Below are 72,089 nucleotides of genomic sequence, written 5' to 3' on the forward strand. Positions count from 1 at the left end.
CAGCGTGATTTATGGAGCTGTGATCAAAGCTTCGTGTTGGGATGCGAAGAGCGAAAAACGATCCAAGATTATCACTCAGCCTCCAAGACGTTCCCATACACTCCACTCCGGTCTTTATTAATTGATTTGTAGAACTGGAAGCCCGAGCCTATTCTTCCTCTCGGACATTTTTCAGAGACTGCAGTCTTTAGTTGGAAATTTGAGATGGATTGAGCTGACAAAGAGATTTGTATAACATTTCCTAAGAATCTCACCTTCATAAATCATCATAAGCGTGCTGAGAATTCTTTGTCATATGATAACAGGGTTTAAGACGCACCGTATAAACACGCGAAAAGAAAGAATACATTTAAATAAATTCTCTCTTCTGATTGGTCGCAGGCTGCTTAGGCTCGAACGTGTTAGAACGCTCCTTAGAAATGCATGGAATTGTTGATATGGGGAATTTTTCTCCTCATGAAGCCTTTTTTCTTCGCATTTTTGGACGTCAGCACTTTGTAACAGAGGTTAAGCTTTCTCAGTAACATACCAAGTATGCAGTTGTATCTCATTAATGTCAAACTAGAAAGACAAAACAGGCTAGCAAGGCAACAGCCATTTCTAGTGGTAAAAAATGTTGATAACTTTTTTCAAATTTTCAATCTTAAATGTTAGTCTAAATGGACAAAAAGTACTCCTTTACATTTATTCTTTTTAACCTTGCTAGTGAAAGCAATAAAACACTATGATATATTTTTTAAAATAATCCTCTGGAGAAGTAACAGAAACTCTGCTTTATTCTTGTTAATTATTTTCCACGATATGCCCTGTCATGTTTTATTTTTTTAACTTATGAAATGCTTATAAAAATGTAATTGCTACTGAATTACCAAGATTTATAGCTGCAGTGAGAATAATAAAGTAATACGGCTCCGTAACCTGTAACCTCCTCCAGAATGACGTTGGATTACGTGCTTATGAAATGCCTTTTTAAAGTTTGCGCACCAATCTTGAATCGGCTTTTGTGTTTTTGTCATCTCAACACGAAGCTTTAATCACAGCTCCATAAATCATGCTGGGATCTTGTGGTTAGATTTCACAGTTTCCCAGAATGAATCATGGCGCAAATTGGCATGGCTTTTGAGTTTTCTTGGGTCTTCAGGAGAGTTTATTTGTCTCGGAGTATTTATTTTTTCAGTAAATCCTAGATGAAAGCTAAGCGCTGATGAGTAGCTTTAAACAAATGAGACAATGAGATCGAGTCGAGGCACAGAGTTTTAATGGGAGTACTGTTTATGTTTATGAATATGGGTTATTTTTTAACAAAACTAGAAGTCAGGACATCTTTTTTGTTTTCACTATGGTTTCATTTGAAAGGTTCCTTTGTTTAAATATGTCAAGATCCATTTTTCTTTACAGTAGGTCGAATGTATTTCTGTGTAAATTATCCTAAGATAATTGGTTTTGGGTTCTATTCATCTATTGGTATTGATTTAATAGGTCCTTTTAATTTAAATACACAGGATATAATCAGATAATTGGCAAATCGCCGTGGTATAAAAGGAATAATTATAATTTGCGCTCAGGAAGATAATCAGCTTCAGGGTGGTAACATTAATTCATATGATAAGATGAGAGATAACATCAACCTGTCACTGATTATTGAACTCAAAACAGCACACCTCCAAGTGTTTATTCCTTACTATAAGTGAATAATGTTAAAATAAACATGGATACAATTGAGTGAACTGGTAGCCTTAACCACTATGCTGTAATAACAGGACTGTTGCATTCTATGAATAAAACCTGAACCGAGAATAGCTGAGATGCTTGATCCAAATTTTGAAAAACAATCCATGCGTTACCATCCATCCATCCATTTTCTATACCCGTTTTATTTATAATTAGGGTCAAGGGGATCTGCTGGAGCCTATCCCAGCACACATTGGGCGAAAGGCAGGGGTACACCCTGGACAGGTCACCAGTCCATCACAGTCCATGCTTTACCATATCTACCAAACTTCATGAAAAAAGATTGATAACAATATGGCTTTAAAGACATGCACATTTATTAGCAGTCGATTGTTCCTCTGGCAATCGTCTCTGACAGGCAGTGCATGTAAATTCATGATAGATCATGGTTTTGAGTTCATCAAAAGTCAAAATGAAGCAATAACCTTGTTAAGAAACTGTAATATGATGCAAGCAAAAACATTTCCAGTTTCTAGGTTCCACAAAGAAGATGGGATCTAATGAGGAACCCAATTCTGGTTGTGTATGTCCAGAATCCATTACAGTTTGGTGAATTTCCCCTGATGAATCAGGTATGTTAGAGCTGAAAATCTCCAAGCTGCACTGATCAGATTTAAGCTCCACTCTAGAGTTGTGCATTTTTTTTATTTATTTTTTTTTTTATTAAATCCCACGTCCGCCTGCTCCTGCAGCTATTTCTGTTTCACCAGCCCACAGTATTTTCTAATGGACTCAGTTGGTGCAGTTACCCGAAAATCTAACCAAATATATCGTTTTAGGATTATTAAATGTCTTATTAAAATCAAAAAACAAACAAACAAACCCAACCTCGACACTATAAGAAGACTCATGCTATAGCATAAGTGACCAAAACGATCTTAAATTCATGCCAAGTTCTATCTGTTTTCTTTATTATTAACTTTTAGAAAGAGAAAAAAGAGTGGCTGGTGAGTGTATATGGCCCGAAAGTATCTAGACATCTGCCCAGACCCATATGTGCTTTTCGAACATCACATTCCAGATTTGTTCCCCCCTTTTTACTATAATAAGCTCCACTTTTCTGTGAAAGCTTTCCATTAGAAGTTGGAGAGTGGCTGTGGGAATTTGTGTTCATTCAGCTTATAAGAGCATTAGTGAGGTCAGGTACCGATACAGGACGAGGAGGCCTGGCATCCAGCCAATGTTCCTATTCATCCCAAAGGTGTTCAGTGGGGTTGAGGTCAGGGTTGTGTGTGGAACACTTGAGTTCTTTATCTCCAACCTTGAAAACCATGTTTTTATGGATTTCACTTTGTGTACAGGGACATGACACCAATTTTCCCCTTGGGGATCAATAAAGTACTCTGTAGTCTACTGTCATGTTGGAACAGGTTTTTTGGCTCAATCACTTACATTTACATTTGGCAGTCATCAAAATACAAAGCAACCTTATTTATACAACTGAGCAGTTGAGGGTTTGCTCAAAGACCCAGGAGTGGCAGCTTGGCAGTGGTTGGGATGTGAACTCATGAAATCGTATTTCTACACCATACAGAGACGTTCAAAACAACTGTATACTTCTAACAGTTTGGGGAAGAGCCACATTACAGGTGTGACGGTCAGGAATAGAGTATAAGTTATGGAAATTTCACCATGTTGTCACCAGTTTTCCACAGGAACATGGGGTTTATTTTATGTATTGTGGATGTTCCACGACATTAAATATAACTATAAACGGTTAATACGTACAAACGTATAAATGATTACAATGTGCTATTCATTAGGGAAATGGAAAATCGTAATCATTTGAGGTTCAACATCTTGGAACAGGCTTCATTTTACCAACACCACTGTTGTTTATGATCAATTTAGTTAAGCCAGAAAATAATAGTATAAACATCATTAATGCTTAAACTAGACGTATGTACTTTTTAATACTGAAGGAATACGTGAGAAAGACACAAAAAGAGGGTGAGTTTTTGGTGGGGATAATTTGTAAGACAACACTGCCATCTTCCCTCTACAGCTCTCTGGCGTTTGTTACAAAAATGGCCGCCTGTGAAAATACATAAAATCCACGAAGGGCGGGATAACTGTCAATCATCCGAGGAAGCAGCCAATCATCACACGGCCAGACCGGCGCGTGCTGTCAGTCAGGGCGCTTAGCCCCGCCCACGGGCGAATTTTGACCGTAAACATCCCGCTGATTTTGAAAGCGTCGCTGAAGCGGGAGGAAGAAAAGCGGGCGCCATTTTGGTTCGATTCAATGAGAGGGACGAGGAAGGAGGGAAACAAGTTATAAACTTCTCTTTGGCCTGGGAAGGGAGAGCTTCTCCCACTCCGGGACTAAAACGGGAAAAATACTGTTGGATGGTGAGTTTGTGTGTGTGCGCGCGCGCGAATTTGCAAATAAATTGTAAAAAAAAAAAAAAAGTATGTTGGCGTTTTAGCCATTTTTTTGCAACCACTTGCTAGCTTGCACAGTTGCAGGCTAACACCTTCGCTAGTTAGCATGTTTAGCGGCTAACATACGATTATTTAAATTCCTAATCTAGCTCGGTCTTTTATTGCCCCGAACCAGCATATATCATATCTACACCACGTGTGTCGAACCTTTCTAATCAATTCGTGCACATTTGTAAATATACGGTGCTAACGAAATGTTATTTGGATGCTAACTTAGCTTAGCTCGTATGCTAACCTGTCGACTAGTTTAACCTAGTTTTCCGACTGGAGGCTGTTTTTGTTGATTAGCTGTTTTTGCTAGCTATTCGAAACGCTAGCTTGTTTTTTTTTCGCTTGCAGTTTAATGGAGTTTAATTTCCATCTCGTTTAATAATATTTTATTTATTTTAATTTTCTTTTTGTTTAATTCGGTTGCTAGATAATTCGCTTGTCCGGACTTTGCAACTGGTGCTAAGCAAGCTAGGTGAGCTAACGTTATAAAGGTTCGATTTCTACACATTTAATCAAATCTTCTGTTTATTAGCTCAGCGTATGCACTTTCTCACTCACCTAGTGATTTATTTTTATTTATTTATTTATTCCTAAACTGCATATTTACTTGAATGTGTGTGTGATTGCAACAAATTATTCATTAGTAATTAATGTGTCTATTTTTGAGCTCTAATAATACATCTTTCTTTCTCTGTAATGTTAAGTAAATAATATCTGTATAGAAAGTCACGTGGTTTTGATGATCTGATGAGTTGATTTGTTTGTTGTTATTGTGTTCTTCTGCACCTAGGTGTAGCTGACCCTTACACATTTTGAGCAAACCCAGGGGCAATGTTTTACGCCCACTTCGTCCTCAGCAAAAGAGGGCCGCTGGCCAAGATCTGGCTGGCGGCCCATTGGGACAAGAAACTGACCAAAGCCCACGTCTTTGAGTGCAACCTGGAGAGCAGCGTGGAGAGCATCATCTCACCCAAGGTGAGCGAGTTTAAATGCATATATTTGGACACTTGCGTATTGCAACGGATTCAGTACATACGTTCAGTTGTGACTCAAAAATACAGCAAATATTTGTCTTCTGCGTTCTACCTATAATAATACTCATAGGATTTTCTGTTCATTAAACGATCTAGAGAACGTTAGACACTCGTATAGTTCTATAAACGAAAGGTTTAAAATGTCATTATGCTGTTTTATGTTTAAATGAATGTGACAAATGATTGTTTTTGCTGTATGTCAAATAATGGGCTGTTTAACTCCTTATTCAAAAATATAATAAAACTCAAACTGGTATAAAATTTGCGGTTCCCTCATTTGCAGAGGTTTTCTTTGGAATGATAACCTAATCCCGGATATCACAGTTTCACAGAATAAAGTAAAAGGAGAACATTGATATTTGTTGTTCTTTTTAGAGACATTTCTGAGAAAACATTACCGATATTGTTTTCTTTCATGCTTTGTTTATGCTCATCTGCTGCTTTTAAAGTCATAGAATGTGGCATGTAATTATGGCATGATATCATGAAGGAACAACCACACCGTTGTTTAGCAATAGAGAATAGAGATTGTCCTTTTTTTTGGCAGGTGAAAATGGCTCTGCGTACATCTGGTCACCTGCTCCTGGGGGTGGTGAGGATCTACCACAGGAAGGCCAAGTATCTCCTTGCTGACTGTAACGAGGCGTTTATAAAGATCAAAATGGCTTTCCGGCCAGGTAACCGCGAGCTCACACTTGCAGCATTCAAATTTTGTGCTTGTTGTAATCTAAATTTAAATGTACGTGCCTTGCTCAAAAAGCTTGCATTTTTAATTCTGCACCTCAGGCGTCGTGGATCTGCCTGAAGATAATCGCGAGGCCGCTTACAACGCCATCACCCTGCCCGAGGAATTTCACGACTTTGATCAGCCGCTCCCGGATCTCGAGTGAGTTTGGGTTTTAACTCTAGGTTGCTTTGGCAGATTAAGGTCAGACAAGGTTGGGTGTAAAGTAAAACAGAAGACTACAAAACGGGAATTTGCCTCGGGTTAGCAGTTTATTTAGATTTTATCTGGGATTGAGGTCTTCAGTCTTTGCTGAAAACTGACTGCTTGAAAACCAAGCTCAGTAAACTTTGATTTTAAATGAAAAGGAAAAAGCTAAAACCTGTTTTGGTTCGATAACAGAGAAGACTAAAGATCCTCAGAGTGAACTTTCACCCCAGAAACCTGGTTAGGACAAGCCAACAGAAAACAAGAGTCAGGAACAAAATGCAGTTTGAAAAAAGGTCAATAAATACATTTAGTCTATATGCTATATGTTGAGTTGTAAATGGGTTTAGATGATGGATTTCTTCCTGATACTAATATGTGCAGACTGATGGTAGTAATCATACTGATTGCACATTAATATTAATATGCAAAAAAAAATCTCGAAGGTAGTGAATTAGCAGGCAAGTTACCCATTAAATGGATGAATAATTGAGAGTGGAATATTTTAAATCTGGTTGACTTTAATGTCGTAACACTCACTAACCGGGAGGCGAGTTCATGTTTCTGTTTATATTTACGATGTATGTTTTTAATGAATGGAGGAGTTTGGCTGCTTAAATTAACCCCCGCTTTCTTCGTCTCCAGCGATATAGATGTAGCACAGCAGTTCACTCTGAACCAGAGCCGAGTGGAGGAGATCACCATGAGGGAGGAGGTGGGGAACATAAGCCTCATGAATGACGACCACTTTGGTAAGAATGAATTTAAACAAAGACTCATCACCTGGTGTACTTTTTACAGTAAATAATAAATGTAGCCTTACTAAGGCACTTTGGGCATTGTCGTTCTTGAGATAGTATGTTATATATTTATATTCTTGGCAGCTGTAAAAGTTAGTGTTTGGTGATTTGTTTGTTTTTTGCCTGTCCTTCATTAACCTGTTTTTTTTTTTCTTTTCTTTTTTTTTTTTCTTATAAATGACAGGCGATTTTGGCATCGAAGACCGGGAGATTCTCAGAGAAGAGGCTGCCTTTGAGGACACAGCCTTTATGCATGGTTCCTCTGCCTCCAACCTCCTGTTGGAGGCGGAGCCTGGTCCCGCCCACCTTCCCGACAAGTCGACCAACCTCGACTACGACGACTTTGGAGATAAAAACCTGGAGAACAGCGACGGTGGGATACTCGGTAATGACGCAGTAGATAACATATTAATGATTTTAAACACTGTAAGGTATGTTTATTTTGTTTACTTAAGTACTTGCTTTATTTTCAAACTTTTTAAGTGGATAAGCTCTTGAGTGGCGATGGCGGCGGGGGAATTTTCGACGATCCTCCGGCCATCACGGACAGCGTCATGATGCCTCCAGGTCACGGAGACGACGATGACGACGACTATGACCACCTTTCACGTAAGCGCTAATCCGTATGCAGGATGCATGTAAGGCAGTATAGTGTCGAGGATGAGTATAGCACGAGGATACTTGGCGTCCTATTCAGTCATGCATCTATCTGATCCTAATATTTCCATCAGCGGCCGGAGCTCCGGACAGCCCTGATTCAGGTCCGGTTGAGGCTCTACCCAACACTACAGACCAGACGGAGCAGACCACGCTGGTGCCCAACGAGGAGGAAGCTTTTGCTCTCGAGCCCATCGACATCACCGGTAAAGATACAAACAAAACAGAAGCAGTATTTGCCTTGTGTATGCAGTGTCTGCTACATGGAAGTGTGGTCTGTATACACTGAAGAATTTCTTGATATTTTTGTAGCATACTTAGTAACCACCTTTTTGAAGGATGGTGTATAAATGACGAGCGGCGTATGTTTTAGTGAAAGAAACAAAGGCGAAGAGAAAGAGGAAGCTGATCGTGGACAGCCTGAAAGAGCTCGACAGCAAGACCATTCGTGCCCAGCTAAGCGATTACTCCGACATTGTGACTACACTGGATCTGGCCCCACCCACCAAGAAGCTGATGATGTGGAAGGAGACTGGAGGTGTAGAGAAGCTCTTCTCTCTGCCTGCCCAGCCTCTCTGGAACAGCAGACTGCTCAAGGTATGACTTTGTTATTGAGATTCGCACATCTGTCACTGTGAATCTCGGTTTTGCTTTGTTTCTCATGGCAAGTTGATCTAATTTAGTAAAACTGAATAAGGCATGCACTGTGTCATTTTCTCACGGCTTCATTATCATTAAATAGTTTTGCAGAAGTATTGGCCATCTGGAGTTGCTTTCCTCTTTCACGTCAGCACACTGGGGATCAGTATTTAGGGAATAACCCTTATCGACTTAACAGTACACCTGCCTGTGCTTTTAATTCATGTTAGAAGAAAAGTTTAAATCAGTATAATCTTTCCCAGACAAGTCCACATCAATTTCATTGCTTTTTCATACCTACCCTTTGATGGTGTTTAGGACCGAAAGATCGTGGCTTTTTGACATTTGTTTCAGCTGGAAGGCTTTCTGAGTATACAGAGCTTGTGAGCATAATCCTAATGCAAGAGGGTGCAAGTCTTTAATTACAGTGTTGTGAAGCGTGAAAAGTCTAAATGCCACATGCTGTCCATACCCTGTTACGTTTTCATTTTCCTGCAAGTTTATTTAGTGACTTCGTTTTTGGGATCCAATTTGCTCTTATTCCTTCAACAGGAATACTTGTTGTCTAGTTGAATACTTGTTGTCTAGTTATCACCCAGTCATCAGATTATTATTGCATTTAGATCCTTGTACAAGATGACTATTGGCAATTCTAGTAGTGTAAAACAGCAGGCTTTAATAGCTTATATTTAGCTGTTAACTACTTTGAAAATAATCCTAATTAAGATCAAGTGTTTGGTCTAGCTCCAGTTGTTGGATTGTGCACTCCAAATCATATCGTAATATTTTTTTTTTTTTTTTAGACACCCCAGGGGCTTAAATTCAGACGTATCAAGTGCGAGTGCTGCATTAGAGGTAAAACAGTGGGGCATGTTGCTCACTAGCTCTGTGTTTTTTGTAGATGTTCACACGCTGCCTGACTCCACTGGTACCAGACGAGCTGAGGAAGAGGAGGAAGGGCGGTGAGGCTGACAGCCTGGAGGAGTTCCTGAAGGAGCTGGAGAACCCTGAGGTTCCCCGTGAGGAACAGCTGGGCCACAGGGCTGACATCATCGGTAAGGAGCTTGCTGAAAACAGAAGCTTTTAAAAGTATTTCCAGATACTTGATTTGGTATTGTGCTGTTTGTGCTGTATGGCAACAGATACTATATGTGAAATCTTAGAACATTTCCTCTAGTGCTTTGTTCAATCATTTGCAGACAGGTGAAGCAGGTAAAAAAAAATAATTTTGCTCAAAGGTGGCTACTACATGTAAATGTCAGGCTTTCACAGCAGAGGTTGTCTTTGCCTTCAGGCTTTTGTTCTGCATTTCCTTGTAAACATGGATTAGCTCTCTAACCGTGGCAGAATCCTGTCATGTTAATCTTAATTTCTGACATTACCAAAAGGATTTATTTGGCTCCTAGGTATATGTAGATTTTCAACCATCTGTATGTTTTCAGCTTTTGTTTTTGCAAGCAAATCCTTTTTTTCAGCATTCTGGCAACACATGAAGGATGAAAAATGACTAAATAAAAATCTCAGTGAGGTTCCAAGATCCCTCCTCCATTTTAATGCAATTGTAACTGAAATTGTACAGGATGTGGTGCTACATCTAACACTTCAGCTTTAATTGAATGTGCATTTGAATTCAGGTAAATGTTTTTCCTTAGACGATGCAAGGTGGTCAGATTTTATGATGGCACATCAAAAGCAGCAGCATCTTTGTCTCAGGACCATTTTTGGGTCACCTTTACTTAAATTTATTCTGCTAAGCTCTTCATCTGTGTTTGAGTAAATAATTTGAGTGTTTTTCTGTCCTTTGTAGATCAAACCATCGTGGAGGAACCCAGCATGCTGCAGACCTCATCTGTGGAGGGCAGCAGAACCACACTGGATGAGACCCTGATGCCTCCTCCTTCACGGCAACGTGGAGTCAAACGCAAGTCCCAGGATCCTGAAGCCGCTCTGCCTGTGAGTCTCGAGCTTGGCTTATCTTTCAATAATCTCTCACAGTTTTGCTCCATGAACAAGAATTGAAAGTACGTTTCTGTTTCAGACAATGAGCATTTTGGATCATTCTGTGCCTCCGCCTATGGAGCCGTCAGTGTTGTCCCAGCAGCTGGACATGCCACAGGTCGACCTTCCCCCAGAGGACAGCAACAACTTGTCGCGAATCGTACCAGAGCTCGACCTGCTGGGAGAGAAGAGCAAGGACAAGGACGACAGCGAAGAGGAGGAGGTGAGCACTTGGGCATTTGTTATATAGACTATTGGCTCATTTAGTACAAATGTTGGTTGAAGTAATAACTGTTATGGTTTAATTCATGAAGGAGGCCGAAGGACAAGGTGGAGACCAAGACCAAGAAGAGAGACGGTGGAACAAGAGAACTCAGCAGATGCTGCATGGACTTCAGGTATAGATCTTTGATCATCTCAGAGTTACACTGAAAATTGTGAATTGAGAGATAAGGAAGAGTTCATCCAATTCTGGTCATGACTTGCATCGTAAAAAGGATGATGAATTTTATTTCATTGACAGAATATTTTATTTAGTCTTTTTTTTTTTTTTTTATTAGCAGCCAATTATTTGTTTAGGGTTGAGCACTGCTCTCTCTCTCGTATATTGAAATTATCAGTAGGGACATTTGTTTGGAGGAATTTAAAAAAATGAATAAAGAATGTTTAACGTTTCTAGGATTTTGCTTGTGCATGAATTCCTGACACTGGATCACCATTTTAAAATATATTTGCATTTTAATGAAATCGAAAAGCTTGGATCTGTTTTGTTGTTTAAAATTTAGTCTCTTTCAAGACCTCTAGAGAGCAATAAATGTTTATTAAAGATATTTTTAATAATTCTATATTAGATTTTGTGACTTTGTGTTTGTGAATGTGCCTCAGCAGAGGGGAATAATGTGTAAATCTGCCCTTCGGCCCGTTAGCAATGTGCTCGTGAGATTATTGGACGTCTTACTCATATTTAGCTGCAGAATTTTTCAGCCGATTCTCCTTCGTTCGAGTGTCTTGAAGTCTGATTGGATGTCCTTGTGTTTTTCAGCGTGTCGTGGCTAAGACTGGAGCACAGTCCATCAGCCTGCTGGAGCTTTGCAGAAACAACAACAAGAAACAAGCCGCCGCCAAGTTCTACAGCTTCCTTGTCCTGAAGAAACAGCAAGCGGTGGACCTGTCCCAATCCGAGCCTTACAGCGACATCATCGCCACGCCAGGGCCACGATTCCACATTGTATAGACGCATGTTCTTATGTTTTTAGCTTGTATTTAACACTTTTTACTGTTTCACAGTCTTTTGTACCTATATCTCGGGCTTGTTTTGGACCAATTTTGTATTATTTGTGTTTCTTTTTTTTTTGCATCAGGAGCATTTGATTGATCATGTTGAGATTCTACTCCATGCACACTTTGCATGTCCAGTCCCTTTTATACTCCTGTAACCTCAGTACCAGACTTGTGCATCCTCATTTTTTTTTTCTTTTCTTTTCTTTTTCAGAAATTGTTTTATCGTTATGGTTTTACCCAACTAGATTTTACATCAAGATACTTCGTAGAATAGCTGTATACATTTTTACCTTTTCGGTAATATCACATTTGAGAGACAAAGGTTTATTTTTGGATGTCTGGTGTATTTGTTGAATAATGCAAAAGCTCAGCATTTTGTATCTCTTTTAATGATGGTTATTAAAGGTTTATTAAAACAGATTTTGTTGCTAATTATTTTTTTATGTCTTTCAAATCCACACCAAGCGGCTTCGAACAGCGCAGTGGATTTTTGTGCAAGGGGGCATTGTCGTGATGGAGCTTTGTGGCAACAGTTTGGTTAAGAACCACATAGGAGGGGTATGATGGTCAGGTGTCCAAATACTTTCGGGAAATGAGGTCTAATTCTAGAAACATGACCATCGGGTGGTTTTTCTTTTTAAAGTGCTTTCTTGTTTAAATTGACTCGTGGCTGAATAGATGCAATTAATTAACAATTTAAAAAAATCAATTAATAGTGTTATTGTATTTTAATTGAAGACAAAAGAAAAAAAAACAATTTGAATGCACTGTTTAAGGTTCTGTATCTTGTCCTTAATTTAGTGCAGCTAGGAAAAGTACTGTTTATAAACTTTTAATCACTCAAAAGAAAATAAAATGGCTTTTTAAATTTTTATTTATTAGGTTTTTTTTTAAAGAATGTAATCTTTAAATCTAAATAACGTGAGAGAGAAGCTTTAGTAAATTTTTTTTTTATTTATTTGTTTATTTTAAACGGCAAGATTCTTTCACGAACTGAACATAATAAATAAAAATAAATAAATAAATAAATAAATAAATAAATAAATGTGATGCTACGAACAATCCATACTATTTGTTTATTTTGATTTATTTTAAAATGATAATGATTTTTAAAAATTTATAATCGCGCCGATAGCGGAAGTGCAGCCCTTGTTCATTTCCTGTCCATGTGCAACAATGGCGACGCGCAAGGAATCATCCGCTGGAGCGCCTTCGTCACTCGATTCCCAAGTGAAACGCGTTCAGATCGACGGACTGGTCAGTGGGGTCATTATTTATATGTTTTAAACAATCACATGCTTCGTCCTGAGACCTCCGGGTGGACTCTGTTACATGATATTGATGACAGAATCTAACACGAGAGAAGCTAAGCTAGCTCCAGTGGCTCCATGGGAACCGGCAGAAGACATGCAGAAGATGATAACAGGGCAGCTTTAGAGAGATATTTTTTAAAAGTTTACTGTTTAAAATGAATGAAAATAAACTTTAGATTTTTCAGAGATTATTTGTAGTGATAGGAATACATATACGCAAGTATATGAGCAACAACAATATTAATAATCAATAATAATAAGAAGGATAATAAATGAATAAATAAATATGAATGCGAAAAATAATTCTGGAAATATTTACATATTAATTTTATACATCCTGGAAAAAAACAAATGTATTTTTCTGACTCATAATGTACTAGTTTTGCGTTCGTCCAATCAAACGCTCTCTAGAATCGCTACGTCCCGCCCCCTGTGGGCGCGTCTTGCTCTACAGTAGTAGCTCAGGTTGTGGATCTGTATTTGGCTTTGCATCTGTTTATCTGGAGTTTATTTATTTAGAGTTATGCGTCAGGCCCAGTGAAATTCGAATCACGTATATCACTATTAATGTGCTAATTCTAATGTAGATATAGATAGATACGACTTTACTGTCATTGCAAAGTACAGGTACATAGCAACGGAATGCTGTTTAGCATCTACCGGACGTGCAAATGAACAAGTGCAGATAAATATGAAAGTATATGTATAAATAAGGCTATGTCAGTATGTGCAAGTTGCTTTTACAGCAGATAAAGTGTTATGTGTAATTATATATTGTGCAGAAATGTGTGCATTATGTACAGTGTATGTACAGCAGTAACAGAGGTAATATACAGTGTATATACAGATAGTAGGTAGTTTATGTAAATACATATATATATATATATATATATATATATATATATATATATATATATATATATGGAGGTACATTATAATTATATTACACAGAGAAAATATTATCATTATATTATAGCAGAATGTACAGAGTGGAGCAGAACTGCAAGTGTAGTGAGACGTGTGTCCTAGTGTAGAGTTCAATAGATTTATGGTTGTAGGAAAAAAAAACTGCTGGTTCTGGTGGGGATGAACCTGTATCTCCTCCTGGATGGAAGGGGGATGAACAGTTTATGACTCGGGTAGGAGGATGATTTTGTGTGCTCTGCGAAGACATCTACTGTGGTGAAGAGACTCGATGGCAGGTAGTTGGGTGCCGATGATGCGTTGGGCGGTTTTCACCACCCTTTGCAGTGATTTCTTTCCACACACTGTGGCGCTGCCATACCACACTGTGATGGAGCTCGTCAAGATGCTCTTAATAATGCAGCGGTGAAAGTTGGTCGGGTTCTTGGGGGATAGGCGAACTTTTTTTCGTCTTCTTAGGAAGTGAAGATGCTGTTGCGCCTTCCGAACCAGAGCTGAGGTGTTCAGATGCCAGGACAGATCCTCAGAGATGTAGACACCCAGGAACTTAAAGCTGGAGACACACTCTGCTTCAGATAGGGGAATGTCTGCTGCTGTCATATTTTCTATAGTAACAGCTTATACAGCAAATCCTCCATGTATTACCATGTGCACATTGCTGGCATTTGGCAGACCCCCCTAACCAGAGTTACTTACAGTTTGTCTCATTTTATACAACTGAGCAATTTAGAGGGTTAAAGGCTTTGCACAGGGGACCTGGGATTCCAACTTACAACCTTCTGATCAGTAGTCCAGCATCTTAACCACTAAGCCACCACCTCCCCATAACTGCCATCTCGAGAGATCTGATTACAAGCGAACCACCCGAGTCAAATCAAGAAGTTTTTTTACACTTAGATGTTTACACATGGTATTTTGAACATGTCTCCAGTGGTCACTTGCGATCGGATTTCATACACTGGTTTTCATGTATCAGACTTTTCTCTCAGTTTTTATCTGAGGTACCTTTTTGAACTGTTTCAGTCGCTGTTTTGCTTAAAACATGAGTTAAGATGACAAAGGAAGTTGCTTTTATTTCTGCTTTTATGGCCACAAAAAGGAATTAGCACAATCTTTTAGCCACGGCAAAAATTGTTGTCCAAGTTGCTGGGGCAATGGTGGTTCAAGTGGTTAAGACTCTGGTTTGATGATTGGAGGATTGGGGTTTAAGCCCCAGCACTGCCAAGCTCCACTGCTGGGCAATTGAGCAAGGCCCTTAACCCTCTCTGCTCTAGGGGTGCCCCTGGGCTTTGACCATAACTTAACTGGGATATGTGAAAGAAAATACGTCCACCGTGCTGTAATGTATGTGTGGCAATAATAAAGGCTTCTTGCCTTCAGTTCTTCTTTAAAGGCTGTTTGCAACAGGATGCTTTTGTGGCAGGTGTGAACAAGATGGGAAGGCCCTTTTGGTCCATTACATCTATTATGTTATTTAGTATATTATTTTTTTTAACATAGTTATTGTAGTGTGCCCCAACTGCCCCAATCAGCTGCCAAATTGCTGCTCAGAAGATTGATGATTGCTCCAAGTCGGCACTGTGCATTTTTCCTTATGGCCAACAGGGGGCAGACTTACATTAAAATACACACAGCCACTTTCATCTCAATGCAAATAGAGACGGTAAGCACATTGTAAGCAGAAAAAAAACCATTCGAGGACATTTCTGTCAACATCACACATGTTGTTTCAGATTACAGTCTGTTTGTGTCCCCTAGAAACGGCTCCACATACAGTCCTTCTTGAAATTCGTTTCGTTTTCCCAGTTCCCTTGATGACTAGAACTGTACAGTATGCTGGACGGAAATCTGGTGAATGTGATTAATAAATAATTCATTTTCTCCTTTTTCGATTCTGTGCATTGCACCACTCCATTGCCAAGCTGATATCGTGGCCGTGAATCACATCTTTTTTATTTTTTGCTCAGATGATTGTCAGAGAGCCGCAGGAGGTAAAGAAGGGAAGACTGTTTGAAATAGAGCCAACATGTGCACGGCGTTCACAGGCATCATTAGCCAACATGCGGGACTCTGTGTGTTGTCTCGATTGTCACAGCGCAGGTGGCAGGAAAGACCGGCTGGAAGAGCAAACGTCGTGTGCTTTGCTAAATCTGTTTCCATCAATCAGCAAGAGGATGAGAGCGGAGAAGGGGAGTCGAGGTGGCGTTCGGTCATTAATGCCAAATGCACACTACACGACTTTTCTGTCGCAGACTAATTTGGGAATCTGCGACAAAACCACTTTTCCACCCACCCCACGACAACAGAGCTCTACTTGCCTCCATGGTGACCGCTGTGTCGAGAGTTTTTCTCTGCATTTTTCCCCTCACACATTTGATAGCTCTATAACAAAAATGAACAACAGCCAATGATTGAGAGGAAATCAGATTCATCATCCCTCACGGACAGCAGATTTCTAAATCCAGATTATCATCTGTCTATTTATGTGAGGGTTTGGGGTCAGAATGTAAACTCACTTATCCTGTTTCCGAAAGATTGTTTGGAAAAAAGAAAAAAACAAAACATAACACGATTCCTTTTGGTGCACAATATAAAAATAACATTTTTTGGCCCTTTATCTCCAGTACTCTTTGCAGAACTGACCGTCCTTGCTGACCACAACTTATCATCCAATCCTTCCTCCATGGTTTTGCCGTGTTTCTCTCGTTTCTTTACAGAATAGGTCAGATAGACATGTTTATTTTTTTGTGAGAAAGGAATCAGGCACCCTTTTGAAGGAGGTCTCTTGCAAGCGATAAAAGTTGCGTAAGCAGTATGGAGATTTTGAAGTGGTGTAGTGTCAGCTGTGCTTAAGTATGATCCAAGACTTTTACTTTTGCATGCTCTTTCACCTTTCTGTGTTTTCTCACATTCAAACACTTTACCAAACTGGAAGCATCTAAACTGATCTGACCAGGATGCATGAAGTCCTGTAGATCTGGCCTAGCATACGTAGCTGCTTCATACTCAAGTGCTGTGCTCTGATTGCTGGAACTACCACGCAGTATGGGAGAGTTGGCGGCTTTGGAACCGACACCAGAGAGAGAGAGAGAGAGAGAGAGAGAGAGAGAGAGAGAGAGAGAGAGAGAGGTTAAAACAGGCTGGCAAAACGCATCCTAATTGGACTGATCCTTAGCATGGAGAATGACTTGGATGCAAATGACATGCCATTTCTAATAAGCGGGAAAATTGGCTTTTCTTTACTTTCATATCCTGTTGTTTGTGCATTTCCCAAAAGCCGTTTGAAGATAATATGCTTGTAAATTGGGAACAGATGCATGCACTGGTCAGGCCCTGTGATCTCAGCCTTGGCTTTCGTCTCTATTTTGCAGCATCATCCATTTCATTTTAGAGAAACAGGTGTTTGACTAATGTTGCGAACTCTTTAGGCTAGCCCAACGACCCCTTTTCAGAATTGCCAGCTCTATTCTGAACGGTCTCTGCTCCAAGGGAGTTGACCTTTTGGTTTGTTTTGACCTTAAAGCCCGTTTCGGGATTGCCGAGAGAAAACTGCAGGCTTTCTGAACAATCTTTGATCCCAGGGATTGTGGTAAGCTGCTTTTGTTGTGCGTCATAGGCCTGGCCTACTGTCTATCCTGAAAAGAACTCAGATCTTATAGGGAGGCTGGTCCTCACTCTCAAGTAGTCTCAAGTTTAATAAACCTGTAGGTTTTTGTTCTTTTTTTTACTAATCCGTATGTGGTAGTTAGTTTAAGAGCTAGCTGGCTGGCTTTGACTAACAGTGTAACCAGTTTCACTAATATTGGGTTTATTTTTGTTAGAAAGGTAGTGAGGTAAGCATTAGATAGATATTAGGTGTGTTGAACAAGTTTATATATATATATATATATATATATATATATATATATATATATATATATATATATATACGCCTGATAATCTCTGTCTAAAACAATACTCCTCTGTCAAGGGAAAGTGAACTGCAGCCTTTTAGATTTGATCATTTGTTAAAAGGTCTGAGAACTACAAGATTATGAGCTGGAGGCCTCAGCATCAATTTTCAGAGGGCAGCTCCCCCACCGAGAGGGTAATGATACAGTTCGTATAGTTTTGCTTCTATTAACCTCGTACCCCCTTCTCCTTGGTTCCCATATTAGGATCTCTTGTTCCCTTAAATCCAGATATGTTACCATACTGACCATACATATGTTCTGTACAAATACCTGCATATGCGGACCTTCCAGTGCCCTTCGAATGTCTGAGCGTCTTCGCTGTGTGTCTGCAGGTGGTGCTAAAGATCATAAAGCATTACCAGGAGGAAGGCCAGGGCAGCGAGGTGGTACAGGGTGTCTTGCTGGGACTGGTGGTCGATGACCGACTGGAGATCACCAACTGCTTCCCGTTTCCCCAGCACACAGAGGACGATGCCGACTTTGACGAAGGTAACCCTGGTTTCAGACATTGCTAGGAAATGTGTGGTAAGGTTTGAGTAAAGAAGGGTTGTTTATATCAAAATCAAGTGTACGTTCGAGTGCAACATCTTAAGTGGCCTGAGGGTAAGTACCTGAGATTTTGTCAAGGGTAAGTACCTGAGATTTTGTCAAGGGTAAGTACCTGAGATTTTTGAGAGGATTTGTCAAACTTGAGCTCTGGCTTTGCTCTGCCATCGTTTTATGACAGCATGTGATTCAGGTAAAAGTGATAAGTGTGCTCCAGTCATCATTCAATTGCGGGATAATGTCCAAATCTGCTTCACATTGTCTTCATAATGACACTTCTGTTTCGATTCATTGTCTAAATGTCAAAAATAATTGCCATTTTTACCCTTCATATTACTTGATGAGTGTGTGATTTTTTTCCAACAGGTGTGTATACACCAAATGGGACCCAACACTGAAAGCTGTAGGAATAAAAAGCTGCTGTTTTTACTTCATTATTATGTTTTTTTAGCAGGCTTTACTCGCAAGTAGGCCGCCACTATTCAGTTCCAGCCTTTTGACAGACCAACCCTATAAGGGAGGTCAAGTTCCCATCTCTCCAAGGGCATGAAACAACCTTGTTGATCCAGGCTGCCTGTTAGATCTGGTCTAAATGTACAGCGGTCAGTATCACTAATGAGCAGTAGTCTGGAAGTTGTCAAGAATTGAAAGGCCAAGCTGTAAATGGGTGTCCAGGGACAAATTTTTTAAAGAACCATGACATTATCTCCTGGCTTTAGGAGAAAGTTTAGTGCCTGTTTGTTGTTTGTACCACTAAAACAATATCCCAGGCACGGCTAAAAGCAACAAATCAGCTTTGATTAATATGAAACCAGAAATTATCAGCATTCCTACCGCATACAAATGCAAATGATTCCTGGTAACATTTTGGTTAAGAAGGCAGAGTAAAAACCTCAACCCTAGACTTGATTTTGAACTACAGTCTGCCCCAGCACTATTTTTAGCAGTCCATCACACTTAAAATCAGTCTCACTGGCCGCCTTTTGCTGAGGCAGTCATCTTGGCTCAATGACAGATTTCACAGAAGCTCATAATTTTGTCCCTCTCCCTCCCACCTCCTTTGCTTCTCGTGAGCATGATAGCAGATGTAAAGGCAGTAAGAGGACTTCGTTATTGCTGTGATCATTCTCCCCAGCCTAAGAGAAATGCCTCAGTGCCTGCTGCTGCGGCAGGTTTTCATTCTTTTTAATCCTTCCATGGCACTTACATTCCTGGCCTCGCAGATGGTGGCAGTGTTGCACTTCCGGGTTTCAGCACTGCCATTTGAACGCGGAGCACCAAACCGACGAGCCAGCAAGCAGAGCTCCACCCATTCCAGAGTTTGTGCCTTGTAGAAGCAGTGTGTTAAATGGGCAGCTGGTTGACCAGAATCCGTGTGTACATTAGCCTGATCGGTGAACCTTAACTCAAATCAAAATGTCCACAATCTCCTCCAGCCTTAACTGATTGAGTAAGTTTATTGGTTCCTGATGTGAGTGTGACATGGTTGGGGTGAAAAAGCACTGTGGAATATAAGCTGAAAGAAATCGTGGTTATGGGGCTGGAAGTTTGCTTCCTTTAGTCGCATTCAAGCTGTTTATTACGAGCTTCTAGACAGGACGGAGGTGGCCAGATTTGTATTCCACAGAGACTAGGACTAGAAGAATAGGTGTATTCTATTGACAAGCAGATATTGTCATATCTGCTGTCTATTCTTTTTTTATTTCACACCTATGTTACAGAAAACGCAAGTAAGGGTAGAAGTTCATTTATCTTCTGTAACGGATTTACCCTGGTTTATGTGGCGAAAATGGGGTGCAAGGCATGAATACACACTGGATGAGATGCAATGCCATCACAGGGTACCATTCACACATTTGCCATCTGGAGGCAGTTTCAAATATTCAGTTAATTTTCCTGGAATATTTTTGGGAGATGTGAGGAACCCAGAGAAACTCCACAGAGGCAACAACTCCAGCTCAGGATTGAACCAATCCCTAGATCTAGGGGTCAGCAGGACACCACTGTGCCATCTTCAGGGTTTTTTAAATGCTTTTAATTGCTGGGCTCGAGTATGACCTGGTATGTTGCCTACATTGCCATGAGAGTCACTGCGATTTTGGGAGAAGCAGATTCCTTTCGACTGACCTCTAAACCTCAGATCTCATCTCACACACACACTTCAGGAAATCATATGATATTCGTGGTGGCCGTCTCCAGCTCGAAACTTCATGGGAAATAGGATGTAGGAGCTTTGGCATTGGTTCTGGGCCAATCTTTTCCCTTAACAGCTTGGTTTATTAAAGGTTTTTGATACCTTCCTGGAGTTTGTCCTCTGCAAAATTTTGGCACATTGCTTTATACCCTTTTCCTCCTCACTTAGGTTGTAATTAATTGAGCATCTCTGGACAACTGCACCAATGCCTTCAGAGGGAATGACAAGTGCTTTTCCTTACCGGAAATGAACCGCACTTTTTCACGGGAGAAAGTTTATGACAGACGTTCACGAGCCTCTGCCTTGTAGCGGTAATCAAGTTTGCACTGAGACCATCAAGAAGTTGTAGGACCCAAAAAATCCCAATATGGCTAACATTTAAATAAAATCTAGCCACAGCGAGCAGTGCCAACACGCCTCCACAATCTGCTTGTTGAATTTGTACTACGAGGAAATCGGTGGGCCAGTTTCCAACAACAAAACCTTGCAGTTTCCCCAATACTCTGCGCCAACTCTCAACAGTGAGGGTAGTGGAATCGCAATTATCCATATGTTGTCATCCTGAGTGTGGAACACCTTTAGCAAACAGCGCAATTAAACCAGCAGGATAAATGTCCTCACTTAAGTCCTGTAATAAACCCACTTGGGTATAGTGTAGAATATATTCAGTTTGGATATGACTGCATTTTTTAAAAAATGTAAAAAAAATAAATAAATAAATTGGCTCTTGCTTGTGTTTGCCTTCAAATTAATCTTTTGAACCCATCATAATGGAGATGCTAGCCACTTTTGAGCTTTTATTTTCAAGTACAAACAACTGAAGCTGTCCAGAAACCTCCTTCATTTGTGAACTTATGGACGGCAAACCCTTGTCTAATGCCAGAAAATATATTTATATAAAATTGCCTAGGAGCTGAATGAACCTAAAACAAGAGCTCAAAGGATCGAGTCCTTAAAGATATCTCACTTTCGCAGCACCGTATCCTGCCTTTATCTGTGTGATGGAGGACTTGCAGGACATGCCAAGCTCCAAGAAACCACCCAACACTGTGAAGCCGTTTATCTAGAAATCGACAGCTCTCCCATTCCTGAAGGAGTGCCGATCAGTTTCAAACGTTTCTGACAGATACAGCTGTTTTTCCCCTCCTTGTATTGCAGCCGCATACCAAAGTCAACGGCCTTTTTGTTTCTTGATGCGAGAGGACACACCAGATTTATTGAAGCAAATAAATTTTGTTGTACAGTCACTTTTTTTGAGGACAGGAAACAGGGAAATGCTGTAAACCAGACTATGACTGCCATATAAATCCTCATGAAGATGTATTACGAGAAATAAGTTGGTGCTCATCTCTTTTGTGTGACAGACTGAATTATTCAGTCAGCTTCTATTGACCACAAACCGAGGGCGAAATTGATGTGTATATCCATGTTTTTATATACCTTGTCTCCATGATATGCAGTAGTGCACTCACTGTAGGTTGGTTGGAGGGAAATGAAGCTGAGGCAGCTGATATTCGGAGAGCCGGGCATCATCCAACAGCATTAATTATAACACCAGGAAAAAAAAAAGAAAACATCGAGGTCCTTTTGGGTAGACCGCAGACATTTCGCTGCAGAGTGTGGATGCTTGTTATTCTGATGTTGTGCCACTATAAATCCTGTTGAACTTTGTGTCCGTTGTACTTGGAAATCCTACAGGTCATTAGAGATTCACAGAGATGCTCCGAGTGTGAAATATGAAATCGTCCACCATTTGCAGATCTACTACCATTTGCTGGTAGAATAACCCCCATCCTCGTCCATTCTTCTCTCCCTTGTCTGGCTATTCCTCCCGTCACCTGTTAGGGAAAGGATGAAAATTGGGTAAGGCCTCAAGGGCTGGTATTGTAACCCACACCCGGTATACTCCCTTTTCTCCATCTTTTAAAAAATCTTTGCGAGGCTGGAAATGAACTCTGTCTCAAGTACCGGCTCTTCTTGGTTCCAGACAGCCGAGGAGTGGATAAATTTTCCCTTGCTTATGGCTGCGTAGTAAGCTCTGGGCCCTGCCTCGTTCAGTGTTTCACTAGGCATCGCAGGTTAACGGCAATTAATCTTAGTTAAGAGAAACCTGTGTGTGCCTGGCATCCGTTTTTTTTTTTTTTTTTTCTTTCAGTCAGCAGGGTTGTTAAATGCACTGCTGGGTTGATGCGGCGATTGCAGATTGAAAGAAACAGCAGAGTCAAATCAGATGACACAAAAAACAGTCGCAACATACAAGCACGTCCTCCTGCAGTCCCTGGAATATTTCCTTACAGACGCAGCTGCACTTTTTACCTTTTCTCCATTTCCCTTGCCTGCCTTCTTACAACCTGATGCCTCCTTACTGATATCTACATTACAATTACTGAATCCTCAATGAGGATGAGTCACATTATTCCTGGCAAAAGTCAGGGTCATGCAATTAACAATTAAACGCTCCCTTCCTTCATCTTGTTGCATGGCGGTAATTATTTTGAATTAACAGAGGTAAGCTGGAGGTCCGCTAGCAAGATTGTGGCTATGTGTGTGCATTAATGCTAATTGTGCTCCAAATTGTGATAATGGTTTATCTTGGATTAATTGCTCTTCCATAGTACAAGAGTTGTTGCTGATGATGGACCCTGTTGCTTGAGAAAAAGGGAACTAGCTTGGGTTTCTGTTTATTTCAAGTTGGGTAGTTAATGTTGACACTCCCGAAGCAACAACACAATATTTATTTAGAATTCTTATTAGCTAACCTAGCGTGCATGCCCATGATTTGATTGAAAAAACTCCAACTGCCAATCTTTGTCATAGTTGGAAGTTGCTCATGGTTTTTTAAGCGATATGAACCACTTTGTAGCTGTGTAACCATGGAAATTTGTTGATGTATGATTTATAGCCCATTTCCTTTAAATGCAAATGAAGCTCAAATCCTAGACTTGCCTCTTGTATTTTTTGCCCTTATGCTGTTTTATCACCGCTACAAATAAGCCAGTTTCATGGAATATGTGTAAGCCTCTGTAAAAAGTTGGAATTATTTGCACATTTTGGATATTGCAAAGCAAAATTTCACCTTTGTGGAAGATGCAAACTCATTCTGAAGTCCACTAGGTGAGGAACGAATGATTAGCTGCCTCCTGGGTTCTCCTCCCTGTTCTGACGAAAGAGCAGCAGATTTAATCCTTTGACCATCCACTCCAACATGCCACAACAGCCCCGAGGTTCTTCCAGGGCATAGCATGCTGTGTATGCCGAAGACCATCATCGCATGCAGTCTCACTCTGATACAACCTGTCATTTAACTCTGATCCCCTGTCATTTACTCAGAACTGTTATTTTATTCCTTGGTGTGATGACATCGCATGCCTGGCCTTCTCCTGTATTAAATTAGAGAATTGTTGTTTGCGAGCTCAGAGGGGTCCATGCATAATTTATCGTTCCTTTTATTCCGCTTCTCATGCCCAAGGTCGCATGTTGGTGGCCTTTCCGCTCGGATTGCTCTCCTGATAATAAGACCTGAATTGATGTTCAGATCCACCTAAATGAATATGGTTCTGCTCAGACAAAATCACACGGCCTGGCTCTGATGGGATCGTTTGATATTTATAGCTTTAGCAGGAATAGTCCGAGCAATGCCCAATCACAATGCCTGTGATTTAGTGGTACGGCTCATGTGGTTATTGTGTTGCCCTGATGTTGAGGTGGTTTGTATTTTATCACTGCTCTTCTGTAGGTTTTCTTCAGTTAGGCTTTTTTAGCAGTTTATTAAAAGATACACAGCTCTTTGTATTTTTCTGGATTAAACACAATAGACTAGAGATTAAGGGGTTATTTTGGTTGGGTTTAATTGGAAAGACTAACATCGTGTGTGCGCTAAATTGCAAGGCAGGATGTGTTGGGTTGAGGCAATAGCCACTTGAGGCATAAAATTACAAAAAAAGTCTGCCAGTCTTTGCTGGGATTATCAATATAGTGGACAAATTAATTACTTGGACTTTCAGCTCGGGCAAATTCTTCTTCTTCCGACATTTTTAAATTTGTCATTCCTTGATGGGCTAGTGACGTGCTCCGAGGTCATTGACCGCTCTGGCTGACGTTTTCCTTGCTAGCTTGCAGCTTCTTGCTTGCAGTGTTTGTGAAGTTATACTGGAAGTACAGAGCGTAGGAACTTTGTCTGTTCCTGATGTAACAACTTGCAAGTCCAACAACTGGTGACTATTTCTGTATGCGATGAACCTGATCGCCCCATAAAATAGCCGACTCACCTGACCTTACACGATTGCGGTGGATTAAAAAAGGTGCTCAATTATTGTCCCACTTGACACAGTGCTTATTATCCAGGACAAATGAATCACAGCTTCGGTGCTACTCTGGATAAAGAATTCTGTACCGTGTTCAGCAACAAATCAAAAGGCAGCACTTGTCCAAGTTGAATGATTTTTCTTTTTTTTTTGCCTCCTACTCGGAACCCAATGTATCATGAAATGAATGTATTTCCCAAGGTAGTCCTACACAGTCGCAGTAATTCGGGGTGGGTCAGGCCGCCCCTAGACCACTTGTCGTACACAAAAGCCTCAATGGAAAATTCTTCGGAGGTGGCGGCAGTAACGGATTACAATGGAGGTGCAATCTCAGCTGTGTGTTCTCACTCAGCTAAAATGATCAAATGAGACTCCTGCTTTGAATGAAGATCGAGGGAATAAATTTCCCCACTACAGGGAAGTTCACAATGTGTTTATTCAGTTCGGTGTGACTTTGCAATGGAGTCATACGGGAGCAAACCTCTTTAGACCAAAATCAAATAGCAGTACCAAACAACTCCATTTGACTCCCCAGTTAGTGTTTAGTCTTTGATTTCAGTGTCCTTTGAGTTGGTTCTAAGGGCATTTTTCATATTTACACATATTTGGATCTGTGGCTGTTTGTACTGACAGTTTGGTGAATCCTGTGTGTTTTTTCAGTGGTCCTGTGTTTCTTGTCCTAGATCTTACTTTCAGTGTGGTTCACATTCAAAATTGATACAGGAGGTAACATAGCAAGTTCAACCAATCACAGTACTTCTAGTATACCAGTCCAGATTGTTGATCGATCCACCAATCAACCAACCAATTTTGCTCGATTTTTCTTCACTTGGCCATTTTCAAGTCCATTACCTGGGCTGGGCCTGGAACATCATGATTGGTAGAACTTGTCCTTTTGATATATTTTACCCTTGCAAGAAAAATGATTGTGCTCTTCAAAACTGTCTAAAGCCATATTCTGTTTCTAAGAGAGTGCCAATACTGCATGGGCAAAAGTATTAGAACACCTGACCATCACAGCAATATGTGCTTGTTGTAATAAGCTCCACTCCTCTGAGGAGGCTCGCCACTAGATGTTGGAGTGTGGCTGTGGGGATTTGTGTCCATTCAGCTACAAGAGCATTATTGAGACGGGGCACTGATGTTGGCTGAGGAAGCTCAAGTTCCAGGACATTCTAAAGGTGTTCAGAATCAGGGCTCGTTGCAAGACACTCAAGTCCAGTCTAACTTTCACAAACCGTGTCTCCTTGGAGGTTGCTTGTGCACAGAGGCATTGTCATGCTGGAACCAGTTTGGTCTTCTTAGTTCCAGTAAAGGGAAATCATAACAAAGACATTCTATACTGTGACAACAATTTAGGGAAGAACCACACAAGGGTGTGATGGTCAGGCATCGGTGTACCATGGTTGTATAGTGTGTTAGGTGTGAAGAATGCTTGTCAGGTGAAAGTATAGAAACTCTAAAGCATATTAACAAACTAACAGTCTATTGCAAAGCACCTGAAAAGAAATTGATAACCATGCCTTCTCCAAACAAACCCAGAACAAGTCCAGGGTCCATTCAAAGCTCTAAATAATTCATCCCGAAATAGTAACCTCACAGATGATTAATGGAAGCTGGTGGATGTTATTCAAATGTGAGTTCACTACTTACTTCCCTGTAGTTTTTATTTTTTGGCCTTTTCTGGAGGATTGTTCTCCTAAAAGCTCATTAAACATAATCCCTTTAGGTGGGCATGATCTCAAGGTGCGATTGCTCATTACCGCGAATCTGCCTGCATTAAATTATGAAGGAGGTTCAGCAACAAGGCTATACACTTTAAATCCTGGTGACCCTTTCACCTTCATCGCTATAGAACTGAAGATTGTGGGCTGTCACGTTCAGCGTAAGAATTTTCAATTCTCTGATTGAACACGGGCATAAAGAATATGGAAGTGTTTTTGTTGCAACATTTTTGCCAATATAGCTTACTTAGGAAAGCAGATGGTAGTTTTTTTTTCCCTGTGCCTGTCAAAGCCGGGCAATTGGCATCACTTGTTCAGCTTCTACTGCATGACTTAAGTCTTCACTTCTCCACACATTCCACTCATGAAAAAGCAGCCAAGACTTTCATGATAAATTGCCTCTCTCTTCCTCATTCCTGTCCCTGCACTGCCAAGTCTTGGGTGATGGTGAGTTTAGCTGTCGGCCTCGGAGGCTGTGTGAGCGAGCAGGAAATCACCAAAGCAAAACCAGATTTGATAAAGTTCATCCGGTGCACCGTATTAATGGTTCAATACATCTGGCAAGATGGAAAGATTGAAAAAAGAACCCTTTCTCCCGTCATATTATTAGCATGATTATGCCAAACAGCGGCGTCTTGGCAAACGAAGATATCCAGCTGTCTGCATACACGCAATATGAGAAACCGTAAGAACGTTCAGATGTATCGGAATGATGAGGATTCAGAACTCGGTGTATTAATCCTGACGTCTTCGGCGCTGATCTGGTCTGGTTGTATATGACGGCAATACCAGTTCCGCGGTGACTGTGACAGCTGTGCGTTTTTACGTAGCGTTTTAATCTTTATGCTTTCATCCCCTCATGTGAGATATAATGCTGATGGGTTTCATCTGACACGCTCTCAATTTTAGCATCTTAGCCAAGCCTTAGGAACAGATGAGCCTACTTCAGCTTTCTGTAATATTGAAAAATCGTTTGTCGGTGAGATGCTGCTGTTTTGAACTGCCTATTTTCTCGGGGGTTGTTTGGTTTTGACTTGGACAGGGTTTCAGAATTGTCAGCATATCAAGATGCTTATTAAGGCTAATCCCTCGAGAATTAGTTTTTTCTATTTATCTAGGTTTTTTTTAACACACACACATATATATATATATATGCGTATAGAGACACTGAAGGAGTAGTGATCGTCGCTGCCTCCAGTGAGTGTATGTAGCTAGTTCAGTTATCTAGCTCTGCATGTTACATAAGACAAATGATTATTGTTATACTACAGAACACAAAAAAAACAAAACCTTGAACAGGCCACACCCATCAGCAAGAACCCGACAAATAACACGAGTGATTTGTCTCTTGCTAGCAGTGTTGTTTAAAGTCAGATTAACTCTAATCTTGACCCCGGCTTTAATTCGTCCTAGTTGCCCTTTCCTGTGCCACTAACATCATTCTTCCCCTCTCTCATCTGGTTTCCAATATCGGACCATTTTCTGTCCGCTGTCCATTTTGAGCTAATAGAAACAGGATGCACCAGGCGCCATCTATACGCTTGTGGAGTGTGATAAACATCCTGCAGGTCCTCATAGCTCTCGCCTCAGGCTCCTTTTCTTATTCCCCTTCATTATGGCTGCACATAAACTCCAGACACAGCCAATTAAGCAGGACTCTGATTACTGCTGAAAGATGCCTCTGTAACGGTGAGATTCTCCAACATCTCCGATCAGTGGGTGCCGGTCCAAATCAGATGCTCTTTTAGGAGGTGTGTTATTGGAACATGGATGGGTGGTTATTTATTTGGGGCTGGATTTGTTTACCGTCTTATTTCCGTTCTCTTGATTTGGACTGTTCTTTGCTCAGACATGTCCTCGTAACAGCTTGGCTTGGTCTCCGTCCTTCTGTTTGTATGCCCTCGCTACCTCCTCCTTGTCTGCCTTTTTCACATTTTCACCTTCTCAGTGTCCATACATCTTCAATCACGTTACGATGGGCGTTGTTATGACATTATAGAAGTTTTATTAATGATTCTGAAATTATTTATAGGTATTGATCCACATTTGCATGATTTGAGCAGTGACATTTGAGCTTTAAGTGGTGAGATTTGTCATTTAAAGATTGAAAGCCTTAACTGCACTCGATTAATGATGGCGCTCGTCTCATCCACCAGCATACGCTAGGCTTTTTGTTGTAAGATTCATCTAGGATTTTTCTTTCCATGAACTGATTTTCTTTTCTCTTTTATCTTGTCTTTCTCTCTCTCAGTTCAATACCAGATGGAGATGATGAGGAGTCTCCGTCACGTCAACATCGACCACCTCCACGTCGGCTGGTACCAGTCTACCTACTACGGCTCCTTCGTGAGCCGAGCTCTGCTGGACTCCCAGTTCAGCTATCAGCACGCTATTGAGGAGTCCGTGGTGCTTATTTACGGTAGGTCTTCACTGCAGAGGTAACATCTTTCCAGGGAGTGCGATTTATAGGTTGGGGTGCAAACAGAAACATTTCACACTTTCAGTTCTCATATTAACAACTTATGAGCTGGTGCCTTAAACAGATTAGAAAAAGACTTTGCAGGTTGAAGTTTGGTCAATACGACCTAGAGAAGGTGTTTTGATTTTTTCCTGCCTGCTGGATCCATTGTAAGAGGCCTGAATTCTTGCAATCCATCTGCCTAAGGTCCAGCTTAAATCGAGTTCTTTGGTAATTCATGGCACAATAATGTAAAATGAACAATGCATCAATTAATTTAGGAATTAATCTGAAATGTAAGAAATGTGAAGAGATCTGCTTCCGGATTATTATCAGTTTTTGCTAGACGTAGACGAGCAGGGTACCAGTCAACGACTCGCATCGAACAGATCCTCTCAACGTCCAGAACCACTTCAAGTCACAAGCTGATCTGAAAGTTGATCAGAAGACGACTTGGTTTTCCCTAAAAATCAGCACACTACGGTGAAAGCTGTGTTAAACACTTCAACTGCAAGTTCAACTGCGGTGTGTCTCATCACTGCTAACGTATCAGACCAACAGGTGATTTTATTAATGATGTCATTACATCAGACATGCTGCCACTTGCTTATTAGCTTTTGGCAAGTGGAAAACTCTACAAACGATGAAAAAGTCTTGAAAAGTGAAAATAGAGACAATTGCATTTAAGGATTTCACTCTGTCTGCGGCGCAGGAGCATCACGGATATATATTTTGTCAGCCGGGATCTGATTACAGACTGGATTGATGAGACCTGTGTCTGTTTCGCTCCGTCACATCAAAGCATGACGTTCATGAGCTAGGCTTTTTAAGCTGTTTTTAAGTGTTTAAACCGACAGCATGCAGAAAAAAAAAGAAAAACATTGTCATATGTTTATGGATAATAATAAAAATAAGATAAAGGCAGAAAAATAATTAATTAATGAATAAGAATAATTAATAGTTTCAGCCAATTTTTTTGGCTGACAGTGACATCTGATGGGTTTTCCCCAGACTCCACACAAACACCATTTTTGATCATGTGATTTTCTTTTAACATTTAAGCATTCATTTATTAATATTTAATCTTATTCCAAATTGCTTTAGGTTTCACACTTTCTTGAACCTGGAGTTCATTATGTAGGAGCAGTGTGTTCAGGCCTTCAGGGACTTTTGGTCCCGTTTTGTTAATCTCTCAGTCTTTTACAGAGAGCAGGGCGCGGTGTGAGTGATGCAGTTAATCACAACACAGTTAAAATGCATCAATAATGCAGCCTGTTATATTAAAGAACCGAATAAACAAGCCTTTCAGCATCCAGTGCGAAAGAAGCCAAGGAGCGATTTTTAGCACGCTGTTGGGGTCGTTTCACGCGCATCGGGTTTGACGGGTTTATTTTGTCGCAGAGAGGCTTTTAAAAACAGACTCTGAGCAAAAAGCCTATCTTGGATGAGTGGCAAAGCTGATGAGGACTTTGAAAACGTGTCGAGTCTTCTGACAAGCCTGACAACGAAATTAATTCAGCACAACTCAATTATTGAAGCTGTTGGTGAGCTGCTCTTTGTGCCACCCCGTGGCAATCGCTATAACCCTTGTGTCTCTTCTCAAGCAGGAGGAAAGCCTTTGCTGATTGACCTTTACTTCACATACTCAAGATTGGATTGTCAATCATGAATTAAGCTCTCTCTCTCTGTGTGTGTGTGTGTGTGTGTGGGTGGGTGTGTGGGTTTGAGAAAGATGTTTGCTTCAGTTTTCCCTTTTCGACCCACCCACTTCACATGCCAATTTTACACCACGGCACTGTCAGATTCTCAAATCCCATTGGTCAGAAGCAGCTCAGATGCTCGTGCTGCCTGGGTTTAAAATCACAATCGTTTTTGTTTGAATACGTTATTGTTTCTAATTCACCGGGAATTGTATCGCACATAACACGCCACGTAATCCGAGAGTAAATAATAAACGGATTGGAGGTGTGGATGGTGTTTAATTTAAGAACAAGTGGTCTATAAAGAGACGTTAACGTTTATAGAAGGAGTCTCCAGTTTTAGCGCTTTGTAAGCTTTCCACAATGTGTCTTGTTTCCATTGTGTATCAATGCATGCATCATTATGACATACAAATCACTGTATATGTCATTATGATATTTCTTTCTATAAATAAAACCTCATAGAATATATAAAGCTCTGGAAAAAAATAAGAGACCACTGCAAAATAATCAGTTTCTTATGCTTTTTTCTTCCAGGTGCATGTATTGGTCAGATGAACAGTTATTATTATTTTATTATATTTCTGCTAAATTCAAAATATAACTATTGTTATTTAGTGTATATTTAAAGGAAATGACAACACATCAAAATAACCCAAGATCATGCAGTATTTGCAGAGCTTTAATAACTCAAATAAAACAAAATGCAAATAAATTGTAAGCAAATTGTGTTAATGCTTTGGCTAAATAACATTAAGAAATCAGTATTTGGTGGAATAACCCCGATTTTGCATGCGTTTTGGCTCCATGCTCTCCACCAGTTTCTCACATTGCTGTTGGGGAACTTTATACCACTCTTTTTGCAAAAAAGCAAACAACTCAGCTTTGCTTCATGGTTTGTGACCATCCATCTTCCTCTTGATGACATTCCAGAGGTTTTCAGTAGGGTTCACATCTGGAGATTGGGCAGTGGTCTCATTTTTTTTACAGAGCTGGGTGTATGTATATATATATATATATATATATATAATATATATATATATATAGATATATATATACACTATATTGCCAAAAGTATTCGCTCACCCATCCAAATAATCAGAATCAGGTGTTCCAATCACTTCCATGGCCACAGGTGTATAAAATCAAGCACCTAGGCATGCAGACTGTTTTTACAAACATTTGTGAAAGAATGGGTCGCTCTCAGGAGCTCAGTGAATTCCAGTGTGGAACTGTGATAGGATGCCACCTGTGCAACAAATCCAGTCGTGAAATTTCCTCGCTCCTAAATATTCCACAGTCAACCGTCAGCTGTATTATAAGAACGTGGAAGTGTTTGGGAACGACAGCAACTCAGCCACGAAGTGGTAGGCCACGTAAACTGACGGAGCGGGGTCAGCGGATGCTGAGGCGCATAGTGCGAAGAGGTCGCCAACTTTCTGCAGAGTCAATCGCTACAGACCTCCAAACTTCATGTGGCCTTCAGATTAGCTCAAGAACAGTGTGCAGAGAGCTTCATGGAATGGGTTTCCATGGCCGAGCAGCTGCATCCAAGCCATACATCACCAAGTGCAATGCAAAGCATCGGATGCAGTGGTGTAAAGCACGCCGCCACTGGACTCTAGAGCAGTGGAGACGCGTTCTCTGGAGTGACGAATCGCGCTTCTCCATCTGGCAATCTGATGGACGAGTCTGGGTTTGGCGGTTGCCAGGAGAACGGTACTTGTCTGACTGCATTGTGCCAAGTGTAAAGTTTGGTGGAGGGGGGATTATGGTGTGGGGTTGTTTTTCAGGAGCTGGGCTTGGCCCCTTAGTTCCAGTGAAAGGAACTCTGAATGCTTCAGCATACCAAGACATTTTGGACAATTCCATGCTCCCAACTTTGTGGGAACAGTTTGGAGCTGGCCCCTTCCTCTTCCAACATGACTGTGCACCAGTGACCAAAGCAAAGTCCATAAAGAGCCAGGCCTTCTCGTCCAACATCAGTGTGGGACTTCACAAATGCGCTTCTGGAAGAATGGTCAAAAATTCCCATAAACACACTCCTAAACCTTGTGGACAGCCTTCCCAGAAGAGTTGAAGCTGTTATAGCTGCAAAGGGTGGACCCTTTCATATTGGTCATTTCATATTCATATTGAACCCTATGGATTAGGAATGGGATGTCACTTAAGTTCATATGCAAGTCAAGGCAGGTGAGCGAATACTTTTGGCAATATAGTATATGTATATATATATATATATATATATATATATATATATATATATATATATATATATATATATATATATACAGGGGTTGGACAGTGAAACTGAGACGCCTGGTTTTAGACCACAATAATTCATTAGTATGGTGTAGGGCCTCCTTTTGCGGCCAATACAGCATCAGTTCGTCTTGGGAATGACAGATACAAGTCCTGCACAGTGGCCAGAGGGATTTTGAGCCATTCTTCTTGCAGAATAGTGGCCAGGTCACTACGTGATGCTGGTGGGGGAAAACGTTTCCTGACTCGCTCCTCCAAAACACCCCAAAGTGGCTCAATAATATTTAGATCTGGTGACTGTGCAGGCCATGGGAGATGTTCAACTTCACTTTCATGTTCATCAAACCACTCTGTCAGCAGTCTTGCTGTGTGTATTGGTGCATTATCATCCTGATACACGGCACCGCCTTCAGGATACAATGTTGAACCATTGGGTGCACATGGTCCTCCAGAATGGTTTGGTAGTCCTTGGCAGTGACGCGCCCATCTAGCACAAGTATTGGGCCTAGGGAATGCCATGATATTGCAGCCCAAACCATCACTGATCCACCCCCATGCTTCACTCTGGGCATGCAACAGTCTGGGTGGTACGCTTCTTTGGGGCTTCTCCACACCATAACTCTCCCGGATGTGGGAAAGACAGCGAAGGTGGACTCATCAGAGAACAATACATGTTTCACATTGTCCACAGCCCGAGATTTTCGCTGCTGGCACCATTGAAACCGACGTTTGGCATTGGCACGAGTGACCAAAGGTTTGGCTATAGCAGCCTGGCCATGTACATTGACCCTGTGGAGCTCCCGACGGACAGTTTTGGTGGAAACAGGAGAGTTGAGGTGCACATTTAATTCTGCAGTGAGTTGGGCAGCTGTGGTTTTATGTGTTTTTTGGATACAATCCGGGTTAGCACCCGGACATCCCTTTCAGGCAGCTTCCTCTTGCGTCCACAGTTACTCCTGTTGGATGTGGTTCGTCCTTCATGGTGTTATGCTGACATTACCCTGGATACCATGGCTCTTGATACATCACAAAGACTTGCTGTCTTAGTCACAGTTGCGCCAGCGAGACGTGCACCAACAATTTGTCCTTTTGAACTCTGATATGTCACCAATAATGTTGTGTGCATTGCAATATTTTAAGCAAAACTGTGCTATTACTCTGCTAATTAAACCTTCACACTCTGCTCTTACTGGTGGAATGTGCAATCAATGAAGATTGGCCACCAGGCTGGTCAAATTTAGCCATGAAACCTCCAACACTAAATTGGCCAGTGTTTCAGATTCACTGTCCAACCCCTGTATGTGTATATATATATATATATATATATATATATATAGTGAAACCTCAGCGAATGCCCTTCCAGATGAATTTTCGCCTTAAGATTTGAAATATTATATATATTATATAATCTATAATATTATATATTTGTATTTACGAGCGATACCAGCGTTACCATACGAGCGACTCGAACCAAAGTCAGTGAAAGCTGTTTTGAAAGAGTCAACCCATGATACCAACGTTGCCTTCAGCATGCAAGCTAGATTTTTTTGAGAGTTTTTTTGTTGACAGATTGATGGCGTGGGGATTTATACCGAAAATGGCTGAAGAAATCTAAAAGTGAATGGCTGTTTGTGTCTGTTATATATGCTGAAATTCTGGGTTTCATATTCATAATGTTAACTGTAACCATAAGCAAATAAAAGTACCCTAATATTACTGTCTGTGTGACAAGAGAATTCAAACACTTCATGATTTATAGTAAAGTAATCGCCTTCTAGGCGCTTCATCGCACCATCCCGTTGCTCAGAGTGTTTTTTTTTCCATTTCTATGAACTATGAAGTCAGCGAGCAGCTATTCAGGTGTTCTGGTTTCCAGGAGAGTTCATAACCAGGGATCAGGAACAAGGCAGCGTGTGATATGTTTTTCTTTATTTTTTTATAGCAAGCCGTTTTTATTGATTTCAGGAAGAGAAACCTGTGATTACAGTGAGAGTCAGAGTAAATGTCTGATAGCAGAGAGTGTTCTGAAACTGGTTTTGAAAGACTGTTGTGATTTACTTCGCTGACTCGCAGACAGCCACATGGTTGTTTACTACAGTTTGCTCGCCTGGTTCGCAGACGTGTTAAGAGCCCTGGGTTAAGAGTTAGAGAGTGGTTTAATGGCTACTGTTGTAGAAAGGAAAGCACGGGGCTTTACTTTGTAGTGTCTTCTTTTTTTTTGTAGATCCCATCAAGACGGCGCAAGGCTCGCTGTCCCTCAAAGCCTACAGGTTAACACCTAAACTGATGGAGATCTGTAAAGAGAAAGACTTTTCTCCGGAAGGGTGGGTATCGTACACACACACACACACACACACATTAAGACAAGATTTCGTGTAAAAGTGACTTTATTTAAAGAGTAAATTGCATGCTCAGAGTTTTCGTTTCCACTGTGTTATCTGAAATGTATGCTTTGAAGACAGCTTTAAGCTCTGCCCACTTGTTATAAATATGTCATTTATCCTCAAAAAGCTTATTTTCTACCAATTAATGCTTCATTATGACATACATCAGTGCATGGGTTATGATGTCTGTTAATGTATGTCATTACGACATATGTATTAATGCATGTGTTATTATGATATCTAGTAATGCAGGTGTCATTATGACATATGTATCAATGCATGCATCATTATTATATATTAATCACTGCATGCATTATGATATCTATCGGTGTATGTGTCATTATGACTTATGTTTCAATGTATGCGTCATTATGACGTACGTATCAGTGTATGCGTCATTACGACGTACGTATCAGTGTGTGTGTCATTATGACATGTATAAGAAGGTGTCAGGACATACATATCAATGTATGCATCATTATGATATACTAATCAATGCATGCATTATGATGTCTATCAGTGTATGAGTCATGATGACGTACATATCAATGCGTGTGTCATTATGACCTGTATAAGACGGTGTCATTATGACATACATATCAGTGTATCATTATGATATACTTATCAATGCATGCATTATGATATCTATCAGTGTATGCATCCTTATGACATATTTATCAATTTATGCATCATTATGACATATGCATCAATGCATGTATCATTATGACAAACGTATCAGTGTATGTGTCATTATAACGTATATATCAATTCATGTGTCATTAGGACATGTATAAGGTGTCATTATGACATACGGATCAATGTATGCATCATTATGACATGTATAAGGTGTCATTATGACATGCGTATTAATGTATGCCTCATTATGACATGTATAAGGTGTCATGACAGACTTATTAATGTATGCGTCATTATAAAGTACACATCAATGCATGTGTCATTGTGACATGTATAAGGTAACATTATTGTCTGTTTTGAGACATTGTTGAACGTGTTATACAAATAAATTGAATTATAACATACATATTAACGTATGCATCATTATGGTGTACATATCAAGGCATGTGTCATTATGATATACTTTTCAATGCATGCATTATGATATCTATCAGTGTGTGCGTCATTATGACACACATACCAATGCATGCGTCATTATGACACACATACCAGTGCATGCGTCATTATGACACATATCAATGTATTTGTTATTATGATATAAGTATCAATATATGCGTGATTTTAATAAGCACATTAACATTTAATCTTGCATTTATGCAAAAAATGGCATCAAATATTTTTTATATCGATGCGCGGTTCTGTTTTCTACTAGATCTCTTTTGCTCTATCAACAGCAATTTGTTTTGCTTTTATTATGTATGCAAATTTATGCATACATTTAATAAGAAGCCCGATTTGCATACGTCAGTGTGAAGTTTAAAAAATAAATAAATAAATAAATAAATAAATAAATAAATAACTCCTCATGAGAACATCAGCAGTCACCAGGCAGATGTTCACAGTGATATTCATTGTTTTAAACCGTCTTGCCATTTTCGATCAGATAAATAATGAAAGGTTAGGATTATTCACGACCTATTTTTTGGGAATTTGTCTTACTTTATAGGCAAAGTGAAAAGGCGTCCGTTTTACCCCCTGCGGTTTCGGTCATCAGAAAGGAAGTTTTAAAAAAATAAAAAATAATGGCGTTTCGAGCCGACTGTGCCGGATTAGTCATCAATCTCGGCCACACAGTTCACGCCTTTTCCCTGGCCTTGCTGGCAGACGGTGATTGCTTTTTAAATTGCGCAAGAGTATTAGGATGAAATAACAGCGAAGGAGTGACAGCTAGAAATCCGAAATCAGCAGCAAGAAGGACGGAAACTTTTTCAGCTTCAAGCAGCAGCCTGACAGAATGAGCTGCTGCTACAAAGTTCTCTCACATTAATATTAAAGCCACTTGGACTCTTTCAGACTTTTTTCTTTCCCCTGACCTTGATCTCGAGTGCCCTTTGCCTAATGCAAGCTCTAGTATCTGCCAGTGCGAGTTTGCTGATTTGGAGGATATAATATAAGCTCGGAATGCAAATGAAATTCCATTACATAATCAAGATAAACACAGGGTTTCGGTTCGCTCTCGGTCCAGTTCAAACTTTTGACCCTTTTCAGGCTGAAGAAAGCGAACATCGGCTACGAGCACATGTTCGAAGAAGTGCCGATCTCCATCAAGAACTCTCACCTGATGAACGTGCTGATGTGGGATTTGGAGGACAAGAGCACCCTGGCTGACAAACACGAACTACTCAGTTTATCCAGCAGGTCAGAGTTAACAATGAAATTAACCTTTATGAAAATGAGGTGATTTTTTTTTAGCTGCACTTTTAATAATGCATGTTGTCACAAATCCAGAGATCGCTAATGAACACGTCACTGAAAAAAAATCAGACTGTGCTCCTTGGATAGTGAGATTATACAGTAACGGTAATGTGTAGAAGAATAAAAACAGTACTATGTGTGTTAGAAGTAGTCCTGAGATGAGCGCAGGACAGTGTTTATTAGTACAGCAGCAGCTTTTAGAATCTGTAGTATCCAGGTTAAATTATACACAAATGCCAACTCTGAAGCTTATTTGAGGTGAATTTACCCAAGCACCTCCAGGGCTGCGGGGTTCGATTCCAGGCTCCGCCCTGTGTGTGTAGAGGTACTCTGGCTCCTTTCCCCAGTCCAAAGACATGTTATGTTGTAGGCAGATTGGCATCTCTAAATTGTCTGTAGTGTGTGAAGAGCTGTGTGTGATTGTGATTGTGTGTGATTATGTCTCCAGAATGTCCCTTGCAGTACAGTACAGTAAATGGATGGAGGGAAGAATGGATGGAGGGAGGTAGTGGTGGCTCAAATTGTTAAGGCTCTGGGTCGTTGACCGGAAGATCGGGGGTTCAAGCCCCAGCACCACCAAGTTGCCACTGTTGGGCCCTTGAGCAAGGCCCTTAACCCTCTCTGCTCCAGGGGCACTGTATCATGGCTGACCCTGTGCTCTGACACCAACCTCCAAGGATGGGATATGCGATGAAAGAATTTCACTGTGCTGTAATTTATATGTGACAAATAAAGGCTATTTATATTTATTTTTATTTTTAGGTAGGGATGGATGGGTGGAGAGAGGGATGGATGGAGGGATGGATGGAGGGAGGGTTGAAGGTGTTGGATGGAGGGAGGGATGAAGGGGATGGATGGATGGATGGATGGAGAAACAAACACAACATTGATTAGAACATTACATCATACTTTTTAATCAGGTTTAATACATACGTGGAATGTCTATGAAACATTATAGCAGCTCTATATCGCTTAAACAGTCGTTCCTTCACCATCCTCCATCATTTTTTCACTTTGTTTAAAACCCCTTAAATAATAATGAAATATTTTTTTTTTTATCTTATCAACCTCAGCAGAGGCTGCCGAGGGATCTGTAGCTTACAGCTGCCGTAATGTAAATGATAAAAGGGACAAACGTCTTTCCTGCTACATGAAACATAACTTCATTAAACATAACTATAAACGGTTGCTATGGCAACAGTAATTTTGCTTCATCACACATTGCAGAAACAAAAAGTAAAAAGCACAGAGTTAGAATAGAGCAGCTTTTTTTCCCTCAGATAAGTTTAAGTTCATTAGGAATTCAAAGCATTTGAAGACGTGGTGTGTGTGTGTCTGTGTGTGTGTGTCTGTGTGTGTGTCTGTGTGTGTGTGTGTGTGTGTGGGTAATAGGCTTTCACGCAGAATTTCACCACCTCTCTATTAGCCAGATAATGATAATGTATTCGGAGTGTAATTTCACTCTCGAGGTGTACAGCGATGCCCTTTTGTTGTCTGGGTAAATGCCAAATGTGGAGCGTGTGGGTGAAAACACTAAGCCTGAACACGTATGAATGTTCTGGTGTTTTGTAGAAGTGAGAACGTGCAGCATGTGAGGGCGAAAATACGTGAGAAAAGCACAGGAAGAAAGCGAGGCTGATGAATTGATAGACGAGAAACTCTGCGAAGGTCCGGTCGGATATCGAGCGCTCGGAGTTGATTGCGTCTCCTCGGGCTTTAGATTGGCGAAGCGTTCGTCGCGCATCGCGTGTTATTCCTGAACGCTCAGTCAAGCGTGTCTCAGACTCCATTCATTTAGTTTAATTGGGTGTCGATCTGCATCCTCAGCAACCATCTGGAGAAGAGTCTACAGCTGCTGATGGATCGCGTCGACGACATGAGCCAAGAAATCGTCAAGTACAACACCTACTGCCGCAACCTGAGCAAGCAGCAGCAGCAGAAACACCAGGTAGTCTCTCTCTCTCTCTCTCTTTTTCTTTCTCTCTCCCCCCTCTCTCTTTTTCTTTTTCTCTCTGTCTGTCTGTCTCTCTCTCTCTCTCTCTACCCCTTTCTCCCTTTCTTTTCCTCTGTCTATCTCTCACTCTCCCTCTCTCTCTCTTTTTCTTTTTCTCTCTCTCTCTACCTCTTTCTCCCTTTCTTTCTCTGTCTGTCTCTCTCTTTTTCTTTCTCTCTCCCTCTCTGTCTCTCTGTCTGTCTCTCTCTCTCTCTCTCTCTCTCCCTTTCTCTACTCTCTCTCTGTCTCTCTCTCTCCCTTTCTCTACTTCTCTCTCTGTCTCTCTCTCTCTCTCCCTCCCTATCTCCCTTTCTCTACTTCTCTCTCTCTGTCTCTCTCTCTCCCTCCCTCTCTCCCTTTCTCTACTTCTCTCTCACTCTCTCTCTCTCTCTCTACTTCTCTCTCTCTCTCTCTCTCTCTCTCTCTCTCTCTCTCTCTCTCTCCCTTTCTCTACTCTCTCTCTGTCTCTCTCTCTCCCTTTCTCTACTTCTCTCTCTGTCTCTCTCTCCCTCCCTCTCTCTACTTCTCTCTCTGTCTCTCTCTTTCCCTCCCTCTCTCCCTTTCTCTACTTCTCTCTCTCTCTCTCCCTCCCTCCCTCTCTCCTTTATTTCAGCACTTTTTCCCCTACACCTCAATGCTCTTAGCGTGGCTGTATATCTGAGTTAATTAGAAACACTTTAGTAATGATATAAATAACTTGCTGTAAGAGTTTTCATGTCTCTTGATGTCTTTTCGTCTGAACCGCTCTCTGGAAACCGTCACCTCTGTGAGAACTTAACAAATCCAGTCTGCAATTTCCCATCATTCGACAGATTGCTGTGTCATTTTAGTTATTCCTCGGCTTCATCTCTACTGCGAGGATAAATATAAAACACGACGAGGCGTCCGGTTCAAACGGATGGACGTCATAAACAGTGTTATAAATCCATTATTAACGAGAAAGAACAGAATAAAGACAAAGGTGTAAATAAGCTAGGAAGGAGATTTTTTTACCGTCACGCTCACATTTTTAAAACTGTCGTCTGTCATCTTTACATTGTTTACATCTTCATCGTTTGGAAAGGAACAGGAAGCTGAAGAAAGATTCCCAAACAAAATCACGTGTGGCTCAGAGACTGCTGTATCGAATCGTACCGTAACAGAGACAGTGGCATCATCTGTTGCTTCGGGAACTGAAATCGTATCATTTTATTATATAAACCTCTGGAATTTTGTATTTATGAAAAACAAATAATTATTTTCCGCTTATTTTTAGGTCATGTTATCACTTATAGCACCTAAATATTTCTTTCTTTCTTTTAATCACAACAAATTCAAATTTGTTATAAATTAAAGAACATGTATTAGAATATATTGCACATTTTATTCAAATTATTCAATATATAAATATATAAATATAAGTAAAGCAATTTAGTTCCTGCCTTGTCTTCAGTATAAACCTGGTGCCATGGATGATTAAATAAATGAATGAATGAATAAATAAATAATAAATAAATTATAAATAATAATAATTAATTTATAATAAATTTATTAGTACTATTTTTATTATTATTATTATTATTATTATTATTATTATTATTATTATTATTATTATTTTTGTTGCTATAAAATCTATGGATTTATTAATATTTGTAAGCAGGACACCAGCCCTTCCTGTGCCTATGCCGAGAGTCACAGTTGTATTCAACAAGCAGTAGCGAGGCCTTTATATCAAACACCCTGAGATCTTTAGTAATTACCCCACACATCACTCACTCCCTCCGTCCCCCCCATGCACCGTACACACATCATCCGTCAGCGTTTACTGTCATACGCCGTTAATCATGTCCCCTAATTTGAAAGGAAATGACCGATATCCTCGGCGCTGATGTAAATCACACAAACAGAAGCTGGGAATATAATCGACTTTTCCAACACCTGGGTTGTTTATGACATTAAGATCGGCCGGATCGGAATCGACCCCGCGCTCGATGAAGAAAAGTGAGGAAGACTTAAATGAACTTTGACAATTTCTCAGTAAGTATTAAGCTCAGAGACGTACCTCGTAATCGTGTCCAGTCTGAATGCAGGGGTAAAAATTCTCTTCCTGTTTTCTCTCTCTGTTAATGATTTAGTCCTGCTTTCCTCTTTCTTTCAGAATCCCACAGATTTCAGAACATCGTTTTTGAAAATGTTTTTGTAATCCAGCGTCATTCACAATTAATCAACTCTCCCCCCCCCCTCTCCCTCCCTCCCTTTCCCTGCCCTCCCTCTCTTTCTTTCTCTTTCAATTTCCTTCTCTCTCTCCCTTTCCCTCACTCTTTCCTTTTCCCCCACTTTCCCTCTCTCATTCTCTCTCTCTCTTTCTCTCCCTCCCTCCCTCTCTCTCTCTTCCCCCACTCTCTTTTGCTCATTCTCCCTCTTTCTATACTCTGTCCCCTACTCTCTTTATCTTTCTTTATTCTCTCTTTCCCTCTACCTCTCTCTCATCTTCTCCCTCCATTCCCCCATCTCTCTCTCTCTCTCTCTCTCTCTTTTTATTCTCTATTTATTCTTTCTTTATACTCTGTCCCCCTCACTGTCTTTATCTTTTTTATTCTCTTTTTATTCTCTCTTTATTCTCTCTCTCTCTCTCTCTTTCTCTCTCATTCTCTCTCTTTCTGTAGTACTTGCAGAGGCGACAGCAGGAGAACGCTCAGCGACAGAGTCGAGGAGAACCGCCGTTGCCTGAGGAGGACATCAACAAGATGTTCAAACCCCCGCCGCCTCCTCCGCGCATGGACACACTCCTCATCGCAGGTGCCTGAAGGGGCAATCGCAGCCATTCACAACCAATTACCCTCCCTTTTATTCTCTTATAGTCATTGATTTCCTCATCTGTACAGCTGCAGGGGTGAGAGAGGCGGGGGAAGAGCTTCCAGTTCAAAATGGACAAAATTCCACACAGGCAGATATGGAAGTGTCCGATAGATTTATAGATTATAAAGCCAAACATTTCATGCTTAAATCCTGGGTTAAACCCGGGCTGGGATCGGTGCAGGAAATTGCTTATCTCTGCGTCCAAAACTCATGTATTATCCGTGTGGAGTATTGACTGCTGTACTTTGTGTAGGTTTAATTAAACGTTATTAAAGTTATTTATCTGATTGCGATCAAAACGATCAGAACAGAAACCCCAATCTCGAAGAAATCCCTCCATCTCGAATCCACGTTATTTCTTACAGCTTTTCCGGTTAAGTCGTAATTTAAAGCCCTCTAATTAAGTTGTCTTCTTAAAGACCTCCTCATCCTGCTCATTTGCATATGCTGTCTTGCTCATTTGCATCTCATTTACATATGCATGTTCACTTTCTCCTCTCAAGGACAAATCAACAACTACTGTCAGAACGTGAAGGAGTTCACCTCGCAGAACCTCGGCAAGCTCTTCATGGCAGAGGCGCTACAAGAACACAGCAGCTGAAGAGCAGAACCGGAGGAACGACTGATCGGAAACAATCACGGGGATCGAGTGTACACTGCCAAACATTTTACATCGCTAGCTATCCCAAGTGCAAATTAGATCCATATCATCATGAACATTGAAAGAAACTGTATCTAAGTGGACGCTAATAAAATGTGTGCATCTCACTGCTGGGCTTCGGTCTGGTTTGTTTTTGCATAATGGAGACTCTCGGATGTAAGAGTCTGTCTCGATTTCTCTGTGGTGGTGTTCTTCTCTTTCATCACTGTGTTGCAGTCGTGGTGTGCTGAAATGCAGCGCTGTCCAAATTTAACCCCAAGCCTCTCAGAACAAAGCTTGTGTGTCTACGTGTCATCATATCACGTGGCTGATTGGACGTTGTATGAACAAAGCCATGAGCAAAATTATTGGAACCCTTCATAAACAAAAGGAACTCTTAATGCTTCAGCTTCATACCAAGATTTTTGGACAATTTCATGCTCCCAACTTTGTGAGAGCAGTTTGGGGATGACCCCTTCCTGTTCCAACATGACTGCACACCAGTGCACAAAGCAAGGTCCATAAAGACATGGATGAGTGAGTTTGGTGTGGAGGAACTTGACTGACCTGCACAGAGTCCTGACCTCAACCCCATAGCACACCTTTGGGATGAATTAGAGCGGAGACTGTGACCTTCTCGTCCAACATCAGTGTATGACCTCACAAATGCACTTCTAGAGGAATGATCAAAAATTCCCATAAACACACTCCTAAACCTTCTGGAAAGCCTTCCCAGAAGAGTTGAAGCTGTTATAGCTGCAAAGGGCGGGACAACGCCATTTTACATTCATGTGGTGTTTTTTTTGTGTTGAACTCTTTGTTGTTGTATGTTTATGTAGCACCAGGTCCTGGAGAAACATTGTTTCATTTCACTCTGTACTGCGTCAGCTATATGTGGTTGAAATGACAATAAAGCTTCCTGAATCTTGAATCTTGAATCTTGAATGGGCATTTAAAGGCAGATGTCCCAGTTTTGGCCTGACTCAGAGTCTCTGCTCTAATTCATCTCAAAGGTGTTCTATCAGGTTGAGGTGCAGGCCAGTCAAGTCGAAGTTTGGTGTGGTTGGTCAAACCACACCAAACTCGCTCATCCATGTCTTTATGGGACCATCCCCCAAACTGTTCCCACAAAGTTGGGAGCATGGAATTGTCCAAAATGTCTTGGTATGAAGCTGAATCATTAAGAGTTCCTTTCACTGGAACTAAGGGGCCGAGCCCAACCCCTGAAAAACAACACCTGAATTCAATGATTTACTGTTTTGTGTTTTTTTTATGTGTTTTTACAAATATTGATACTTCTGCATTATATATTAAATTAAATTGTCCTTGATGCTAGTTAATAGTTTTTGAAATTTGACAGTATCTGGATGTGCATCCGTAAAATTTCTGTAAAATTTCCAAAAATTTAAGTTATTTTATTTAATTAATTAACTAGTTATATAACCACTTATTTAATTAAATTAATTTAAATTTGCTTTAGGCATATCTGTACTTTGCCACCTGTTCTTGAGAGAAAATACTGTTATTTAGAAAAGGTCTAATTATTAAAATTAGTAGTCTGTAATAAAAAAAAGTCATTTCTATAATTATTTGGGGGGAAAATTCTGTATCCAGTGAACTCTACAGCATTACTTGTGCAGCACTGAGCCAGTTCTTCTTAATGAACCTGTCAGATCAGCTTTAATCACAAACAATTACGTCCTCCGTCTTTGTCAGACGACATTGCTCTGATTGCTTGTGCTGTTTTACAGCCTTTTCCTGGCGGCTGGTGTTGCAGTAACTGCAGCTCTCACTTTAAATGTCATCTCCTGTACTGAATGAAAACTCAGGCTTTTGCCTCATCTCACAGGAAAGCAGAACTAATTACGCTTACATGGCCAGATGCTTAATACTCTAACACAATGCAAGGAAGACTTTTCTTATAGATTATTGGGCAGCTCAAGGCGGACTGGATGTTTTAATGCTGCCATATGGTCCGGGGCAGTAAAATGAATATTATGTTTTGGGGTGGAGATATCCTCGACACGGCATCTGGTCCCCTAACCTCCTGTAGAGTTCAATTCCAGCACCTTCATCTTGTATCTCTGAAGCTGTACATTAGTTGGGGCAGATGTGTGAAATATGGAGTGTTGTTAGATTTTAATTTTTATGGAAGCATTGTTTCAGGAGGAGCTACAATATTTTGGTTTAAATATTTTCTTGGTGATCCCCATCATTCAGTGGTTTTGAATGCTGTGTTTTTCTTAAGAAGAAGAAGATGCCACAGTCCCTGGCTCCAGGTTCCTCCAGTCTTCAGGTTCCTCTTGGCCCCAGGTTCCTCCATTCTCCAGGTTCCTCCAGTCTTCAGGTTCCTCTTGGCTCCAGGATCCTCTTGGCTGTAGGTTCCACCAGTCTCCAGGTTCCTCTTGGCTCCAGGTCCCTCTTGGCTCCAGGTTCCTCCAGTCTCCAAGCTCCTCTTGGCTCCAGGTTCCTCCAGTTTCCAGGTACCTCTTGGCTGCAGGTTCTTCTTGGCTCCAGGTTTCTATTGGCTCCAGGTTCCTCTTGGCTCCAGGTTTCTCCAGTCTCCAAGCTCTTCTTCGCTCCAGGTTCCTCCAGTCTCTAAATTCCTCTTGGCTCCAGGTTCCTCCAGACTGCAAGCTCTTCTTAGGTCCAGGTTCCTCCAGTCTCCAAATTTCCACTTGGTTTCTCCAGACTTACTGTGTCAGCTTTCACCTGATCTCCTAAGAATGTTCTCCATGTGACTTTCCTCCAGGTTCTCCAGTTTCTTCTCACCTCCCAAAAAACAGGTAGGTGTTTTGGCTGTTTGAAAAATTAGCCGAAGGTGTGAATGTGTGTGCATGCTGCCCTGCAATGCACTGGGATCCCATCCAGGGTATATTCCTGCTTTTTATTCATTGGTTCTGGAATAAGCTTCAGATCTACCACCATCCTGACCAGCATAAAGCATATACTGGTTAATAAGTGACCTTGTCCATTATGTCATGTGATCAATCATAAATTTTTTTCTTTTTATGTAATCGCTTGTTTATCTGCACTATACGTTCATGATCACAGTGGTATCGAACTGACCAGTTGAACTGTTTCAGAAGAGAAATGGAAGGTGGTGAAATAAACACCAAATATTTCAGCATTTCCATCTCTCAACTGCTATCCGTGTGGAATTTCATGTTCCATGTCGGCATGGGGTTCCTTCCACTCATCTACAGAAGTCTGATTTAAAAGTAATGGCACTTGTCTTAGCAGTGGTGTTGAGATTGGGTTGTCAATGAGCGAACATCCTACATCTTAATAAAGCCTTTGTAACGTACTACTCCTCAGCTACATTTCCATAGCAACAGCAGATTCTACAGCAGATGTGTGAAGGTAAAGTACATCCCTACCTCGCTGTAAATCCTTAAAATCGAAAACAATATCCACTCGAGTAAAGGTGTGGGTGAACATGGGGATGGCTGGAGGTGGAAGCTGATTATATAAAGGTTATGTAAAGCACACAGACCTTCATTCTGTTCTCTTTTACATTTCATCAACGAAGAGATGCTTTCTTCTAATTCGCTTCCTAATTACATAACCAAGATCACCAGGTTTTTCTCACCCACATATTTCTAAAGCTCAGGATCTGAGAATCAACATGCTGCATAAATCCTCCTTGGAGATTTATCGCAATTGCCTGCCTTCACAACGTCTCTGTTTACGACTGGTTGGAACAGGTATTTGTGTCCTGCCAAGATGTGGAAGACAATTTATGAAAGGATACACCCCCAAAGTGCGCTTGGGAATAAAATATAAAGGCCTCTGGCACGGACCAGCCCAAGCTGCTTAGACAGTTCTGTAAAGTGGGCGGGGATTAGTGATTAGACAAACTGCTAGCACTTAACAAAAATGATACCAATGGATTACTGCACATTATTGTACTGCACTCTATATTATACATTATAAAAATGCTCTAGCATATTCAATTCCATTCTATTCCATTTTATTTGGAAAGAGCTTTTAACAATGGTCACAAAGCAGCTTTACAGGAAGCTATAAATTCAGGGTATTAACTAGACATTTTCCATTTAAATTTATCCCTGAAGAGCAAGCCAGAGGGGACTGTAGAGAGGGAAACCTCCCTGAGACGATATGAGAAGGAATCCTTGAGAGGAACAAAGACCTAAAAGGAAACCCAAGTCCTCCTCAAAGCATGGGGTTAAAATTGAGCAATCAAGTTGATATCTGGATTCTGACTGGTCAGGAATATATTGATTACATTTACATTTCTGCCATATGGGGCTCATGGTGACTCAAGTTAAGGCTCTGGGTTGTTGATCGCCCAGCACCACCAAGCTCCACTGCAGTGCAATTAAGCAAGGCCCCCTACTCCAAGGGCGCTGTATCATAGCTGCCCCTGTACTCTGACCCCAACTTCCTTAGCTAGGATATGCAAAGAATACCTCTGTGCTGTAATGTATGTGTGGCGATAATAAAATGAATTTGGCAGATGCCCTTATCCAGACCCACTTACATTTTTATCTCAGGGGCCCAGCAGTGGCAGCTTGATGGACCTGGGATTTAAACTAACAACCTTCTGATTATTAGTCCAACACCTTAACAAGTAAGCTACCACAGCAAGTCTTTATGTAACAAGACATTTTTAAGGTTTAAGGAAGGAGTCTCAGAGGTTTAACTTTAAGTCTTGTGGCTCTGGAACGTCTTCAAAATGGAGGACACTGCATTGTCAGTTCAGTTCAAGTCAATTTTATTTCTATAGAACTTATAAGATTGGATATTTTCTCAAAGTAAGATATAAATGATATTTTTTAATGTATTCTTTTTTCTGTCTCACAAATCTTTTTTATTTCATTCATTTAGAAGAAAATAAATTAAAATTTCTGCAATTGTAAATATATAAAAAAGTCCAATGTAAAGTTAAATTATTATTAAAATTAATTATTAAGTAGCAGTAACTCCGCATTGTTGTTATTGTCAAAGTAAGTTGTTACTTTCCTACATCATCACACGCTGAAGTGTTTCTCTCTCACATCAGTTGTCCACATCAGTTCCACCCAGTGTCATGCTTCTCCATCTGACCGGAATGTCACTGACCGAACGTCATAACTGACTAGCTTTCTCTGTCCTTGCCTCAACCTGAACACGAATCAATCAGTTATAGCTAAGACAAGGTGAGGACCATGACAGCAGTACCAGCTTGCAATTATTCACGCTGGGATTTTACACCAAAACCCTGCACGTGTAATTCCCTCTCATTGTCGAACCTTTATCCTGTCAGCTCGTTAACAAGCTCAATCTCAAAGTTAAGAGGACGTGTTGGAGCGGGACAAAAACACCACCAGGTTTGAGATACACCTATTTAGACAAAACGCTTCCCATTTTAATCTCAGGGCTCTAAAAAAGAACTTTTTCGAGGTTGATGGGGCCAATAAATTCTCTCCAAGTGTCAGCACTTTCACATTGCTTACCGCAGGGACAGGGGAATAAATTCTCCCCCAATTTTCAGAGCAGAAATTGCTTGTTCCTTCCATGGCCTTCACCCAGACCTCTCCAGCTTCACGCTTGCTATTTTTTGATGGAAAGTAGCAGAGTCATGGTCCAAAAGGTAGAAGAAGTGTGGCTGTTCATGCTAACATTCAGTTGCTAACATTACTGAAATAAACGTATTTATATCATACAGTAATAGTCCTAAAGCAAATTCATTAGGATAAATATAATGAATTCATTTCTCTCTGTTAGAGACAAGGTCTTGAAAGGGCACTGATATATTTTGAATATATCTGACTGTGATACCATTTGTTTATGACCTGATATGCTATGTTTTGATGGCCATGTGCCAAACACAGACACTCGCTGACAGTTTCTTTTTCTGTAAATTAGATAAGCATTTTCATAGGCCTCCTGCTGGTCCAGCAGCAGGATCCCGTGCTCTCATTGCCACAGCCTGGGTTCAATTCCTGTTTAGAGAGCTAACCCAGCCACTGAAACGTTATCTCTCAGTGCCGGTCCCAAGCCTGGATAAAATGGGAGGATTGCGTCAGGAAGGGCATCCGGTGTAAAACCTGTGCCAAATCAAAACTTGTGGACCAAATGATAAGCATTTTCATAATAATTCGCCAATGAGCACATCAACCACCATGTCTCTTTCTGCTGATGTCTTTTGTTTACCTATAGACAACACTGAATATTATGCCTTTCTTCTATATAAATATACCCTGTTCATCTCAGTAAATTTCAAAGAGTTTTGCTATTCAATAACTGTCTCTGTGCAGCTCTTTGGCAAAAAGCTTCCCTGATATCAAAAGATCAAGCGGCACCAGCACGACTCAGGCTTCTTCTCAGAGTGAAAATTCTTGCAGTTTTATTTCTGACAGTTACAAAGCGCTGACACTGGAGACTCCTTCCTTAAACATTAAATAAACATCCCTATTGCTTGCTTTTCCTAAAGAACAAACGAGATGCTGTAGAAAATGCTAGAACACATTAATATTAATATACTTGCGTATATTCAGATTTTTCTTGCAGTTTATCAAAACAGAGGATTTTAGCACCATCAGAAATTTCTAAAAAAAAAAAAAAAAATACTCCATGGAGAGTGCTTGAACGTTTCAGAGCTCAAAGAGAAACCCTCAAAGACCTGAAAGACAACAGAAGCACCCCAGTGAGACAGAAGTGATGACCGAGAACGACTTCTAAATCCCAGAGTCTGTATTCACAACAAGTGACACAGAGGAATCTTTTGAAGGGTAGAAAAACGCTCTCGAAGATGCTCCATCAGACCTCAATAACGCGCACACACATGACTTATGGTGATGGGAGGCAGCCATTTCCACCTCAGGCCTGTGTGAATTGAGGGTCGTGCGCTCCGTAGCCCCGCTATGATTAGTGTTATTGCAGGAAACGGGGAGGCTGATGAACGACGGCAAGGATTCTGTTCAGGCAAAAATGATCCAATTCCCTTTCGAGTGGTGGACTTTGCTCCAGAAGGAGAAAAAAAAAATGGATATATAAGGGAACTGCTTCTTTTAGAACAGAGAGAACTTCTATTTCTACCAAATAGATGGAATTTCTGTGTGAAAATGTACTCTGATTGAGGTGAAAGAGTTCATTGCGGCATTTCTTTTATTATTATTATTATTATTAAACAGCAGGAACAGACGGTCAGCCCAAACCTTTCAGTGAGGAAAATGACGAGGAAACGTAGCAGCCATTAAAATAAATTAAAATAAAGTGCAGGGCAATCGGTGCAGTCTTTATAGACCGTTTATTTTGTGTCAAGTGCCAGCGAAATTATAGAAGCAGCGAGAATTGAATCTGTGTGTATGTGTTTTGTTTTTTGTATTTTTTTCCAGAATTAAATTAAATTTTCAATATGTGCTGTGTGCAAAAATATTTTTCGGCTCTGTTGTGCTGTATCATGGGAATTAATCTCAGTAGAAGCAGTGTAGGGAGATTTATGCAATCGCTCCATTTGGATGTGTAATTTTTTAATCATAGTGTTTATGAGTAGTAGGAGGATGCAATGATACTTTTTTTTTTTTTTTGACTCACCAGCACACGTAGATGGCCTTGCGCTCAATCGCGAAAGCATGGAGTGTGTGAAAGCACTTAATCCATGCCATTGTTTCAAGTCAGACATTATTAATCGCTCTTAGCTGTTACCGAGAGGCGCAACATGCTGTGAGACTTTAACAGGACTGAGATTTAGAGCAGGAGTGTCCAATCTTATCCACAAAGGGCCGGTGTGGGTGCAGGTTTTCATTCCAACCAAGTAGAAGCCAGACTTAAATCTATTGAAAGCCAAGATCAGTTGATTAAACAGGTGGAATCAGGTGTGGCTGCTGCTTGATTGGAATGAAAACCTGCACCCTGGGCCTTTGCGGATAAGATTAGACACCCCTGATTTAGAGATGGGAACTACTGGGACAATTCCTTGCCGGACCACCAGAGGGGGTAGTGGCAGGAGTTTTGGTTCTAGCTTGCTTTCTTGTCACATGTCTTGTGTCACACCCTTCCTATTGTTCTGTTGCCCGCCTTGTCACCTGTTTCCCATTTGTCCTCATGCTCCGCTCTATATTTACCTGCCCTTTTGTGTCCATCCTTGTCAAGTCATCGTTCAGTGTGGCATTTGGTTTTTTGTTATGTTTCTCTATGGTTTGTTTCAGTGACACCTTCACGTCTCCAATTATTCATGTTTCGTTTATTACTTGTCATGTCTAAAAGTGGCAGTGGTAGCTCATGTAGTTAAGGCTCTGGCCTGTTGGTCATGGTTCAAGCCCCAGCACTGCCAAGCTGCCACTGTTTGGCAATTAAGCAAGGCCCTTAACCCTCTCTGCTCCAGGGGTGCTGCATCATAGCTGTTCCTGGACTCTGACTCCAACTTCCTCAGCTGGGATATGCAAAGAAAAGAATTCCACTGTGCTGTAATGTACATGTGGCGATAATAAAGACTTCTTCTTTTAAGCTATGTCATGTTGTTTTTAACTAGTACTCTTTTATCCTGCACTTGGGTCTGATTTATTGCATCATTGGTGATCCATGGGTGATTATGGGTTCTATTCCCACCTCTGGCAACTTCCCCTATCATGACAATTGTGACCATTACATTTCATTGACGGTTGCATTTCCTTTAGAAAATGCACTAAAAAAAGAATACTGTAAAATTCTCTTGATTCTGATTGGCTTCAAGCTGGTGAAGAACTTTCCAGAACACTAGCTCTGACAGTTCAAATCACGGTTTTCTATCTTTGCACTCGTTCTAATACGTTAGTGTTTCAATAGAAGCTGTAGAACAGACGCTTCAACAAAATACAAATAACCTGGTGAAGTTTTCAGGGAGAAAACTTTTTTTTTTTATTATTGAAAGTGTCTCCAGAGCAGTTTCCAACAATCAGAGGTAACGTTGTATTTTATTTCTTTGGAAAAGGCAGGGGAGTTTATGCTTTGCAGTTTTTTAGATATAGTACAGCGGAACCTCGGCATAGGAATTTAATTTGTTCTGGAGGCGAGTTCTTAAGGTGAAAATTTGTATTGCGAAACGACTTTTCCTATAAGAAATAATGTAAATGCAGATAATCCGTTCCAGCCACCCACAAATATTAGCAATATTCCCAATACGAAGCGTATGTAAACTATACGACTGCTTACAAAGAACTGACCCAAGCCAAGCATTCCATGTCAAGGCTCCTCACAGGAAGTCGTGCCACCAAGCTTGGGCTAAAAATAGAACAGACCACCCACGCCATCTGTCAACAAAAAAAAACCCGCCGAAAAATCACCTAGCTTTTGAATGCTTTTGAAAGGCAACATTGGTATCGTGGGTTGACTCTTTCAAAACAGCTTTCAAAATCGTAAAATTCGTAAACTTGCTTCAGTTGGCTTCGCTTGGTTTTCCACTGATGCTAACAAGTTTTGAACGACTCCTGGACATATGAGCAACTTAGCTGGCGGTCAGTTCAGTGTGGCTCATTCGTATGCCGAAAATGCTTCGTATGCTGATGGAAATTTCAATTCTTAAGGTGAAAATTCAAAAGGGAGGGCATTCGTATGCCAAGCTTCTGCTGTATATTAATGTTTTTCATATATACTTCAAGAAAGAAGTGAACAGGAACAAGTGTTGCTCTAACGCTGCTATAACATAAATGATAACAGGCTGACTATCATGTTTCCCAGATGTTACAGATGCCACTGCCTCATCACATCGTCCTCTCACTGAATAATTTCCTTACTTAAAACACACTAAACAACAAACACATTTCTGCTCCTTGTAGTAGTTTTTCTTAAACTTGTAAAATCTTGAACACTTAAATGATTATTTCTTTCAGAGGTAAAAGATCAGATTTTTTTTTTTGTAATATTGGTGTCTGGAGCTAAAGTGAACTGATTAGTAGGACAATCTTTTCTTGAGCAAGTCAATGTGTGCGATTAAAAGCAATTAAAATGTCGCAAGTGTTCAACGTGTCAGTAACTCAGATGCTTTTTAAGCACATTTTCTTCGCAGTATATTTCCTCAAACGAACCTTTTCCATTTTGTCTGAGAGGTAAAAACGTGAGCTTTGTATCCGTGTCTGCTAAAGAAACGTGTTTTGACACATCCGTTTTGACATGTTAAATGCTTCTGCGAGCTTCAGAGCTAATCGCGGTCACGTGACTCCTGAAAATCTACGACTCAATTTCTCCAAGCTAATGGAGAAGAAATACGGATGCAATATTTTTTTCAGTTTTTTTTATTTAAATAAAACACCCAGCTCCATTTTAATATCTCATTGATGAATATTGTTCTATTTTATATTTTATCAGTCGGTATCTCTTTAAAATGATCGTTTCCTGAGAAATGCAGCCTGGGCGTGATTCAGTGTGCTAATTAAATCTGGATTGAAAACGCGGAGGTGTCGTGCGGCGCAGACGATTTATAATCCGAAACGTGGCTCGCGATATTAGGTCTCTTCTTAAGTGAATTAAAAAAAAAACAAAAAAAACAACGTGACGTTAATACTGTTTGTGTTGGATTAATTTGGGAAGTGAGCATTAAAACTTGTTTATTACCCATAATCCTTCACTCTCAGCCAGCATCAAAATTGTGCTCTTATCCGCCGCCGCCGCTTTCATACGTCTCTGAAGCAGCTTTATAAACACTCCAGTGCAATAAATGGAGGAATTGAAACTTGGCTATATTTTTAATTATTAGTCGCTTCAATGATAAAGTGTTTCGAGATAGTAAAAGTTTTATTTGAGTGTCCTCATGGAGAGCATTTTAAGAGCTGGTCTCACAGAATAAAGCTGTGATGTTATGACTATCAGCAGTTACATCGTAATAACTGATACAGTGCAAAAGTTTTTAGTCAGATTAAATAATAAATAATGACTTAAACTTTTTGGTTAAAAAATCCCCAAATTTCAGAATATTTGGTGAGCTCCAAGCATGAATTTAATTTTTTCAAATTCGGATTTATAACATAGTTAGAACATAGGACTATTGCAACATTTGGAAACTAACAATATATATTATATGTCAGTGTTTAATTTACATATTATTGCATTTAAAATCATGAACAAAAAGATGATGTTAAGTTGATAAGGAGCCAGTTTAACAACCTTAAATGTGAACTCAAATCTGAATAAAAATAATTCTCTTAATATAAAAGTATTTGTTTCCATGCTGTTGCTTTCACAGCGTGAATTTTAAAAGCTAGGCTGAGTTTTGCTCTTTAAGCAAATAAGTGAGCAAATAAGTAAAAAATAAGCAAATAATAACTTAAAAAAGTATTTCTAAATCATATTTTAAAACAAGAAGTCATATGAAAACATTACAATTGGAATTTAAACCGGATTTAGTGACATGAGTCCTATCATGAGTCACGATCAAGATTTCTTATATAATCTATTATAAGTTTAATGTATAAATAGAATTATTAATAAAAATAAATGCCATTCTAATCATATACTATGATGCTTTATTTTGGTCTGTGTTGACTTGAGGCAGGCCTAAGGCGCTGGATGAAAAGCCAGGACAAAAATTGTCACAAAAAATGGGGATAAGCAAAAGTATTGATACAGTCACAAAATTAGGGTTGGGCAAAACTATTGGAACAGCCACGAAACTAGAAATAAGCAAACGTATAACAGGTAAACGGACACAGACTAAATCCAAAATGTACAAGCAAAAGCACAGTCCAAATAAAAAACAGACAATGGCCGAAAGGGCAAAGCAGGAAGATCAGAGTGTAACAGAATGAGTCAAGAAACACTCAAAAAAATGGAAAAACATAAAATATTAATCAACGGCTCAGAAAAGTCACTGATCAAAGGAACAAAGTGTATACTTTACAACGAGGAACTGAAACCAAGACGAAATAAAGGTTTAGATACAAAACCTACACAATGGGAACACGTGCACACCATTAAACAGTCTGGTGACTGTGAACTTGGGAGTGCTGGTGGTTACTGGGAACTGGAGTCCGTGTTTGTTGGCTGTGATGAAATGGAGCCTGTGATGTTAAGAGTTATGACAGGTATGAATTTTTACTACATTCTAAATATTTGATCAAACAGCTATAAAAAACAGTGTTTTTGATCGATATGAGTAGACGATACATATATATATATATATATATATAATAAACAACTAGCTAAAACATGGCAGAGTGCCACAGCTGATGGTTTTAGTCTCTGCAATGTTCTGTGATTGACCTCATCAGAGATCTTTCAGGTGTGTGTGTGTGAAAGATGTGCAGAGATAATCTGCCTGAAAATGTGAGTTATTTAAGACGTATATTCCACATTAATACACTCACAATGTTGACTAGTTCGTGATGAGTTCACATTTTTTTAGTGTTAAAATACTAAACATATTTACTTCATCTTTTCCAAGCCTGATTTCAAACTTTCTTACTTTCTTGCCTCAGTGTTGCTTTAGAGCTGACCTCAGGCTCTTGGAAAGCAGTGAGATCCCTGAGGGAAATATTATGGGATGTTCTGAGGCTCTAATTAGTCGTATCTGTCCCTGGGCTTTCGCTGCATTATGGATGCTGCGTATCACACAGTGATGTTCCTGCTGATCTGTGTCCTGGTTTTGAATCTGCTGCTTCATGGTCTCCATTGGATCAAATGAGTCATTTTTTTTGTCTCTAGTCAGCACATCTGGATACATCTGTTTAACTCCCGTGTCATGTGCATGAGGATGAATCGAAACATTTATTTGGATATTTAAGAATTCTTCCTGTCTAAATGAAGAATTATTTAGGGTTCTGCATACAAACTTTAAGGGATTCACCAGACCTATGAACAAAAAATACAACCGTTTTTTCCACTAAGCAAGTTCCTTCAGGTTCTTTACATATCAGAACCTTGTCCTAGAAGTCTATATAAAACCTTTAAGGTTTTCACAAAGCAACAAACAGAAGAACTTAAATCTGCAGGGATCCTCACTGGTTCTTCTAGAAAGAAACAAACAAAAAACCCATAAAGCTGCTGTACAGTCATTAAAAGAAAAAGCTTCATTAAAAATTAAAGGTGTAACATCACCCGCAACCCCCTCTCCGACCCACCAGAGGGCACCCTCATCCGAATACTGAACTCATCCGGGTCACGTAGAGCTTATCATGGTCACAAAGTATATAGAACATGCTCATGCTAATCTTAAACACAAAGCCTACATACTAGGCTAGCCTGTTAGCTAGCCTACATACTAGGCTGTTTGCAGCACTGCCATTGTTTCATGTGTTCTGATTGTTTGCTCTGTTTTTTGGATTCACGTTCTTTGGATTTGGATTTGTTTATTTTCCATGTTTTTGGACTATTGCCTGTTGTTATGGCTTTTAAACCGTGTTTGAATCCTATTCCTTTTGTCTTTGTGATGTCGTCACAAACATTTACAGCTTTCCAGAGATTTAACGGAACCACTTTCTCATAAAGAAAAGCTGAGGAACCCATAAAGCTTCTAAATTTCAGTATTTGTCTCAAATATTTCTTAAAGGTTTCCTATTTATTCATTTTCATAATACATGGATGGAGATTACTGAAACCCCATCTTTTAGAAAACCTTTAAAGTTCCTTGAAAAAGGGTCTTCAAAGGTATTTTTGGTCATTACAAATCCTTAACTGTAACCTGGAACCTCTCGGAAAAGGGTATTTAAATGCACTTAAGTTGCTAATGGGAAACCTAGAAACTTTTGGAAAAGGGTCTTTAAAGGTACTTTAGATGTTAATGAGAAACCTGTAACCTCTTGGAAAAGGGTCTTTAAAGGTACTTTGGATGTTAATGAGAAACCTGGAACCTCTTGGAAAAGGGTCTTTGGTTGTTAAACAAGTCTAAACTTGAAACTTGGAACTGTTAGAGAAACTGTTGTAGAGCTGCACATAAACTCTCCAAGGGTTTCAGCAGAGGAACAAACAGAAGAACCCTTAAGGCTATGCTTAGGGTGCTATGGAAAAATACACACTTTTAGTTAAAAAAAAAAAAGGTTCTTTAAATAGAGAGCTGAAAGTTCTTAAGAGTGTCTAAAGGAGTTTTATTGGAACTGTCTCTGGATGGAAAACACCGTTATTGATTGACTCTAGAAATTTGAAGGACTCTAAAGAACTGTTACGAGTTTAACCTTTTTGTCAAATTTTTACGATGATTTAAGATGATTTAGAAGGCTGAAGTTCTTAAATGGGTTCTAGCTGCTGTCTTAGCGTTCTACATTGAACCTTTAGAAACAAATCTCTTTCCAGAAAGACAATCAAACAAAAACTCATCAGAGAGCAGAATTGTACCTGTTTTTCCTTAATAGTTTGATTATATTATTATTTTTTTTTTTAAAAAAAGGATGAGCAGAATAACTAGTTTGCTTCATTGTACCATTTTCTCGTCTGACAAAAATGCAGAAGAAATCATTTTGACTCTAATAGGTATCATCGCTTCTCCGATTAAAAGTGGATGGAAATAAAACTGACAAAACGGCAGCAGTGTGTAGGTTCACTCAAGCGATCGTCACGTCTGCCATTCCAGTCAGAGTCAGTCAGACGTGGCTTTTGCTATGCTTCTAGAAAATAAAAAAGAAAACGAAATGCCACCCAGAGTTCAATTGAGGGGAAGGAAGTGAAAGTGGGCAAAGCTCAAAACACATTACAGCTAAAAAGCAGAAGGAGAGCCGATAAATCTAGAATAGCTGAGATATGACTGCAATCATTTTGACTCCCACAGGGCAAATCCAATATGGAAGCAGCAAATTGCTGACATTGTCCTGTAAACTTGAGGGAAAGTGTGCGAGTTCATGCAAAAGGATCAATTTTGCCATGTCCAGATTGGATATAATGGATTTAAAAAAAGTTAACTTGAAATTTACTTCATCATAATCACAGTTGCTTATCAGATAAAATGAGATTAGACTGATATCTAATATCTAATGGCTTTATGCTGTTTTTTTTTTAAGATTAGATAAGATTCAACTTTATTGTGCAACGAAACACAGTTCTACCCAGAAAGCATCTGTAGAATATAAACATATGTGCAGATATACAGATTAAATAGACACCGATCAGGCATAACATTATGAGCAGTGAGAGGTGAAGTGAATAACACTGATTATCTCCTCATCATGACACCTGTTAGTGGGTGGGATATATTAGGCACAAAGTGAACAATTTGACCTCAAAGTTGATGTTAGAAGCAGGAAAAATGGACAAGTGTAAGGATTTGAGCGAGTTTGACCAAAGGCCAAATTGTGATGGCTAGACGACTGGATCAGAGCATCTCCAAAACTGCAGCTCTTGTGGGGTGTTCCCGGTCTGCAGTGGTCATTGGCCCATGGAGACCTCACCCCACAACTTACAGGACTTGCTGCTAACATCTTGGTGCCAGATACCACTGCACACATTCAGGGATCTAGTGGAGTCCATGCATGTATAAAACAATTTTGACCAAAACTTTTCATTTTATACAAATTCTTCTTCATTAAGGATCATTTGTTTTTTAAATTGTCTCTAGCGTTCATGTGGTATATCTCCTATGTGGTTGTGGTATATCTCCTTCTTCGGTCCTTATTTTCTATTCCTGTTTTTTAATGGCTTGTATTTAAGTGCATGTGTTTAAGCAGATTAAGTATGGTGGTCTATATTCTGCGAAAAAGCCGTCTCGGATCTCATCTGACGAGCACAAAGGCACAGACTACACACGGGTGATTCAATGATCTGGGAAGTCCAGTACATCAACGTGCAGTAAATAGCTGCGTAACCTGATTCTGAACACATAAAACTGTCTCTGTGTAAATATTGACCTAACTTTTGAACCTAACCTTTTGTTTGTATGGTGGTAGTATTGAGGGTGAATTGATGGCGGGGTTTCTTTGCTCAGAAATCCAGAGAATACAGAGACCTGTGTTAGGTTTCAGGCCAATGGCACATGGACCGTTTCTTTCTGGCTTTCTGCTGTTGCTCTACAATGATTGTCAGCTGATGCAGGAACAGTAGAAGATATGGTTTATTGATTTTTACTGGAGGGAGAGAGATACTGTGTGTGTGTGTGTGTGTCTTTATGCAGAAATCAAACCATGCAGCAAATGCTTTCCTTAACTTTTTTCTTCACAGTTCCTTCAGTAAAGGAATTAATAGAACTATTTTTAGTATACAACATAAGCCAACAACTATAGTATGTAAATCTATGTACACAGTTACAGTGATATTATTATTATTATTATTTTTATTATTTTTATTATTATTATTATTATTATTATTATTATCTATTAATTTATTTATTTTTTATTATTTTTTATTATTATTTTATTGAAGTACCCAGTAGGCGTTCCTACAACCAGTTGCCACGGTAATAACGTTCCTCAGTGTTTGCGCATTCCGCCAGCATTCTACATGACGACATATCTGTTTTCTTGTTGCTAACATAAAAATGTTCTGGACGGAAATTTGTGTAGATCTGCATCATATCATACGAGATGAAGGAGAAGTACAGATCACATGACCTCTAACGTCTTCACTCCCATCGGTACACAGAGTCTCTCCATTTTTCCCCCAGCAACTTTTCTCCGCTTTGTAGCGTCGCTGGACACGCCCACATCGACTTCATCAATCGTCAGACGCAGTGCTGTGGGAAACATGTGAAATATTAAAATGCGTGTGTGATAGACAGATTTGAAGTTTCTTTTTCAGGATTGAATAAAACATTCCTCTCTTTGAGTAAGTTGTATAATAAGAACTCCTCCAAAAGCAGCGCCCGAGGTATTTCCCAGACCATCACACATAAATTATCATTGCAGTTTCTTTCATTTCATTTCTTTTTTTTTGAACTTCTACACATTCCTTTCCAGCTCAAACCTGCTGAGTTGTGGGTTGTCGCTCTGTCGGAGTAGATGTGAGCACTGCTGGTGTCTGCCTGCTAAAAACATCTCTGAAAGCAGAAGTCCTCTGAGAGGCGGGATGGAGAGCAATGGAAGAAAACACACTAATGCAATTGTGCATTAAATTCCCAAAGTCTCCATCACGGCTTTGCGGCTCAGGGCGCCGAATTCTCTCTCTCACTGTGTGGAGGTTTTATTTTTTTCGGAGTGGAGAGCGATGATGAAACATTTAGCAGCCACAGGAGTCGTGTGCTTTAAGGTCTAGAGTTGGCGGACTTTTAAACTTGCAGAAAGTTTGGATGGAAGTCCAGAAAGGACATGTGTTATTTCTTTTTTTTTTCTCCCTTGTGAACAGGAAAACTGTTGTGAAAGTTGATTCCTTAAGATTTATGACACATTTCTTGTGATCTCAAGACAAAAAAAATGGATTTTTCGAGATCACAGCTTGTCATTTCAAGACAAAAAATTTGATTTTTTAAGATCTGGACATATTTCTTGTGATTCCAGGATAAAAAAAAAAGATTTTTGCAGATTATGACACATTTCTTGAGATCTCAGGACAAAAAAAATGTTGATTTCACAAGATCATGACATTTTTAAAATTCTTATAATCTCAAGACAAAAAATCTTGATTTTTTCTGAAGGTTTTTTTTTCTGAATTTGACATTTTTTGTGATTCCAAGACAAAAATTGATTTTTTTTTTAGATTATGGCTTATTTTTTTATGATCTCAGGACAAATAAAAGATTATGACAGATTTCTAGTGATCTCAAGACAAAAAAATATAAAATATCTTGAGATTGTGACTCGTTTTAGGATTGTGTCGTATTTCTGGTGAATTCATGACAGAAAAGTTGATTTCTGAAGATCATATATTATTTTTTTTGTGACCTCAGGACAAAAAATGTTGATTTCTTGATATTATGACTTTTTCATTAGACAAAAATCTTCATCATGAAGACCAAACAAATGTAGATTTTTAAAAAATTATATAATTGATCTCAAGACAGAAAAGCTGATTTCTCGAGATCACAACTTTTCTTGTGTTCTCAAGACAAAAAAAGATGCTTTCTTGAGATGATGACACATTTCTTGTGACTTCGAGACAAAAAGAGTTGATTTCTCGAGATCATGACTTATTTATTTTATGATCTCAAAACAGGAAAAAAGATTTTTAAAGACGATGCCATATTTCTGGTGATTTCATGACAGAAAAGTTGATTTCTGGGAATCATAAATTATTTTTTATGATCTCAAGACAATGAAAGTTGAGCTTTTTATGTCATGACCTTTTGATCAAGACAAAAAAGTATTGATTTCTTGAGATATTTCTTCTGGTCTCATGTCAGAAAAGTTGATTTCTCGACTTATTTTTGTGATGTTCAGACTAAAAAAAGGTGATTTCTGGAGATCGAGACATATTTCAAGACAACAAAAGTCTCAAAATGTCTAACCCTGTGATAACCCGTGTGTCTGATAATGTACACTATATTGCCAAAAGTATTCGCTCACCTGCCTTGACTCGCATATGAACTTAAGTGACATCCCATTCCTAATCCATAGGGTTCAATATGACGTCGGTCCACCCTTTGCAGCTATAACAGCTTCAACTCTTCTGGGAAGGCTGTCCACAAGGTTTAGGAGTGTGTTTATGGGAATTTTTGACCATTCTTCCAGAAGCGCATTTGTGAGGTCACACACTGATGTTGGACGAGAAGGCCTGGCTCTCAGTCTCTGCTCTAATTCATCCCAAAGGTGTTCTATCGGGTTGAGGTCAGGACGCAGGCCAGTCAAGTTCCTCCACACCAGACTCTGTCATCCATGTCTTTATGGACCTTGCTTTGTGCACTGGTGTACAGTCATGTTGGAAGAGGAAGGGGCCAGCTCCAAACTGTTCCCACAAAGTTGGGAGCATGGAATTGTCCAAAATGTCTTGGTATGCTGAAGCATTCAGAGTTCCTTTCACTGGAACTAAGGGGCCAAGCCCAGCTCCTGAAAAACAACCCCACACCATAACCCCCCCTCCACCAAACTTTACACTTGGCACAATGCAGTCAGACAAGTACCGTTCTCCTGACAACCGCCAAACCCAGACTCATCCATCAGATTGCCAGATGGAGAAGCGCGATTCGTCACTCCAGAGAACGCGTCTCCACTGCTCTAGAGTCCAGTGGCGGCGTGCTTTACACCACTGCATCCGACGCTTTGCATTGCACTTGGTGATGTATGGCTTGGATGCAGCTGCTCGGCCATGGAAACCCATTCCATGAAGCTCTCTGCGCACTGTTCTTGAGCTAATCTGAAGGCCACATGAAGTTTGGAGGTCTGTAGCGATTGACTCTGCAGAAAGTTGGCGACCTCTTCGCACTATGCGCCTCAGCATCCGCTGACCCCGCTCCGTCAGTTTACGTGGCCTACCACTTCGTGGCTGAGTTGCTGTCTTTCCCAAACACTTCCACGTTCTTATAATACAGCTGACAGTTGACTGTGGAATATTTAGGAGCGAGGAAATTTCACGACTGGATTTGTTGCACAGGTGGCATCCTATCACAGTTCCACACTGGAATTCACTGAGCTCCTGAGAGCGACCCATTCTTTCACAAATGTTTGTAAAAACAGTCTGCATGCCTAGGTGCTTGATTTTATACACCTGTGGCCATGGAAGTGATTGGAACACCTGATTCTGATTATTTGGACGGGTGAGCGAATACTTTTGGCAATATAGTGTATGTTTCAGTATGAGAAAAATAAGTTATGACCTTGAGAAAGCTTTTGTTATCTTGAGATCATAAGAAAAGTGTGACCACAAGAAATAATGCATGGCCTTTCTGGACTTCTGTTAGCTTGTGTGTGAGCTTTGATACTAAATTAAGATCATAATCAAAGCCATAGTTATGTAATGTTTATAAATTTTCTGCAACTGAAAACTATTAAAGTAATTACTCTGGCTTTATAAGCAATGCAAAAAGAAATGCAATTACCATGGCATTCATTTTCATTTCAGTTTTTTGTTTACATTATCAGGCCTGGAAATTAGCTCCGCCCACAGACGAAACTTTGCTCTACTTAGCCCCGCCCCACCACCACCACCACCACCTTTTCTTTTCTTTAAAGGCAGCTCACAAAGCGTGTACTGGGGTTGCCTTGGGGAAATAGTGGGGAAAGTTTTTACTGAAGTTTTACCTCAGAAAATTCAAACTCCTCCTTTAAGAGTGTCACTATGGCTCTTTTGTGGCGCTTTGTTCCCGATTTTATGCTGACTGCCTCACTGAACAGCACAAAGGTGCCGTTTGAGGATTGAATTGGCACATCGTCGGCTCTCGGCTCGTCCTATACGGGACGTCGGCTCGAAAACCACAGCTCCTCCATTAAAACTGACCACCATGGACTGCCCTCCTGGTGATTCATGCTGCTTGATTTCATTAATATAGATCCAGGAAGATTTTTAGCTGAGGATCATTTGCAGCATCTCCATCACGGTTAACCTTTATCATATTGCATATCATATTGACGCACGGGATGGTCTTCGAATGCGGTCTAAATGTTAATCACACATTTTCTAATGCATGCGCAAACACCGCAGATCCATAACTTACCCGGACTCTTGAGGAAATAATGCATCGACGAGCAACAAGGGCTGAAGTGTGCATCTGCTGAGCTCATGCTGACTACACACAGCACTTTATTCTCCATGCTTGGGGATTTTTATGTCACGGTGGCTGCATGCAGGTAAATTAGCACAGTGGCAACCGATGGTCTGCTTATGCTGACAGCCCAAGGGGAGCACAGAGTTTGGCCCTTAATTATCTCGCTTTAACCATGCATTGCAGATGGTTCTTTAAGACAAGCCAGCTGACTGCGGTGTGCTCCCGAACTCGCCCTTTGACTCCAGTCTGGCTGAGATGCTGCATTCGTGTTTGTGTTTGTCTACGTCAAGCTGCGTGTGCCGATTTTCAGTAAAAGAACGCCGGGTGGTTTTCACTGCCTCCGAGTCAATAAGTCTTAGCGCGGGCTGATCGTGAATAAATTACAGTGTTGAGGCTGTAATTATGGATAGAGAGTCACTGTGGAGCACTTATTGCTTGGCTGCCTGCTTAATGAAGACTGTTGTATAAACGAGGACGTTGTATAAAAGTTAACGTATTAGCAAAAAGACATGTTTATTACACACACAACACCACACACGCATCAATGGCACTAAATTATCTTCTCTGGGAGCCTCAATAAGCAGATTTCTACATACAGTAAAGTAGGACATTTGGATGCATAGTCGGAATAGAAAACATCTCTTTAGAAACTTTAAGGTCTTCTTCAGGGACGAAACGAAGATTGCTAGATGGAGCTGTTTCTCCTTGTAAGCTGTGTTGGGTTGAAATTTAGTCAGAAAAATTTGTGATGTCATACTTTTTATTCAATCTTAATTCAAGTTTAATGTCATGGAACTTCTATGAAATACACTGTGTGCACAATTATTAGACATGTTGTATTTTTGTGGATTATTTTCATTATTGAACAGCTACAGTGGTCTCGGTTAATCCAAAATGTTAAAAAAAACCCCTCAAACTAGAATATTTAAGGAAGTAAAAGTGAGGTTTTGGCTTTCTTAGGAGAATATCTACGTGTGCCCAATTATTAGGCAACTATTAGCGTGCAGAATTATTATGCAACTAAATGAAAAGCAACAAACTTATCATCTCAAATTTTACAAATAAACAATTCTAACATTTAAAAAAAATAAAAATCAGTGACCAATACAGCCACCCTTCTTTTCAATGACACTCATAAGCCTTCCATTCATGGAGTCTGTCAGTTTCTTGATCTGTTGAGGATCAACGTTTTGTGCAGCAGCAACCACAGCTTCCCAGACACTGGTCAGAGAGGTGTAGTGTTTTCCTTCACTGTAAATCTCCCGTTTAAGAAGAGCCCACAAGTTCTCAATACTTCGATGCATGCAAAGGAGCATTGTCCAACATAAATATCATGGCCTTCTTGAAAGATGCAGACTTTTTCCTGTACCACTGTCTTTTAAAAACTGCCAGTAGGTTTGGGAGTTGATTTTGAGTCCATCTTCAACCCGAAATGGTCCAACTAGCTCATCTTCAATAATACCAGGCCATACCTGTCCACCTTGCTCCTTGAGTCGAAGTGGAGCTCTGCGCCCATTACTGATCCAGCCACGAGCCCATCAAGCTGGTCTGTCAAGAGTCACTCTCATCCTATCAGTCTGAAGAACCTTTGTAAAATCTGTCTTTAGATATTTCTTGGCCCAGTCTTGACGTTTCAGCTTATGTGTGGTGTTCTGTGGTGGTCAGGTTTCAGCCTTCCTCACCTTGTACCTGTCTCTGAACACAGAACACCGTGTACTTCTGTGGACTCCAGGTAGGTTGCAGTTCAGGAATATGACAGCACTGGAGGCTTCACGTTTGTTTCTTCTCAAATCTTTGGTAGTTAATTTGCACCTTTTTTTCTCAACACATTTCTTGTGACCCTGTTGACTATTTGCAACAAAACTTTTGACGGTTCTGTGATCACGCCCCAATGTCAATCAATTTCAAGAGAACTGCATCCCTCTGAAAGACTTTTTATAATTTTTGACTTTTCAGAGTCAGTAAATCTCTCTTTTGGCCCTGAGGAAAAAAGCTGCCTAATAATTATGCACACCTTAATATAGGGTGTTGATCTCTTAAGGCCACACCCTCCCTCATTACACAAATACACTTCACCTGATATGCTTAAATGCAATATGCATTCATGTTTATACAGCTTGGACTTGAAAAATTATGATTTGGTCAAAATACTCATTTGCCTAATAATTGTGCACACAGTGTAGTTATCACTTATATTAGAGCAGCTTTAAACAGCCTCTTCATTTAATAAGACGAAAAAAAAACAATGCTTGCCATGTTACTGTGTTACATTTCCATCTGTAATTCCTCAATCTGACCGCAAAAGTGACCCTTCACCCGAATTCTAGTGCTTCTGGGTCATGAGCTTCTGGATTGAGAATAAATAAGGGAGATAAGCAGAATTCTGAAAACGAATGTAAATTAGGACGGGAAGAGCCTTAAGAAATAATAGGAAATTGCCAAGAGCTATGCAAATTAAAAAGAGAAGGATAAATAGTTCTGACAAGTTGAAGGTGTTCAGTGGTGTTGAGTCAGGGCTCTGTGCAGGACGCTCGAGTTCTTCCATTTTCTCCAACCTTCACCTCCACACCATGTCTTTAAGGAGCTCAGGAGCTTTGTGCACAGGGGTATTGTTGCTCTGGAGCAGTGCTTAGCCTAAGATCTAGCTCTTGTGAAAAGTAATTGCGAAGTAAAATAAAAAGACTCTGATTCTGTCCAATTGTGTGCTTCCATTTTTGTGGTTTGGGGAAAAGTCGCCATATGAATGTGATAGTCACATGTTCACACACTTTTGGTCATAAAGTGTATGTTTCTAAGAACTGCTACCTGGTTTACGATTTCCACTTTTCCAGCTTTAATAATATCTTTAAGATCCTTTCCTAAATCCTAATAAACGTCTCCTCACAGAAAACTGAATGGCTTTAACTCAAAGTAATTGGGTTCTGGAGTGCATTTCAACCTCGGACTCTATAGTATTATGGGATGTTTTAGTTTTTAAGTTCTTTAGTAGATTCTTTGTGCCAGATAGCGGAGGATAATTGGCGAAATATGACACAATTTAGAGACAAAGGATCCAATTACTATAGTGAAAAGTGTGTTCTAAAAGCCCCTAGAAGCAGCCACATTTAGGGCGTTTTGAAACACGGCCAAAAAGCATGTCTTTTTTATTTGTATGTTTTAATTATCTTTCAAATAAAAAACCTGATCTGGCTTCCTCGCCGGTGTAAATAACCCGGATTCAACCCCTGCGCTGTATGTTTGGATGAGTCTCATTAGCGGGAGCCATCACCTTGCGCTAGCATACCTTGTGTGGAATTCAGACAGGGGTCATAATTAGTCTTGATGGAAGGTTCGACCTGCGCTGCTTTCCTCTTCCCGGTAACATCACATCACTCGCTGTGTGTTGTCTGGGAAATAAATGGCTTGTGCACTTATCTGGGTGAGTCATTTCCACTAAGCTGCTTGGTTTCCCCCCCATTACTGAGAAGATCATTTCCTTTTCCAAGCACTAATACTCATGTTTAGAATGGTGTCTACAGTCATAATCATCCCTTTCTGACCATTTCGATCCTTTTGAAGCAAACTCTCTCTACCTCTGAGACAACCTTTATTTTCAGATTATGATAACATCCTGTCTGCCAACTTAATAAGACCCTGTCTGCCAACTAAATCAACTGAGTTTCATATGAAAAGCTTTGCATTTCTGCAGGTTTTATAGAGAAAATAAATACTGTACATTTAATCACACATCTAGTAATCAGATCCTTTCTACCAAATAAGCTAGAAATGGTCAAATTTGTTTTTTATTTAATAAAAAACAGCCTCTTTATTTAGATGTTAAAGTAACAGAATTCATATTATAGTAATAATATATAATAATAATAACATTAAAATAATTAATAGCAGGCTTATGTAGTGTTTTGAATTTACAATATCCTGAAATCTTTTAATCATTAGCAATATGATATATAACTTAAAGAACGTCACAAGGTACGTTTTATCCATTTATAGTAAAATTAATACCGCACATTGTCTGCAAAGCGAGCTAGTTCATGTTATTACTTACACTAGAGCAGCTGTACAGTCGTTTCCACACCAGCCTAATTTTTAATAACTCTTTCTTGACGTCAATAGGACAAAAAAATTGAGTTACTGCGAAAATTAAAAGAATAAACTGTGTCCTGAGGATGAAATGTTCAGACTTTGGACTGTTATGAAGCCCTGACACTAGAGACAGTATACAGTATGTGACAGAAAGCATCATTATATCTGTAATTCTGCGTATTTCTTAACCATAAGCTACACAGTGTAAAAACCTCTAAGTAAGTTTACCTGTGTATGACCAGTATTCTGTTTTCTCCGTTATACCTGTATTTTAGATTGTGACTTGGATTGTTTGCCTCGTTGCCTGCCTTGCTAGTTTTTGACCTTTGCCTGTTTACCTACCATATTTTCTGCTTCTTGTTTTGGATGATCTGCCATGCTGACTGCCCTTCTGGTTTATGAACTTTTGCCTGTTTATTTAAACTCCATCTTTCTCAAACGGCTTTGGATTGTATGCTCTGTGTATTGTGCAAATAAACTCTGCAAATGGTGCTATGGGAGGTTTATTACACAGACACATGGCTCAGGATGTGGTAGCTTAGTGGCTAAGGTGTTGGATGGCTGATTGGAAGGTTGTGAGTTGACACTGCTAGGCCCCTGAGTGCTCTGTTGTATAAAATTGAGTTAAATTGTAAGTGGCTCTGGATAAGTGCTTCAGGAAAATTATATATACAACTTTTGACCAATCAGAATCAAGAATTCAAGAGCACTCTGCAATAAACATAGGCGTGCTGGGGATTTTTTTTCTTTAAGTCATTTTATTTTGTATGTAAAAGCTAGAGTAATCTATTAGAGAAAACAGGACTATCATGAGTCTCTTTAGGGACTAAAGAGATCATCCTGTACGTAAAGAGCCTTTCGAAACATCAAAATAACGTTTGAAATTGAAATAAGTGAAAACAGAAACGAGTGAAATGGGAACGAGAAAAAAAAAATAATTTGTCAATCTTGGAGCAGATGAATAGTCTCAACACAAAGAACCTGTTTGTAATGAATATAAGCCATAAATACTTTTCTGACACTGTTGAAATACAGTCAGTCTGCACAAAAGTTCTTATTTGGCGTAAAATACACCAGTGAGCCTTAAAAAAATATATCGGATTTTTTTTTTTTAGCAAGCTTTTATTCTGTGGAGTATCATAAAACTTCACGCTAATCCATTCGGCTCAGTAAAAATCATCTGGGTTGAACAAACAACAGTGGAGACTGATGAACTCATACAGGTGACACTGGAGACGTGCGAAAGTCCATAGGTGGCAATTTATCAGCAGTGATATTACTCCTCTGAACCTACAAAGCGTTTCAGCCATGAAGAACGCGCCACTTCGGCAGATTATTATTAAATGAGATGGAAATCTGCCATGAAATGAAAAGCCGGAGGGATTGTGACAATCTGCTGCACTCGGTTCGGGTCGATTTCTGAAAACATACGCTTTTACATGATGCTCATGTTTGTCGAGGCTTGTCAAGGTTTTCCGATTTAAATGACTGCTTGAAAACCCCATGCCTTTCCTTTAACAGCTATTTTCATGGATCTTCGACCTTCCTGGAAAGAAGCCGCTCGCTTGTACGCTGTAATTGCTTTGAATTAATGGATCACGTGTGTAACACGTTCACCAATTCGGTCAGTCAGAAGATTAGACGTACGCGCGGGTGACTCCGTGTCGACACGCTGAAGACGTCTGTAATTCTTGATATGGTGGAAGGAGTACTTTATTTACTTCAGAGTTCGAGAGCTGAAGTTGTTTCCTCAGTTTTATGAATACGGATTATCCCTGTGTGCTTGTGTCCTGCTTGAGTGTTGACTCATGATATGGAATATTCTTGGTGTATTAGCCATATATTCACTTTTGATATGTATTTCAACTTCATTTTAATGCTTTAATTTTGCTTATTCTTGATTATATTTACATTTCTGGACGCTCTTGTCCAGAGCGACGTACAAAAGTGCTTAGAAGTCTCTATCAGTGAATACATTAACACTTATCACAATAGGTCACAGACTTAGCCTAAAAACTTTTTTTTAAATATAAATATATAAAACAAACAGGGAAAATAAAAGCAAGTGTTTCAGGAGGGGGTAGGACTTCATCGATTTGAAGACGGCTAGTGACTCATCTGTTCAGACATCTAGGGGCAGTTTATTCCACCACCTCGGTGCCAGAACAGAGAAGAGTCTAGATGTATACCTACCTCTTTCCCTGAGAGATGGTGGGATCAGTCGAGCAGTGCTAGTAGATCAAAGGGAGCGAGGAGTAATAAGAGCTTTGAGGTAAAAGGGAGCTGACCCATTCTTGGCTTTGTAGGCAAGCATCAGTGTTTTGAATCTGATGCAGCTACCGGAAGCCAGTGGAGGAGCGCAGCAGTGGGGTGGTGTGGGAGAACTTATATTCTTTATATAACATGTATTTTGTTGATTGAGAGTGCTTCCTCTATAGGTGAAAGGGCAAAATTGGTCACAGGTGCACTATAAAGTTGATGAAGAGGTATAGAGCAAGGAGATTGGCTGGAGCGAGTGGAAAAAGTCACAACCACGTAGACTTTTAATTAAATAAAAGTTAAAAAAAAATAAACGGATAGAAAGATAAACATTCAGCGACTTATCTGGTGACTGAGCATGAGTAAGACAAAGCTCCTGTCTATCTTTATTATGGCTCAAAGACTCACCAAAACACTGCAAGTGGTTACGGTGTTGGACTACCAATCAGAAGATTGAGAGATCAAATCCCATAACCACCAAGCTGCCACTGCTGGGCCCCTGAGCAAGGCTCATAACCATTAATTACTCAGCTGAATAAAATGTAAGTCGCTCTGGATGATGCTGTAAATGTATGTCTTGGTTTGGCCACAATAAAACAGGCTTATGTCTTTAAAAAATGTAAATATACATGTTTCTACATGCTTGAATTGGTGTGCGTGAGTGACAGATAGCTAAGAAAACAATCAAATGCTAGTGTAGTGCAAGTGATGAACCGACATGAACCGTTTTTATAAAGAAGACTCTGTAGTTAATCATGACTAGCTAGCTTATGTCATAGGATTCAGCAGCAATCCCTGGTTCGGTGATGTTAGCGACAGAGCTTTGTTCTATGCTAACATCTCTGATATACAGTGGAACTTTAGCAAACGAATGCCCTCCTTTACAAATTTATACCTTGAGAATTGGAATTTAGCAAAAAGATTTCCGAACCGAACCGAATGCCAGCTAGGTTGCCTGTACATCTGGGAGGTGTTCAAAACTTGTTTGCGTCAGTGGAAAGCCAAGTATAGCCAACCGAAACAAGATTACAAATTTTACAAAAATCAGTGAAAGCTGTTTGGAAAGAGTCAACCCACGATACCAACGTTGCCTTCAGCATGCGTTCAAAAGCTAGGTCATTTTTTTGTTGACAGATTGGTGGCGTGGGTGGTCTGTTCTATTTTTAGCCCAAGCTTGGTGGCACGACTTCCTGTGAGGAGCCTTGACATGGAATGCTTAACCTGGGTCAGTTCTTTGTAAGCAGCCGTACAGTTTACATACACTTCGTATAGGGAATATTTTTGGGCGGCTGGAACGGATTATCTGCATTTACATTATTTCTTATGGGAAAATCCGTTTCCCAATACAAAAGTTTTACCTGAAGAACTCACCTCCAGAATGAATTAAATTCATATGCTGAGGGTCCACTGTACACCAGCTGTGCTCAGGAGTTAAAAAATAAAAATTGTTGACTGTTCATTAAAAACAATAACAAAAAAAACAGTCTACAGATCGATGCCCTCTGAGCTCAGGGGTCTGTAGGCAACAGCTCAATCGACCCTACGGTTAATCCGGCCTTGTTGAGCTGTAAATGTACATTCCTGTGCTTTAGGGTTTCTCACACCATTGTGGTCCTGTTTCTCAAACCCCAGAACGAACCGAATAATCCTCCAGTCAGAATTCGGCACTGTACTGCGATGGTATTGAGATGTTTCAGGAAGTGTGTTGTATAAAAGCACAGATGGTAGGAAAAAAAAGCAGGTGTCTTATCATGCAGTGTTCCCTGGCAAAAAGCTCTTCAAGGTGTATTTGTCTTTGGCTCTCTGAGGACCGCTCACAGTATCTGCATACAAATTGGGTTTTTGTTTAAAATTTGTTAATTAGAAACCAAAAAAATCCAGACATCTGCATCGCCGTGTTCGAGCGGCTCGTGCCGGGCGACTGGATTTCCAACCGAGGCATTCAATCAGGCTTGCAATCAATATGAACTCATCCTGAAACGTTTCAATCAGAAGCAATTTAGCCTATTGTGTGCTTTTATACCTGTATGAATCTTAAACGTGAGCGTTCCACTTTACGCTAGCGTTCATCACCGCTGATGGATGATGCAGCGGAGGGAACAGAAGTAACCAAGGCTGGGTCGATGAGGTGAAAGAAAGAGTGGGA

General features: G+C 40.1%; 2 protein-coding genes across 2 annotated transcripts; both read left to right on the plus strand.

Annotated features, from left to right (window-relative positions):
* Positions 1-3,926: 3,926 nt before the first annotated feature.
* rad21a (RAD21 cohesin complex component a) lies at positions 3,927-11,927 on the plus strand. Its single transcript, XM_058376907.1, has 14 exons — positions 3,927-4,083; positions 4,958-5,142; positions 5,749-5,878; positions 5,988-6,087; positions 6,778-6,884; positions 7,117-7,317; positions 7,416-7,541; positions 7,664-7,795; positions 7,963-8,186; positions 9,130-9,283; positions 10,036-10,181; positions 10,267-10,449; positions 10,541-10,624; positions 11,269-11,927. Exons 2-14 carry the CDS (start codon positions 4,999-5,001, stop codon positions 11,458-11,460), a joined length of 1,923 nt encoding a protein of 640 aa, XP_058232890.1. The 5' UTR covers positions 3,927-4,083; positions 4,958-4,998; the 3' UTR covers positions 11,461-11,927.
* A 741-nt stretch (positions 11,928-12,668) lies between these two features.
* eif3ha (eukaryotic translation initiation factor 3, subunit H, a) lies at positions 12,669-44,431 on the plus strand. The gene is made up of 8 exons (XM_058377082.1): positions 12,669-12,764; positions 18,030-18,186; positions 28,717-28,884; positions 35,110-35,209; positions 37,454-37,603; positions 39,488-39,608; positions 42,299-42,431; positions 42,995-44,431. The coding sequence occupies exons 1-8, from the start codon at positions 12,684-12,686 to the stop codon at positions 43,090-43,092; spliced, it is 1,008 nt and encodes a 335-aa protein (XP_058233065.1). The 5' UTR covers positions 12,669-12,683; the 3' UTR covers positions 43,093-44,431.
* The last annotated feature ends 27,658 nt before the right edge of the window (positions 44,432-72,089 follow it).

The sequence above is a fragment of the Hemibagrus wyckioides genome, linkage group LG23 (assembly GCF_019097595.1).
Source record: "Hemibagrus wyckioides isolate EC202008001 linkage group LG23, SWU_Hwy_1.0, whole genome shotgun sequence".
In the NCBI taxonomy this organism is placed as follows: Eukaryota; Metazoa; Chordata; class Actinopteri; order Siluriformes; family Bagridae; genus Hemibagrus; species Hemibagrus wyckioides.

Bases quoted from the DNA above. Each gene is read 5' to 3' on its own strand.
- eif3ha (XM_058377082.1), top strand. From the start codon at position 12,684: ATGGCGACGCGCAAGGAATCATCCGCTGGAGCGCCTTCGTCACTCGAT. The intron at 35,210-37,453 runs GTGGGTATCGTA...GACCCTTTTCAG, and splicing joins AAAGACTTTTCTCCGGAAGG to GCTGAAGAAAGCGAACATCG. The intron at 37,604-39,487 runs GTCAGAGTTAAC...CTGCATCCTCAG, and splicing joins CTACTCAGTTTATCCAGCAG to CAACCATCTGGAGAAGAGTC.
- rad21a (XM_058376907.1), top strand. From the start codon at position 4,999: ATGTTTTACGCCCACTTCGTCCTCAGCAAAAGAGGGCCGCTGGCCAAG. The intron at 7,318-7,415 runs GTAATGACGCAG...AAACTTTTTAAG, and splicing joins CAGCGACGGTGGGATACTCG to TGGATAAGCTCTTGAGTGGC. The intron at 8,187-9,129 runs GTATGACTTTGT...TGTTTTTTGTAG, and splicing joins GGAACAGCAGACTGCTCAAG to ATGTTCACACGCTGCCTGAC.